Raw genomic sequence first — 72,089 nt, 5'->3', positions numbered from 1 at the left:
TGAATTTTTGTGATCAAATGAAACCTGCCACGTAAGTCTGAGAAATCCATGCAAGCCAGGGTTTGATGCTAGCAATGCATGCCCTCTTTTTGGGGCATGGCTCCTGTGTAGCTCCTATGTAAGGTCTTGTTATTAAATGTGTGCACAGTCCCAAAAATTAGATTTTAATCTACATGCATAATTAAGACTGTTTTTTCTTTCTGAAGGAAAATTTGTCACGCTGGCACTCATAGTTCAGGTCCTATTTCTCCACCATGCTTCATGAAAACACAGTCACAATAAGAGATGGAAGCTCAGAGCAAGATATAGGAAAATGTTGGGGGTAAGGTAGCTCTATGAGTGCCCTAAATGAGAGTTAAGCTATCCCAAAGAGATGTGTTTTGCAGATGAGGTGTGATGGAGTAGAAAGAACACAAACAAGTCAGGACACTAACACTGTTTCAAAGAGTACAACCGCAGGCAGAATCAAATAGGTAACAAGAGGCAAAGCAAAGCATAAAACTAAAAAAAATCTGGGAAGATCTTAATAGGTAGGAAAGACTTCAGTGTGCACTCTTCATACAATGATCTCTGTTCTCACTTCCCTTCAAAAAAAGAATGTATACATTTTATCTATATCTGATGGAAGTATTTATTTAAGAGGATAGCAGAGCATGAACAATGGGAGTGGAAATGATTGAGCGGTAATAGGACAAACATTTACCATATGGAGATCCTTACTGCAGAGTAGGCTCCTTTCTGTAAAGAAAGGAGATTTGAAGTAAGAGATGTAAGTTAGAGGTTGCTTTAAATAACGTTGCTTCAGTGATGGTTTTCCATGCTGAACCCATCACCAAAGAAGTAAGAAAAAAATGAGTGAGTTAAAAAGGCAAAACCCCTCTCCTAAAAGGTCACTGAGGTAGGCAGAAAGTGATCATTGGAGGATTCTGCCAGGAAGAGGGAGCTCCTGTAGACATCAGATTTGGTGGGGGTTAATAGTTAACAGTTAATAAGGTTTTAATCCTTCATTTTAGTAAATGGAATTCGAATTTTCCCTTGTCAGTTCTCTAGTCTACGGCTGAGAGTAATCCCCTCATCTCAGGCATCAAGCATGAGGCATCACTCGGTACCCAAGATGTTTAAAAAAGTAAACAAATGTGTTCCTTGTTTCTCTCCCCATTATGCCTGAGCATTAGATTTTGAGGTTACTGAATTTGGGGAGGGTTGGTAGGAAAGGAACATGCCATGTGTTGCTTTGTTTGGTTAAAGAGATGCCTCATGTATTTTACCTCCAATTCCTGAAGAGATGAGTTCCCACAGTTGCGTACATCCTGTCATAAGCTGGGGCTAAGCTCTGGGCAAAATTGCTGGTATTGCCAGTGTTGCAATTTCACGAATCATGAGACAAATATAATTCATTTTTGGTTTCTTTTCTGATATTTGAAATTACAGGGGCCGTTGCTGTGCTGTTTCTCTGTTTGTACATTAAAAACCAGCCAGTTTACCTACATGTATAATACAGCATGCCATGTGGTGTCACTTCTGGTTTTCCTCCTCCCTGTTAGGAAAGGTGGTGTGGTCCCCAGCTGTCTCCTGCTTTCCTCTCTACGAGAGCACTCAGCTCCCATCCTATACCTTGGAGCAGGATGTGACTGAGGCCAAAACCACCAAGGGTGATTTTGCAGCTTGGAATTTCCCGATGGCTGTTGCGTCCATCTCCTAAGTATAGCAGAAGAAAAGTGTTTGTCTCAGCAATTGCTTTTGTTAAGGGCTGATTTTAAATGGTGAACGCTGCTGCTGTAAACTCAGCTTCATGATGTTGAAATGATGCACCACGATTTGATTGCTGAGCAACTGCTTGCTTTGTTGGCTTTTGCTGAGAGTTTTTTGTGTCACGTGTATCTTCAGGAGACTAAGACACTCTGTGTGAACTGCTGTACACACGGCAAAGAAAATGCTTGTTAAACTATAAGTGCCTCTGTTTGAATGAGGCAGTATTTATATGAATTCTTAATGTGAGTGAATCTGTTGGTGACTTTATTCCGATACCAAATAAAGTCAAGACCTCTCAAGTGTTAGTCTTTGCATAGAAACAGGCCTTTTTACATTAGGGTGTAGAGGCTTCAGTGTTAAATTCTTGCAAGTACAAAGACAAAAGCACTTTAAGGAAGATCAGAAGAAACCTGCACCTTTTTTCAAGCATCTGTTTAAGTAGGCTTCTTACTAAAAGAAATGATATAATTCTTGGCCTCATTAGAAGGAAGTCTAGTCAATTAATTCTATTTTAGTAGCTAAGTAAAGAAAAAAAAAAAAAGGTTAATGCTCAGTATTTAAATAATGCGCTTACTGTTGGTGAAATTGTTCCTACACTACAGCAGGCTCCAAAATCGTTCATAATGCCAACCTGGCAAACGACAGCACTCAGGTATGGTCAGTTCTGGTGCAAGTCTAACACACCTTAAGAAATGCATTTAAACCTTTTTCCTGCCTAATGTTTTGGATTAAATGTAGCATTGGTCTGTACATGCAGCTATGACTGGGATCTGATATAGCAAAGCGTGTAATCAGGTATAATCAGAGTTGCTACCAAGGTGAGCAACCATCACTGACCACCACCTCTTAAAGTTAGAGCTGTGAATTTTCATCTTTCAAGGTATCTTGAGTTTTTCCTAAGCAGTGCTAAACATCAGACCTTTACAGCACTCTCAGGTCTGCTTTCAGTGGTATTCATGGGACTTGATTTATCAATGGGAAACAAGTATTAATCTTGCTGAGAACCTCCCTGTGTCGTCCATTGCTTGTCCTTCTGACTCCAGCAGTTTGTTCCGGTCCACAGTACTGCCGATGCTGCTGTCGCGCAGCGTGGCTAATGAGATCGTTGCCCTCTCTGGATTAAAATAACCCTTTTTCTTTCATTTGTGTAAAATTCTTTTTGTAAACATTTGTGCATGTTTATGTTTGTGTAAGATTAATTCCTTCCCCTGGTTTTCCACGTGATCCTATGGATAGCTGAACCAGCTCAGCTCGGAGGTGGCATGGGAAGAAGGGAGTAAGAGGAAAGAGTTGCCTAATCTGGCCTTGATGCTAACAAACGAAAGGCTGGAACTGGAGCTTCGATGTATAGGTCTATAGCACACTGGCTTTGGTGGCAAAGCCAATTTCCCTGTTCCTGCTTTGTTCCACCAACGTTCATTGACTTCCCCTATCTCACGTGCAATCTGAGCTTATTTCCTAGTGTCATTAATGACATTGCTACTGTGCTTGTAGACTTTGAAGTAGAGCATATAAAACATATAAAATTGGTCTACATTCTTATGACTTTTTATATGCAAATTCCCCGTCTTAAATGAAACATTTAGAAGTATTGGAATTCAAGGGGAAAAATACTAGAGCTTCCTGGATATTATGTGTCTAGCGGTCATCTTTCTAGCTCTATTTATTTTATATATCAATGATTTTACGTAACTAGAAAACAAACATATGCTTTGTCTGTACTAAGGAAAGCAGCAGAACGTACCTGAGCTATAAGAAGCAGTCTAGCCATTGCTGCGTGGAGCCCTCCAGGGACTGATTTACCCTGCACCGCCCCAAGAAATTTGCACTCTCCTGCCTACACCCTATGCTTAGCTTGTGCCACAGGACTGAATATCCATTTCTGCTCTTTGTCAGGCTTTGTTTGTGGCTCAGAAGCAGCACGTGGAGGGTGGAGGAGCTTATGTTTCTTCATGCTTGTATTAGCCATTGGCTCTAGATCAAGAAATAGGTGAGCTACATTTATTATATATGATCAATTGCAGACCTGTAAGTTCATGTAACTACCACTAAAACTTTTCCATTTAAACTCTTAATCCACCCTCTTGTGACATCAAAATGGTAATTTATCACAATCTGCTAGCATTTGAACATTTCTGATGTTGTAGACAGATCTGTGAATGTCCAGGGCCTAGATGATCTCAAGCCAGGTCAGCAGATCCCAGTCTCCCAGATCCTTGAACGTGAACTTTAGGCACTACTTTTACAAAAAGGACCATTCAGTTCAGTGAAAGCCAACTCTATTTTCAGGGTTACAGGCTGGAATTTGTGCCTTTACTGATCTGCTTAGCAAGCAGAGCGTGTGGAAACTCACACTGAATAAGTCAGAGCGAGGGGCGAGGGAAGCCTCTGCTCCAGCACACAGGATGCCGATCCGGCACAGTCATTTCTCTCTCCCGTGCCTATTTTATAATAACCTGAACCATATTATGCCTGGTGATTTGTTAAATTTGCATCCAAATTTGAGTCCAAAGCTGAAACTGTGGCCAGGCTAGAAGTCATCTGGAGTTTTGCCTTTGACTTCAAAGGGCCACTCATTTTATCCAGGTCTACAACTGCATGAGTGATTTGAAGGAGCACTTTTTCAGCTCCTCTGCAGAGACAGGTCTATTTGATGTACAGCTCTCTGCCATGGCAGCAGAATCTTTTCTCTATGAGGTTTCTGTATTCCTCTTGCTTATTCCTTCTCCTGAAGTCATAAATCTCTCTTGAGGGCACAAAAATCCTTCTCCGCAACAGCTGGTATTGATTTTAAAGATGCTCCAGGTAAAGAAAAAAAAGTCAGTGGAAGGAATATAATTCCTGTTGGCAGGCATTTTTCCCTAGATATTAAAAAAAGAGAAATGGATCTTTTCTCTCTGTCATGCTTGTTTGTTAGAAGAAAAAGCATGCAAGAAATCTCACCCCCATCCCTAGAGCAGTGACCAGGGCACTTGCCATCAGTGCTCCATCCTGCAGTGCAAAAGCTCCTCTGGGGAACGTAGGAGAGGCAGGAGAACTGCAGAAAAAGGTAGTGGGAGAGGGATGCAGGACTCCCCTAAGGAGTGATAGGGTAGGTCCCTTTTTATGTAAGTTTTAAAAGTCACTTACAGTAACGTTTAGAACAATGTGGTCCCCCTGCAATCTCTGTGGTTGAAATACCTAACTGTGCAAATAGGCAGGATACTTAACAACTTTCCTTCTTTCACTCCCCAAATTGTTCTGGAGGCCCTGGCTGTTCTCTTAGCTCAAATAATGTTTGACAGTTCAGTAATAAGACAAAAGACAACCTTCTTTTTTTGTCTTTTTTAATCCAGATAATTTAATACAATAAAGAAGCAGAGACATCAAAGCAAAGAAACTATATACATTGTACAAAGCATTGGGAATCTGTTCTCTTTTCAGAATTTTGACATGTGCTATGTAGTGTGGTTACAGCTATTAAGAAAATACAGGCATCTTTCCGTGCAGTCCTCTTGCTATTTAAAACAATCATGTGAAATCTGTTTTGATGCTGCACAGAGACACATACAGCTTTATTACTGGCTTTCAGTGAAGGTGGGTAGAATATGTTGGCCTTGTACTTCATTAGAGCAAGAGCACGGCAGTTAATTCTGAATGAGAGACATAGATTAGATTTATGACACAGCACAACTTTTGTATATGTAAACTGCTTTCTTGTTCTGTCTTCAGAGCTCTGCTTAACTTCTTTTGAAGCATGTTTGATTATCATTTATTGCCTGGGAAGGTGTTTTCAGAGACTTTCCTGTCCTACATCGTAAGACTTAGGTAGGACTGCTATTGAGACCTAATATGGAGATGCACAGGATCTGCCCTTATGATCTCTCTTATCTAGAGGGCAGCGCGTGAGCCTGCGCCAGCATCATCTCTAATCAGCACAACTTTATCCTGAAAGAGTTGATGGAGGGGACAAAGGTTCTACAAGTCTCTTAATTTTTCAGAAAATGTCTCTTTTATGGAGCAGGTGATGGTCCATATGACCCCCCAAACCCTAGCTTCCTTCAAGCAGTTAAAATACATACAGACTTGAACACAGGGGGTGACATAATTTAGTCATCTCAGGAGGAGAGGATGAGCTGTAAGCTATGTCTTCTACTGGGACTCCAAATGTAACTTAACTCAGGTTTGCTATTATTATTGCTCTCCTCCAATGTGTTTATGTCAGAGTTATGGAAAGACCTTCCTGAAGGCAGGGTGAGCTGCAGGAGCTCAGTAGCTCTGAAGCCTACATGCACAATTCTTTAAGTTGGGGCATGGACAAACAAAAAGAATTAAAAAAATACCATAATCATTCAGAGAAAACTGTCTGGCTTGGTTTTTTTGAAAGCTGAGTCCAAGTTATCTTGGTTACCAGAATGATTATGCTTACTGGGCTGAAGGTATTTTGATAATTATCATACCTAAAAGTGTTTTACCACAGTGGGGAGATGGTGCTAGAAGATTACTAAATATTAAATTAATGAGGAGGGCTGGGATGCAGGGTTTTCGATGGAGAGATGAATGGTAGTTGCTGTGCTGTTTTATTTAGCCATTTATAAATGAATTATTTTGCCATATTGTGTTGCCTGTTTGCAGGTTTAGGTGAGATTATTGTCCTGAGTAAAGCCTTATGAGCATGGAAGAACTTTTTCACACAGAGTTAATAAGGAAGGAGACAATGACAAATTCCAAAGCTCTGCTTCTTGCTTAGGTGGGAAGGTGAGACAGCAAGACTGATATTAAAAATAAATATGTATTTGTAAAAATGATGCGTGCGTACACCAGGTCAAGGATCTCTTGGCAAGATTTCCAAATGCGCTGAGTTATCTTAGGATCATGAACTTTATAGTTTGGTAGGGATACCTGGTAGGTAGGGAAATTCAGCAGACCATTGTAATACAGAAGAGATGGTCTTTCTTCCTCTCAAATATAAATGTAGTTGTACCTCCCCCTGAACACATTCTGATCTCTACTTCTGGGTGAAAGCTTTGGAAATAAACATTCATCCATTATGAAGGTTTCTAATGTGAATAGTAAAACTTTGTGGGTTTTTTCCTTTGGTTATGACCCATGATGACACAAAGAAAGGAGACAATATTTGGTAAGAATTGGACTTTGTTGCTAACAACTAAATTTTATTCATCTAAATAATGTATTTTATTGCTATAAAGTATTGGCTAAAGAGCCAGGCTAGACATTGGCTAAAGAGATAGGCATCCACCAACAACAAAACTGTGGACCAGACCAAGGAAAGCTCAGTTCACAGTTCAGAATGCAATATAAGAAAAGGAATGTTGTTGTTTTCATCTTGAATCTTTAGATGGATTCCTGAGATTATTTAGTGCTCTTCTAGCCACTAAAGTTCCCACTGGACTCTTTTTTGTCTTGATCTGGTCCAGTCCAGACATTATTACTTAATCTTTTACATATTCCAAGATGTCACTTGGATTACTAACCAGATCCTGTTATGCTGTCAGCCATAATTTCCCCTGGAATAACTACCTTGCTGCATCTAGATAACCATCTTCATATGAAGATCACTTGTTGTTGGCCAACATGGGGAAATTCCAACTACTACTCCAGTTGGGATGATGAGGTTTTCAGACAGCAGTAGTAACTCCTACGTAAACTCCTACGTAGAAGGGAGAGAATTACATTACAAACATATTTATAATCTGCAGCTATTCCCTACGGAAAGGGGATTTTAGGACTGATGTGTCTCTTTAGGTAGATGAGCCCATAAAATCAGGCTGAAATATGTTTCAGCCACCAGCTAAGTGCACAGCTGAACCTAGTGTAGCTGAAGAAGGACTTCATGGATGTGTATGGGTCAAGAGTTATTGGCTGGAAAATATGCCAAAGCCTAACGAATGGCATATTTGCTATGTTGCTTTTTGGTATAAAGCTTGTAACACGGCAAAGTAATGAGTGACAGTTACTTGTACTGTGTAACTTGGATACAACAGTTCCTCATTTGTCACAAAAAATTCAATTAACATTTCAAAAAGGCATTTTATGCTTTTCAGATGAGACTGACATTCCAAATGTGATATTTAATCTGTATGTCAGCAGCTAATTTTGCTGATGTGTTATGTCATTTTCTGAGCATATCTAGAGGAACAGGGTTAATACTAAACTTCCCTCTATTTTTTTGTTGTTGTTGTTGCTTTCAGAATAATTATAGTGCAATTTTTATTAATTATGGAGAATGATAATCATTATCATAAAATAGAAATCACATGTTCCATGCATCTGTAACTTGTATGAAGTGAATAGGATGGTTCGTTATTACCATTGGCAATAGCAACGGCAATTCTTATTCTTTTCATATGAATCAGGCTTTATTAGTATCAGGCCAAATATTATGTACTATGACAGAGTAAGAGTCTTTAAGGATGCGGGTAGTAATGCATTGGGGTGGGCACAAATGAGCAAAAAGGAACTGTGGCAAGCTTTGGGTAATCCCATGTTTTAATCCAATCATGTAAATTTTTAAGCACATGTTAAACTTTACTCATGTGAATGGTGAAGCTGCTGATTGAGACCTGAATTATCTAGCCGGAATGAGAGCATTGCTTTAAAGCAGGAGAAGTCAGCCTGTGGCATAGAAGGCACATGTGGCCCATGAAACATCTTGATGTATTTAATGAGAGCCCCTTCCTAAGAGGAAGGCTAAATATCCACCAGCCAAGCATTAGCATGGTATAAACCTGCTGCAAGCGCTGTTTCCTCAGCACCAGCAGGGCTCCATTTCCAAAAGGTTACTGCCTAAAAGGGGGCAGATGATCCAGTCCAAAAGGGCATGATACAGAAGATCCTTGCCCAGGGCCTCATGCTAGGGGATGTTCAGAGAGGTGCCTCAGTCCACTTCACTCCGTGGTGTGTAGGTACAGAGAGCTTATTTCCAAAACACAGAAAAGCACATCCAAGCCATAACAGTAGTGTGTGTATTAGTACAATTATTACAGCTTCTGAATCAGTGACATCCTGTGCATTTATTTCTCACGTTAGGAATTTTTTTTTCCCCCAAGCAATATGAAAACTCTTATGAAAACGTTCTTGATAATACTGAGCCTTTGATACTTAGCTGGAGCAACAGGACTTCTGTAGTTCCAAAGTCTGGCTTTGCTTTAAATGTTGCTCGCTGGACTAAGTATTTGTGTTCCCTAATTCAGGACGTTTCTTTCCTGTCCTCAAAATAGGGATTCACAGAGGACTAAATGATTCAGAAGGCTTGAGCTCAAAACACATTGAATACCTTTGAGAGAAAAATAGCACATTGTAAAGAAACACCTCTTAAGTGAGATGACAATTCTCCACCTAGCAAGACGCAGTTGCTGTGTAGCTCACTAGAGGGCATGTGACCGTACTTTACAACCCCGAAGATAAAGAAATTCTGATTTAGGAGGAATAAAAAAAGAAAAAAAAGCTATAAATCAGATATAGCTGCATTGCAAATAGAAAATGTTAGACTTGCAGCCCACTTATTTCAATTGTTCATTTGAGTACATTGTTTGGAAAGGAAATTTAGATTAGTCTTGTAGTATGCATATAGTCTCTTTTCTTTACCAGGGAACTGAGGCAAAGGTATGCTCTGCAATTTACTCTGAATTCATTTTATCCACTTCTTTGTTCTTACTGTTTTTTCTTAATATTTCTCTGGAAAAAAAATGTAGATACCATACTGATCCCTTCTTATGGAAGCTGCCAGAATAAGCAACTCAGATATTCACTATAAATATTTCAGAATATCTAGCATTTCTATTTGTAACTGCTTAATCTTGTACACATGTTAAAGGAAATCAATTTTTAAAAACAATTATTTTAGATTTAAGTTTTCTGTAGGCAATAGAACCAAGAGGACCTGGTTATTTTTAATATATAAACTATTCCCCTACCTTGGAGCTTTAAAATATAGAGGCATTCAGGTCAGTTGTTTTCATCTGCTGTATAAACAACCCCTAAATCTCCTGAATTTCCTAAGTATTTCCAGTTGCTTTCAATTTTGGGGTTAAAAAAAGCATAATCCAAATAAGTCTAGCAAAACCAGTTTCCCCCTCATTTTTCTGTCATGTCTTCTGTTATGCCTGAGTGCAAAGCCATTTATGTCATTTACAACTGTAACAACTTTGTATTTGCTGAAGTGAGAGGACACAGGTATAGTACTGATTGGTTAAGAAGTGATGAGTGAAATATGGCAGAAGACATTGCTTTGGGAGTCCTGGGCCAAATTCCGGCCTTCTTCACTTAGGCTTTGTTTTAGTTAAACTCTTACTGGTAGAAACAGAACTTGGTTGAGCAGTAGCCCGTGTTTTTCCAAAGTATTGTTCTTCATCATCTCCTAGCTCCAAGAGCTACATCTAAAAGAGAGCAAACAAAAAAAATAAGTCCAGCAATTTTCTTGGACTTGGCAGCGAAGAGCCTTGCAGAGGGACTCTGTAACTTAATTGTTTGCTGAGGTGGTTTGTTGCATCTCCCATCCATGTCTAAAGAGGCAAGGGGTGAAATGTTTGTGTGGTCCATGAGTGACCACTGAAACCTGCCAGCTCCTCTCTGGCATGCAATTCAGTTGAAACATCTGCTAAATTTTTCTCCCTGACCCATGTCACTGATTGTGGCATTGCTCTCTCTGTTTTTCATTTGTGTGCTCCGAGTACCAGTGTCTGGTCAGCATCCAGCCCCACCTGAGCTTCCAGAGCTCCTCGCTTTGCCTCCCACCCCTGACGTGTGCACTCTTATTTCTCTGAGCTTGCTCCTCTGCCCAGCCACGGAGTCACCCTGGATCTGCCTTCGCACAGCTCACGTGGCTTTTCTCTCCTGCACTGTTAGTATTCCCTTTGTGAACTGACAACTGTATATATTGTGGGGGAAAAACCATAGTGCATCTGTGCAGATAATTTTGAAAACAGAGGAGAGATAAAAAGCTGCACATTGGACATGTAATAGCTAAAAATTAGAATAAGTTATCCTCTTTAATTGTTCCTCCAGGTTCTCTTTTGCAACTGTGCCTATAAAAAGCCTCTGAAAGCTGATATGGCTGAGGCGCAGAGGAGACTAGATAACACTATGGCTTTAATTAAGTGCAAAAGATGTAAAACATAAGTACATGAAAACTAAACATAAATGGCTATATACTCCTCCCTTACCCTTCATACGTAGTTTTAAACGATCTCTTGTTTGGGCCAGAACCTACAGTGATGTCTGTGCTGCAGGCTGCCGTCTAGTGTGCAGGGGTGGCTTTGAAACGGCGAGCGTGAGCGTCAGCCTGGTGCTGGTAGCAATCTAGGTGGGGCAGCTGTCAGCCCAGGGCAAACCACAAAACCACTTGAATAGCAAGGCAGGTTAACTTGCTGTTTTCTGCAGCCAGCACCTAGCCAACTAGCTTAAAAATAGCTCTTGTAGCTTGATACGACACTACCGTGTGTTCACGTAGTCGTATCCACCATCCGGAGACGGGACGTGAACCGTGCCGGTGCTGCCAGGTGACAGAGCAACAGCAACATTAAATAAAAATCTGGGAGATGGGGGCAGTTGTCACAGAGCCTCTGTGAAGCTCATTTGTCATGTAACAAAAGTCCCTGGGTACATTCTCTGTCTCATCTGCATTAAGATGGAAAACAGCTGGGGTTAAGCTGACGCACTTCAAAATTGTATTTTAAGTCAAATAGTTACATTAATGAGGGACTGATACCAACCATCCCCCTAAATTACCTTACATTCTGACTCAGTAAACACAACAAACGTAACTCTGTTCAGCCATAATTAGAAGGGGGAAAAAAAAAAAAAGTAGGTGGCTCTTTACTGAAGAAAAACAAACTCGATGTATCAAACTGGCAAGAAGCGTTTTTTTTCAATATTGTTTCCCTTATTAAAGGGGAGCCCCATTCTGCATCTGCCATGAAGATTTGGATGGTGGGTTGAGATCACACTGAAAGTCAGGGTGGCCTACATCAGAAAAGTTGCATTTCACAGAACATTTGCTATTGATATGTTGGGAAAGTGTCAGACTTGTGGGAGGACTGGAGAGTATTTGCATGATACATTAATAAGAAACAGTTTAGTATACTAGATTACTAAAGCATGGTTAATTTTGAAGCCAAAGCCCACACATTCTTAACTTTTTTTCCCAGCTGAAGAGCCAATATACTCATGTATTGTACAGGAACGGGAGCATTTTTCTTTGAAAGCAAACCCAGTGCTTAGAAAATCCCAAACTGAGCTAACAGCACAGCATATAGGCATCGTACAGGATGTTTTTTTAAGCTGTAATGCAGAAATGTCAGTACACTTGATATCTTTATTTGCAGCACGGGTGTTTTGAGAAAGCAGGTTACGTACGTTCTTGCTTTACAAGTCCTATGAAACTGAGATAGTTTCATTTGTCTTGGGAAGCTGGGTATCTGACAGACTGACAGGACGTCTATTCAACAATTCTGAGAGGTTTTAAAAGATGCAGGGAGATATGCTCCTCTCCTTTGGTTTTGAGAGGGAGCTGCTTTTTGAGACTGCTCTCCTCATCCCAGGAGCATTTTGAAAAACAAGTTATTTCTGAGCTGCAGAGTTTAACTGAGTTTAACTCAGCTTAACTGAGTTTGCTGTACGACATTCCCAGCTACCGCAGTTGTCTTCTGGAAGCATGAATCATCTTCCCCACCTTGAAAAGAACAATGGACCTATAGGAATGTATGTCCTCTAAAGCTAATTTTAAACATAATGTTGACAAAGTAGTCCTATTTCCTAAGATCATATGAAGAATTAGAACTAGAGTAGATTAAATATATTCTCAGTTTAATCAATGCAATCAAAAAATAATACAACCTCCAATTCAAAACCAGGCATGGCATCCATGTTGCTGCGGAATGAAAAAGCTATCAAATGCTGTTGTAATTGTCTGGTCGTCTGTAAATTCAATGTTTAGTAACTGAGCAGTAATTTTTGTAATATTAAAGTCAGAGTCAGAGAAAGAGTGTGTGTGTGAGAGTGAGCTTCTAATCGTCTTGATGGTTTTTTTTCGGGAGGGAATTTTCTCTTTTTGATAACGAATGCATGGTAACGGGCAGTGGCTTTCACTGAAGCAGCAGAGCTCCACCTCCCAGCCGCTTTGGCTTGGGCGCGTGCCTTACAGTGAATTTCACCGTTGCTCCAGTGAGAAACTCTTGAGTTGTAGATGGTGATTGCTTTGATGGTTTGTTACTGACAACGTGGTTGTGTGTGGTAGCAAACAACAAGAATAATCTCTTAGCCTTCAACTCGGTCACAAAATAGTACCATGCAATTTGGGAGGGAGCTATTTTCACAACGATACTCCCTGCTCCTGCTCCAGCAGGAGCTGTTGATGATGCTGTTGATGATCATCTGTAAACCAGCGGGGACAGAAATAACAAAACAGATGCGTAGTTAGACAATATGTTTGTTAAAAAAAATTAATAAAACAGATATTGTAACAGTAAACCCATATTAATTTCCCTTTGATTACTTATAGAATCCCTGTGAATAATCTCTCGCTCAGAGTTTTAGATAAAGTATTATGGTTTTATCACAATAGTATGCTTGTCATGCATGGAGACATGGATATAAAAGATTTTTTCAGTAAATTTATATAGATCTTTAAAATTAATATCAGAATTGATGCTTTGCTTTAATAAGAAGCCATATATAAAGTTCACACTTTATTTTTCTTTCTTCTTCATTTCCCCCATTTCAAGATTGCAGACTATTTACTGTTAACCATAAAACATTCCTAGATTATTATCTGATTTACTTCTTCCTGTTGACTGTCTTAGTACTTTTTCCCTTTCCCTATTAGTTTTTGCTCTCTTCCTCATAATTTGAATTCCACTGTTTTAATAATTTAATCATTCGTTCTCTCACTACTGGTACTTTATACAATTTTGAAGTGGCTAGTAGCACCTTTTGTTGCAGTCAAGTACTTCTATGGAGATTCAAAATCTATCATTATTGAACTGGGCAATATAAGTGATTTCAGTACCTACTATGTCAGGATACAAGTTAATATTTTGGAATATGAACTAATGCTTCAAGCCTCTAGGGAAGCCTAAAAGATCTAGCCTGGGCTGAAAGAATCGGAAACATGAAATGAGAATCACTCTGAAACCTAACATTTCCATGTTTCCATTAATTCATTATGTTTTGCTTTGAAAAAAATGGAAAATCAAATTCAAAGATCAAAGTCCACATAGTTTTCTACACACAAACTAGCATTTCATCTAGATAATACATGTAAATAAAGTTGCAGCTTGCTCCTAAGACATAAAAAGCAAAGGTCAGATGGTGGAAATAAAGGGAAAAACATTTAAGTCTGTTTGTTCTGCATTTCTTGGCAGCCAGTACATTCAGTATTCTGGTACTTGTTATGCAGAAAAATAGAGCTGCCTATTGTGGATAATAGCAAAAAAGGCAAAGGACCAGTTATATTCCTCTTGTAACTCCATCGGTGTCAATGGACTTAAACCAGGAATTCATTTGGCAGGGCTCTTCGAGTCACCACTTGAGGTTCAAGTGCTAAATTCTTCCCAGAAAATTTATGCTGAGTAAGGCTGGCAAAAAGGTCCCATTAACTCTTTCAGCTGGAAAAATCTGGGACAGAGCAGGCCCTGGAGCACAGTGCTAGGAAGAGCCAAGCTTTGGGAAGGAAGCTTAGGCTGAGGTTTACATAGTTATTGTCTTTGAATTACCAAAGGCCAGAGTGGGGCTGAGTTACCAAACGCCAGAATGGGAGTAAATTTAGATACTCCCTGGGGTATTTGTGTTTTCAGCAGTGAAGCAAGCTCCCTTCTCTGTATCACACTGGCTGCACACCAAAGAGAAGAGGCTCCCCTTCCTTCCCCTTCTGATCATTTTTGTGGTCGTCTTATGACTGCAACCAGGGAACAGAGTCTAAACATACATGTACAAGAGGAAATCTGCAACACGTTGTTCTTACCTGTAACTGTTGAGCTTCACAGTTGCTTTCCATCACCTGTGCAAGTAGCCAGGAATGCAGCCTGCATAGTTCGTTGAATGGCTATCCTAATTTTACCCTCTTCGAAGATTTTAGGGGAAAAAAATGTCCCATAATTCTGGATTTTGCTGCTGTTTTATTTAGCAGCCCTATAGGCAGTGTCTTTAAAACAATATGGACTGAACCTCTTTTTTTCTGTCCACTTTCAACAACAAATAGAGCAAAGAGATGGGGTATCTTCGGTGCTAGCTTGAGGTTCTTTTTCTCTGCTATGCAAGAGTGGGATACTAGTTTGTTCTTTTCCCACTTTTGTGAAAATTGCATATGGAAGGTTATTTTTCTTCTTTCACAACAAACATCATATCCCCTGCAAAGCACACCTTTGTAGGTGGTCAGAAAGCAGTCATTAAGTTGGCTTTTCAATGGAAAAACTGTTTCAATTGAAACAGATCAGAATTTAAAACAATCTCAGAAATGAAATCCATTTGCAAAACAAAATGTTCCAATTTTTTTTTTCACAATTACTTTTTATTTAGACACTTACTTTACGTATATATGTTGCCAATTATTGCAAGCATATTGGAATGAAAGGACTAAGTTGATCAGGAATGACATTTAAAACATTATTTCATTAAGAGGAAAAGTGAGATGTTCCTTATTTTGGACAATTATTTATAAAGTCTACCTTTTTTTTTTTTAGAACACAACCCAATGAGAGAGGCAGCTCGTAAGTGATCAATACCAGATTCTTATTTTATCAAATGCAGTCATATTAGCCTGTTAGTAGGACAGTTTTTGACTCTATTTAATGAAGTAACCATTCAGCATAGATTTTTATATTGCGGATAAGGAATTTTTGCCATGTCATATTATCTCCTGATTCTACAGCAATATACTTGTGCTAAAAAAAAACTGCGTGGGGGTTTATGTTCTAGAAGACTTATGTTTTTATCTTTCAGTTGTTTTCTTAAATAAAGACAGGGAGTAAAATTGAGCAATCACACAGTGAAGGAAGCAACCTCCCTAACTCCCTTTTTTGCAAAGCAGAGGCTCTACTATTTCTCTGAAAGTGGGATATTTTTTACAGCCTGTAGCTACACCATCCTAGCTCCAAAAACATTTCTTTAAGGTAGGCTTGCAAGCCAAAGCGAAAGATTGAAAATATTTTTACTTTTGCTGTTTTATACAGTCTTCAGATGTGACTGCATTTATCAGAAAACACGAGATAAATGTAATAAACAGCAATCAGCATTTTCAGTACTTATTATAGCTAAGGTTGCACAACGGTTTCCATTCTAACTCCCTTTTCAGCCTCATAATTTTCTGCTGCTTTCATTCCTGAGAAGGGAATTTTCCTTACGGTTATTTTTCTTTGGAAAGTTTGAGTAACTTGGCTCCAATATTGCCAAGAATATTGCAAAGAAAATGGGTGTATGTAGACTTGCTAATTATAAGTACTTTTATTGTTTTAACAACTCTTCAACATATGCAGCTGGAGGAGGGAGGCTGAAATTTCAGCTATTTCCATATCAAGTCAACCGTCTTTCTGGGTTACCGCGAATTCGTGTTTTGGTTTGTGCGTTATGATCCTCTGGAAAACCACGTGCTGTGCATACACAACATAGCTCGCATACATCTTCCTTGCTGGGGAGTGCTCTGGTGGGGCCAGCAGCAGTCCTGCACGCGGACGCGGGAGGAGGACGCGAAAATACCGCCTGACCGTGGCTGCTCCTCTCGCTCTGCACGTGTGGCTCGCTCCCGTCTGCTCCCGTCAGGGAGACCAGGGGTTTTAGCTTGTGGCCTCCCCGGCATGAAACCTGCACCTTTGCTGCGTTTTGCTGAAACCTTTCCTTTTGGAAATTACTTCTTTCTCTGAGTAATGCTGAAATGTATACCGCTTTGGGAGCGCGGTCAGGCTGAGTTCAGTTCAGTGACACAGTGAAGATGTTTTGGAGAAAATGATGAAGTGACTTAAAATAATTTAAATTGGCTGGTTATTACATTGGCTTTTGAAGCAACATTTGTCGACGGTTATCAATTTTGGTGGGCTGGGAGTGTTTCCCTTTGCTTTCGTCGTCCTCCCAAGAAATCGGTGATTCCCACTCCAAAGGGTTAATGGTTGTCAGAGGGGCCGATTCAAATCCTGAACCATGAGCAACCAAGCCAGTCGAAGCACACTGTGTCGTTAATTAACTGTGACACCACACTGGACTGTTTTAATCAGGAAAAGGGGTTATTTATGAGCAGTAACAGCAACATTCAGTACTCATCTTTTGGAAAAAAAAATCAGCAGGAGAAAAATCATAAATACGGATTTCAAAGCAGTTTTATTGCATCATTTGCCTTCCTGTTTATGAGGAGCGTGGCATTAGGAATTAAACTCAAAAACACAGAAATCAAAGGATGTGATATTTCTTCTCCTGTTTCCATGACCGGGGTTGCACGCTGTGAGCCTGCCTCTCTCCGGGCTGCGGTTGTGCCTCCTGCTCCGGCTGCAGCCGGGGCCGCCCGTCGCGGCTCAGCCGGGCCAGGCAGCAATTACACCAGCGGCTGCGCTCGCTGACAGTTCTGGGGAGAGGGTAACCTTTAGAGGGAGAGGTGAGCTGGGACCTCTTGATGTGGCCTGGCTAGGCGGGCGCAACATCAGCACGTGGATACTCTGCAGCCAGCGTCAACCCGCTGCCAGGGGTTGTTTGCGGCGGCAGCCCAGCGAGCGCTGCGCTGGCTCGCTCTAACTGCTGGGTATGCGATGACGCACTGCTGCTGCCAGCACCTCGCAACGCCGTCCCCGCGCTGCGCTGGCAGCGTGTCCCACAGCACAGAGCGGTCAGGGAAGAAGGCTGAGGAGAAGGAAGAGCTTTACCCGCCTGGCAGCCTGTGCAAGCAGCTGCAGAAGGGGGTCCCTGGCACTTTTGGGTCGCAGGGATAGGGCTGCGTTTCACACGTCCTCTGTCGAGAGGGAAAGAGGAGGAGGAGCGGCCAGTTCTTGGGGCAGTGGTCACACCTATGGACTTCAATGCTGATAGAAACGTGGCAGTGAATGGTTAGTGAATGGTTCTCCTGATGCTAATATAGAAATATTACCTGTGGAGAAGAGTTTTGTTGGTGGCCACAGACTGCGTTAGTGTGGCTTTCTGGAGCAGACACCCGCCTGTCATATGTTTGGGTATTGCACGCCCCAACCTGTCCTCTGGGTGCTTTGCTGGGGCCACAGTCCCAGGACACAAAGCATTTGGTGGAAATGCTGGAGTGAGGGGATCCCCTTGCCTTTTGTCCCCGTCCTACCACCAGTGCCTGCGCTCTCTTGCCATTATACTGCCATGCAAAGCCTTCTCTGTGTGTGTGGGGAAACTGGTTGAGGGGGTTTGGTTGTGAGCTGAATACAAAAATGGTGAAAAAGGAAAGACACGAACCCAAAATGCACCCCCACAGAGAGCCGGGGGACAGAGGGGAGGAAGGAACTCCTTAAATATGCTTTTTTTAAAGAAAATGATGTATTGTTGGGGTGCAGCCTTAGCAAAACTAGTATTGCTTGATGGTCCTGATTGAAGTTTTTAGTCAGAAATTAAATAAAAGACAGAGTAGGCCCCAGGGGCAGTGCTCAGGGAGATTTGGCCATATTCAAGTTGTGAGAGTTGCTGTAAGGGGCAATGGAAATTCAGTGCAGCTGGTGAACTTAAAAAATAATAACAAAAAACAATACACCTCTGTGTTATAAAATGTCTTTCATACAACAAGTATCCCAAAATGCTTTATATAGAATTAAAAACAGATTTAATTTGAAGAACAGGTAATTTTGTTTATTTAAGGGAAAGAAAAACATAGGACATTAGACTGAACTAAAGCTGGTATAAATCAAAAATGGTTCAAATGAAGTCAAGTGGCTTAAAATATAGATGCTGTAAAATACACATAATCTGGCCCATAATATTTTGCATTTACAGTGTGTAATTTTGGCCCTTTGGATGAAGTCAGGTAAAGGATCTCCCTGTTTTCATTGTATTTCCTTTTTGTTCTTAAATTGAACATACTAATTTCTTGTGTTCCTTTATTTCTTGCTTTTGTCTTGATTTCTGCTAGACCCTGGCTTTTCCAAACATTTCCTCTTTAAAAAAGTTTCAGAGACAAAAGGGGAAAAAAAAAAAAAGGCAAGAGAAAAAAAGGGAAAAAAGGTTACTCTTCCATGCTGTTCCTGCCCCCGTAAAATCCTCTCTCCTCCAAGAAAAATGAAAAAAGGGCTACAATGAATCTAATGGAACTCTCTGGCAAAGAATATAAGGGGGGGAATTCATATAGAAAAATAAAGAGATAGTAGAAAAGCAACTAAATGTTGATATTTTTCAACGAAAATACTAACAAATTGAAATTGCCATTTTTTAATTTTGGCAAGGATAAGTAGTGAAACTGGAAAAATTCTACAAAACCTTTGTTTGTTTAAGGCCACTCAATTTTTGTCATTAAATTTATAAACTAGTGTAATTAAAAGAAACACCAAAGCATTTGTAAAACAGAAATATGTGTTTGGAACATTTAAACCCCCAACACTTATTCAGGGTATGAATACTTGATTTAGAAATAAATACAAGCTTTACTCTGTTGTGTGTCTCCTCTTTATGGGTGCAAATAAGACAAAAGGAAAACCTACTTTTCTTACACAAAGCACGCTAATTTAGACCCAAAGAGATATAAATGCATATTTCTGTATTGAAACATATATATTTTAAACACTAAACGAGAACCGAGTACTTGTGGCTCACTGATGTAGTTCTCAGTGTTTGCAGCTGGAGGTCTCACTGGTGTTTAATTGAACATTTGCCCTCTTCATTGGTGGGCTGCACATGCGTGGGTTGTAACCAGCACAGCCTCTCCTTCTGCCTACTGGAAATCTGCTGGAGGAATTAGCAGTTAAAGCTGAGCATGGGGGTCTTCAAACAGTCTGCCTCCCAAGTTAGGGCACTAAGTGCCACCTCAGAAGGATCCCAAGAAGATTTGTGGTTATGTACGCAATGGTCAAGGAGCAGATTCGGTTACTGCAGTATGGTATTTAAGAGATTTCTAGTGACTGTCCCGTGTGTTAACATTTGCCGCTGACTGTGGTTTTTGAGATAATGCTTCTTCCATTATTCTGTACAGTTAGCTGTAAAATGTTTTGAGTAGAAGACTGTATTGCTCTGAAATATTTGACTACACGCACATATGCAAAGTATAGGGGCCTTAGCTTCTCCCAAGTAGGCATCCAAACTTAGCGGTAAACTCTCTTTCTGCCTGATCTTCAGTAGTGTGACAGCCTCTGCTTAATGCACTTCACGCATTTAACAACCACTGTTTTTTGTAGCTAGTTGCTCCGGTAGACCCCCCATGGCACTTAAGAGTTTTAGAAGTTCTTGGCGTCTCTCAAAACCCAGGTTGTAGTGGCACAGTCCTAGATCTGAAAAACGGAGGTGCTTCTTGGTATTTTTGCCTCCATACCATCTTATTTGAGCAGATGCTGTGAAATAAATCCGTGTCTTTAAAGGACGTAAGAGCTGCTGCAATGAGGAGTATAGGATATCCATGACTAGGTTTGGAGATCTGTATTTGACCACCTCCAAAGGCGTGGACTGAATGCTGGTTAAAAGTGAAAAAAAAAAAAACCAAAATATCAAATAGCTTGTTTCTTTGCAAGTATTATGTATCCTTTGCACAAGAACTGTTGTAGCAAACCAAGATCTTGTAGTTACTGTCATGCTTTTATTAAGAAGAAGAAAAAAAAAAAACAAAGCTCCCCCCCAACACAGGTTTAGTGTCCTGTCCATCTCCTTCTGATTTCTTTGGTCTTGAGCAGCATGGTGGTCTGGCAGCAGTTGCCCTGAAGTGACGTGGGTTGTTGCTTCCTCTGGAGGGAACCATCTGACAGGGTAGCAAAGCAAAACCTGTTTCCATTTCCTCAGAGATGCTGCAGACTATCTTCCCTTCAGAGCCGTGAGTTACAAGATGGGTCTTGCCCTGTTGGAAAGATACTCGCTTCCATGGCCACTAAATTGAAATTAATGTCTGGAAACTTAGTTGAATCCAGCTGATTGATTACCTTCGTACTTATCTGAATCCAGACTGATTTGAAAAAATGAGTTTGGGCACCTGTTCCTAAATATCTGAAAAGCTTTGAGCATTCCTCCCTAGTTTTCTTCGAATTTCTAAAGGGGACTTTGTTATTTACTTCAAAGGACTTGGAATGTGGCTTGCTTTTTACATTTATTAATTTAAGTAATAATTTCAATAAGATATTCATAGATATATATTTAATTAATTTAGACAGAGTCTACTTACAGTCTGGTCCTTTAGGTGCTGTGTGCCTCTCTAATACCACACATGTCCATTTATTTCAAGAAGAGCTGAATGATACTCGCATGAAGTCATCATATTGTGTTTTTTATTGTCATGGATTCTCTTTGTGTGTCTCACCAGTTTATTTTGTTCTCTTTGTAATCCTCCCTTATTCAAAGCAACTCTGGTGGAGAATGCTCCACCAATGACTTATAAATTTCTGTTCCTTCCTGTGTAAGAGAAACACAGGTGGATATCTTTTGTGTTTTTTCTTTTTTTAAAAGAGTATCTGTCACGCCAAATACTAACACAATATGCCATCTTACAGCCCTCGATGAAGCAGAAAACAAAAGGGTGGAGGTATTTCTTGAGTTGCACGCAAAAGATAACATCCAAAAAAGTTATAATTTGAGAGGGGTTGCTATTGCTGTCACCAAAGTTAAGAAACAAGTCAGTTAGTAGATTCAGAGCCCAGTTAAATACACAATAAATACTGAGTTGTATAAAGCATTTTGGAGAAGAAGGGGACTGTCTGAAGTGTGAATTAACACAGCCTCCCGTATATTTTGATCAATAGTGCAGATCCACCCACCATTTTATCAAATGTCTTAGGGGTGAGAAAACGACATTTTTCTTGTCCAATTTTTGTGGTAATCTTGCAAAACCTGCTGATCTGATATTTTTACAAATTTGGTACTATCCCTGAAGCAGGACAGATCCGGGCTAAGGCTCCATGGTGGCATATATGGAGAATACTAGGAAGAAAGATCTGAATTGTAACTTAAGTGTTCTCTGCAGTGTATTTATCCCCAGCAAGAAACCAAAATGGGACTAGGGCAGACCATGCTAATGGGAAAAGGAAACGCAGCATTGACTTGTTATTAGAAATCAGGGAGCTGTTACCAGTTTGTGTTTCTGCATCTCAGCTTGAACCTGCATGATGGGTGGGTGGACGTCAGCACTCCCGTGTTTGTGTGTGAGGTGCCTATGCATGTCTGTATATACACTGCATATGTACATCTGAGCAGATTGCATGTTTCTCTGTGGCTGTGATTTTACCCATTTTGTGTGTGTGGTGTTTATATGGCTCTCTGCCAACTTTCTATGAAATTATCTGTTAGAGCTTTTCCTGTGGCCCTGATAGCTGTTTGCTTTTGGGTTTGGGAGGGGTGAAACAGCAGGAGGGTGTCTAAAACAATCAAAAAGGATTTTTGGCTTTTATCAGTTTCTTCTGAAATTGCAGACTGCTTTCTGATCTTTTAGAAACATTTCCTTACAAATGTCTTCAAGAATTATCAGGGATGAAAACAGAAACGTAATATTAATTTATTTAAGGCTGCATAAAGATGGAAAAAGGAAATGCTGTGAAGAAGGCAAACATTGGTGTGGTTTTTTTTTTTTCTGAACCTAGTTTTCTGAAATCAAGTGCTAATAAAACTGCTTCCAACTTCAAAACCAGTAAACGCGCACTCATCTGAAGCCTGAGCAGAGCAAATGCCGTGCTCTGTAGAACGGTTTAAAATCCAGTCTTGGGAGTTGATATGTCATTTCAGTTGTTACTTTAAAAAAAACCAAAAAAATCTTCCCTGTGAGATGGGATTAAATCCTCCCAAACAGTTCTAAGGTTTGAGCTGTGGCAAAAGATTTAAGTTAATCTACATCATTACAAGATGCTCTGTTTAATACAATACAAGCCCTAAGATTAGGACACACTGCTAGCAGTAACGTGTCAATAGATAGGCAACATTTAAAAAAACTTACCCAAGGTGGTGTGGTTCACAGAGTGTTACCTGCAGAGAGCTCCTATGGCCCAGAAGGGCTTCTGCTCACTTGGAGCAGGAGCACTGGGGGGCAAAAGAGTGCTCCACTCCTCCCTGGTATTCCTGCCTCAGCAACTTCCTTCTGCAGAGCTGTTAATTTAGAAGAAACGAAATTTCAGGTGTGCATTTCTTCTTCACCCCTTCTGCCATGTAAAGAGGTAGAGTAACTGGAAAGGATCAACAGGTTGGAGGAGGGAACCCTCAGGAGAGGGGAAAACATGAAAATTCTCTGTACTGTTCCCAGACATGGTAGTGTTCATACATGAACATGTGGGACAGCAAGAGGCCTGCTCCTCTCGCCCTCTTTTGTTCCCTCCACCTCACTTTCACAGGTCCAGGGGAAAGACGAGGGCTTGTAGCTGCTCCACTGCAGTGCCCCATGGTGATGTTCTCTGCACTAAATCCTTTGCGGCTAACAGGGAAAAGAGCTGAGCTGTGTTTACCCCAGTTCTGCTGATTTTGCGCTCTGTGTTCCTGTTTACCTTCCTTTTTCTGAAATCCAGTGGTTTTGGTGCTGCGGCAGGGAGATGCAAGTGCCTTGGGGCGTGTGGGTGTAGTTACTAGCACCTGGATATTTCACAGCAATCGGATGTGTGCTCAAGCCGAGGAAATTGAGAAGATGAATACGAAATAAGTCTCTCAGGTTGCTAGTGGCACCGTGGCACTGAGAAGCGTCACGTTTAGGAATAGTGCAGCGCACCATTAGTGGCTGGACATGCTCTTCACCTAGGCAGTGGAATTCGGAAGCTCAGGCATAAGATTTGGCAGGATTTGCGTGCCAGCCTCATACTTCCACAGCACTGCGGGACTAATCTGCTTTGTGCTTCTGAGCGTTTCAGGGAGCTGGAGCACCTCGACACATGCTTCAGTTCGGCAGCGCACTTCGGGGAGCCCCTGCGGAAAGCCTGCCAGCACCTGTCCCCTTCGGCGAGACTTAACCTCCACCTCCGGGCTGGACACCGGAGCGGCAGCGAGGTGCAGCCGAGAGCATGGCACGCGTGTCCAGGGCGGTGCGTGGTCGTGCGCCCCCGGCAGACCCTGGCTGGAGAGAGGGGGTCCCCCCAGGCTGGGGAGAGAGCGGCCGCCAGAGAGGTGGGAGCTGGGTGGGGGGACGGAGGGGGCGAGAGTGGCTGCGCGGCGTGTCCCTCGGCTGGGCTGGGGACGGGGGCAAGGGACACCCGCTGCCGGCGGCTATAAAAATAAGGGGGGCAGGGAGAGGCCGCCGGAGACCCCGGAGTGGGAGGGGGAGCAGCGCAGGAAGCCCGGCGGGGTTCTGCCCCTCTGCCCGTGTCCCGGCGCTCCCGCCGCGGGTGGGGGCCAGCCCCGGGGCTCCCCCTGCCCTGCCTCCCCGCCCCGCCGCCGGATGCCCAGAGCCCCTCGCCCCGCACCGGCCGGGCTGGAGGAGGAGGAGGAGGAGGAGGAGGAGGAGACCGGGCGCTTTCACTCCTGCTGGCTGCAGAGGCTGAGGCAAAAGACAGAAAAAGGAGGAGGGGAATAAAAAGTAAAGAGAGGGGGAGAGAGAGAGTGAAAGAAAACTAAGCCCAGCTTTTGCCGGTGCTGCTTGGATTGGATCTGGTTTGAGTTTCCTCTCTGCTGGCTTGTGCAGCAAGAGAGGAGGAGTGGGGGGAAGTAACTCACTCACTCGTCCTCTGAAGCTTGAGCAAACGTGCTGGTGACTGCACTGGTGGGGAGCTGCCCAGGGTGCAGTTGCCTCGTAGCTTATTGCTCTCAGTTACTAAAGAATTGCCTGGACTTCTCGAGGACCTGGAGGAAAAAGCCATCACTTCACAGACCCAATAGTGCCTATAGACTTTCACATGTTTTTTACCTAGGGGATTCTTTTTTTTTTTAATTTTTCTCCCGTGTCTCTCACAACAGCAGTTCCTTGAGTGTGTGGCATTGAAATCCATTGCTTTGTTAACAACTTTGGGAGATATTTTTAAAAACTTTTTTTCCCTCTTTTGTTTTCTTTGCTTTAAAAAAAAAAAGAAAAAAAAAGATAGTCCTTTTGGGGGGAGGGGAGATGATCGTGCTGATGTGGAATAAGTGCTCCTGCTGTCTCCTCTTACTAGCCGCGGTCCTGATCGTGGAGAGCTCCCAGCTAGACAGCTCCAGCTCCAAGGTGAACTCCATCAAGTCCACCCTGATGGGGGAGGCTCCAACTCAGGCAACCAACAGATCTGCAGGCATCCACCAGGGACTGACGCTTGCTAGCAGTAAGAAGGGCAAAATGCTAGAGCAGATGGGAAAACCTCCCAAGCACTATCACCGGCAAGGAGAGGTAGGACATCGCTTCATTGCTCGAGTGTCTGTCCGTCTGCGTGCTATATGCAAATAATTGCTAGTCCTCCCCTTGCAGTGTTTTCAAAGCTTTATTGTGTTAAATTAATTAATTTACTTCATTGGGGTTGTCTAGGACAATATAATCTCATAATTGGTGGTAAGAACTGTGCAAGTGGGAGTTGGAAGGTTTTAAACCTTTCATTTTTCTCTGTAGGATTAATAACTGATGGAAGACAGAGTAATCTAAAAAAATAATCTTCAGCATTTCTTTGTTTGCCTCCTTCAAAAGGCTGCTAGAAGTAAAGGAAGAAATTTCTTGTTAAGTCTTAGACACTAAATGAATTGAATTTGAATAGGTGAGGAAAATTTGAGCATGAAGTGAAAACTGTGTTTACAGCGGTGAAACAAACTTGGTTTTAAAAATCACACCTAGCAAGTTGATCTCTGATGTCTTTCTCCATGGTGAGAATAAAAAAGCATGCTGTCCCAGTGGTATAGTTTAAGGCACATTCATTTGCTTAATATGACAGAAAATAAATTCTAGGTTTCTTGTCCAAAATACGCTCAAGTGGTTGTGGAAGTTTTGTTTGGTTATGTCCAGTTGAGATAAGCAGGGAGTAACAACCCTGAATATGAAGTTTGAGTGTAAGGAAGAAAGAAAATGTTATAGAAACTTTTGAAAAAAAGACCCTGACTTGCTTATGCAGTCTTCTTTCCTCTCTACCCTGCTTGGAAACTTGGAAGTCTGATAGAAAATTATCTCCGTTCAACTATCTTTGTGGTGAACTATAAAGCAGCATTTTAAGCCATCAGTCCTCTATTTCCCTATCAAGTCTCAACTTGGATGGTATAAATGTTGCACATCGTGGTGTTGAAGGAGATATACTTCTCCAGAAAATATAGATTTTTATACTATTGGGTATTATTAGTACCTCCAAATACAGCTGCTTTTCATAAGCAACAAACAGTGTAGCAGCAAGGGAGCTGCCAACATTCAGCACTAAAAAGGCAAAATACTCAATGCCTGAAGGGTCTGTATCTTGCCTACATTTTCCTTAAAGCGGCAGAGAAGCTGCAGATTCAAGCGATCCACTGAATTTGCTAAAGTGTTTCACATCAGCTCCCTAATAATTGAATGTTATCCTTGGGTTTTGTGTGCAGGCGTAATAACAGTGGTGGTAGTTTTGGTTTTTGCGTGTGAGAAATTTGTTTTTAAACTCCTCCAAGCTTTCTTTCCCTAGCCACTCAATTGTTTTATAATTTACCCAGAATTTGGTCGCCTCTCCTTACCTCTAAGCAAAGTTTAGTAACAGATGCTGTGCTGAAGTTTCATATTACTAAAGTACTGTGCTCTTTCCTAGTGCACATTGTAATAATTACTATGTTAAATCACCTTGAGAAAATACAGGAGCATGATACACTTTCTTATAAGTTCTCCCTGGGTTTTCTTTTGTTTTCTGCGTATTCACAAAAAGTCAATATATAGGACCTATTTTCCCACTGAGTGTTATCTCAGCCTCATGAGTTTCAGTGCGGGTACTTGTAGGGCTGTGCCGTACAGCCCCAAGCACAATATATAATTTTTGCCTTTTGGGGAAGTCTTGCCACATTTCCCTAAGTACAACATCCTTAGCACTTCAATGTGTATTCAGTGCAATGTTCAGAATGTTTGATTATAATTCACCCAGTTCCTGGAAAACAAGCTGCACTGCCCACCAGTTGCATTTGCAAGATTTGCCCCTTACTTACCAACCTCGGTTGTTTGCTGGGGACTTCTAGTTACTGGCATGAACTCACAAGGTGCACTTCAAGTCAGAGACAACACTATAAGTATCTGTAATGGTAGAAGAGGTGGCACGCACGTTAAGATGTCCTGTTTGTAGCACAAGCAAAGACCTCTGGAGAATCAGTGACTTTGGCTCCCGGGGAGCAAAGCCTGGCCTCCCATCCAGGGCTGTTGGTGCTGATTTCACCCTCTCTTCTTGGGACTCTGTCCCCGGCTCCTGCACGGTCTCACGCCGATGTAGTCCGTGAAAATGACTCAGAGTTGCTACCAATAATTGTGGATGTTACTTTTGGCCATCTGCCTGAAGGAACACAATTAACACAGAATTGCAGTAAAAAGAAGAAAAGAAAAAAAAAAGAAAAAAAAAAAAGTTACTTTTGTGATAATGCTTTATCTTTAGTGGTACTTCCAGCTGCAGGGTTGGTAAGCCGCTGCGTTTTTTACCAGTGGTGTCACACATCTCAACTAACTAAGACATGACATTTTCATAATTTTTTTTAAAGTATTCTCTTATTAGGTTAGTACTTGATTTGTTTAGATTATGGGACTTTGTGTTGAAGTTTTGCGTGTCATTTGCTAAAAGAACAGGCCTATGCTTTTCTTTCTAAAACAATCTGTTGCATTAGTAGGATTTATAATGTGTCAAAAGTAGCAGTACCTTTTATATCTTGGTAACATTAAATGGTGAGTTGAGTGTCTTGTTTACAACCAGGAAATAATTTTAGTAAGGACCAACGATATGCAGCTTAAAAAGGAAAACTGATAGAAATTTGCTGTTGCAGTTGTGACAGCTCTGAGCTGTGCATTCAATTCTCTGCAGATACACATAGTGGAAATCAGAGAACTCTCACCAAAACTGATGAAAGGACCATCAGCCAGCAACCTATTTACTTATTCAGCTTGGTAGACTAATGCACTTTCAGAACATTTCTTTAATATGTTAATGTAACATTTTCAATTATGTCAATTCTCGGGACTAAGAGCAACTTGGGAGTCTTTAATCAGCAATAAATCAACAGATACAATAGTTCATGGCTTATCTGGAGTGTTGATGTATTTCAGCTGGTAGTTACAGTGCTTCTGCCCAGAAAGGGAAGATCCCGCACTCCTTTGTCAGGCAAAGTTCCAGTTCAAATTAATGAAAATACTCACATGAGCAAAGCAAGCTGATCCGGCTTGCTGGAGGGACTGGTGGGGCAAATGTGGGTTTTAGTAAGACTTACATTTTTATGTCTTTCTGAGGAATATTGTTTATTTTCTGTTCTTATTCCCTTTACTGCCTTGGATCAGCAGAGAATAGAAGCACTGACGTGCTATATTGGTGAGATTTCACTGTTCTTCACTGTCACTCCTGTTTTCCCCTTTCTGCAAACTGTTAGTCTTCCCAATTTCACAGAGAATCAGAAAGTATCTACAGCATTTGCACAAGGGAAAAATATGCACAGAAATAGGACCGTACAATGCATGTTAGCCTACGTTACTTTTGGGGGGATCAGTACTATATACTGTCTGCCATTTATTTCCTTTCAAAACTTGATTTAGAGAAATGGCTTCTAGGAACAGCTAACACCTCAGCATTGTGGCCTCTCTAGGAAATTGTTCTGGACATACCATCTCTCTAAATAAATACAACGCTGTGAATAGAGTCATAAATGAAAAAGACCAGATTAGCAACGATGGTGGATTAATTTTTCTGCATGTTAGATACAGCTTCCACTGTGTGAGCACTCTCGCTCATCTATAGGGGTGCAACTTGAAAGGGAAAATCCCGTGTATCGTAGCTGTGTTTGAAAGGCGTAGCCGTTCCATAGATTCCTGGGTGATGGCTCTGTAGCCTCTTTAATTCACTTCACCATCTTTTTGACTTCTTGCCTCTGAGCAAGAAGAGAGTCCCCTCTCTCCTCTGAGGCTTGTCCCCTCCGTCAGTGCTGGGGTTTGCACTCCTTCGCACTCAACCGCCTTTAATGATCTGGTAGGCTGAGACCTACCAAACTTTATTTCCAGCCGTTTTCCTTCTTTATAGGGCACTATTCTCTTCTGCCCTTTCCAAGTCCTGGCCAAAAGCCATTCTTTCAGCTCTTTTCCCCAGCAAGTCGTGCCTCTTGTTCCCTTTGCTGCTGCATAGCTGGTTGGGTTTGTGCTTCCCGTTGGGACTATCCCTCCCACTTCCCCCACGCACACGACGGAAGCAACAGTAACGAAGGGAAGAACTGGGATGTCCAAGAGAGAGTGCCTCACGGCACAACTGTGGGGCTGAATAAGAGATAATGAGGTCTGGAAAGAGGGAGAGAGGAGTGAGTGAAAAGCTGGGACAAGTTTTAACGCTTCAGAGGCACGATAGACCAATATCAGCTAAGCCTTTGTATTCCAAATGTAATCGGTTTAATTTTAAAAATGTATTTTTTTTTTAAACTGTACCACAGCTTGAGCTAAGAGGCTTGAGACCACAAAAGCCAAACCAAAAAGGCATTAATCCAAATGGCCAAGTTGACACTGATCTCATACCTATCAGCGCACGGACATACATGTGCTTTTTGAACAGGACGTAGTTACCCACAAGGACTTGCTAGAAAATGCTTGGATGATGCTTTGTAGCAAGTAAAACAGCATGAGATGTAGTAATTGACTGCAGTGCCCTGAGAATGTTACAATAAAATGTACCAAAGACACCAAAAATGTAACCACAATATCTTGAATAGCGAGCAACCAAGACAGCATAAATTATTTCTCCATGGAATTAAAAATAAATTAATTACAATACCTAGAAATTACATCCAGCAACAGCTTCTTCTTTTTTTTTTTTTTTGTAAAAAAATAAATACAGAATTGCTAAATCTGCAGAGGTCACCAGAGAACGTATTCTTTGCTCTTGCTGTTTGCTGTTAGGAATCTGGGAGACATACTGGTTTACTGGCAGCAGTCTTGCTAAATAGCCGAGTGGCTTGTCTCTTGATTGAAAAATGGGATGCAGAGCATTATCTCCTTCCTGGGTCATGCTTGGTGTCCCCTTCAGTTTGTTATTATTATTTGACTTCTTAATATAGAGTAAAAGCTCCTATAAAGTGGCTTTACTACAACTATTTCCTATTATTTTTGCAAAAATGCCTAGAAAACTTCCAGGACTCTGATGTGCTATCAAGTGTGCAAATACTTAGGAAGAGTTAGTTTCTGTCTGCAAAATCTGTCAGAGTCTAAGGACAACACAAAAGGTGATGAAGCATGATTACATTTTGCCCTCAGAAAAATGAGTCTGATTAACTCATTATGTTTGATTAACTGATGCTTTGCAGATGCAAATATAGCACAAGTTTAATTTTGATTTTAATTATCTCAACACCGGATGTATCTTGCAAGCATTTCATATCTCATGGTTTGTCAGTTGAGCCTTTGGTCCTTTTACAGTTGTTCTTACAAATGCCTCACCCTGGAAATGTCGTTTAGGAGGAATTTAACTCTGCAAAGGAGGAGTCCCATGAAGCTCCTGCTTCTGTTTGTTTTTTGAGCATTGCTTTCCTCTTCAGGTTTTGTGTATCTAAGGATTTTTTAAAGTATATCCAAACAAGTTTTATATATATGTTAAAATGTTAATTTGGAGAACACCTTCACAGCAGAGACCTTCCCTTCCTGCTTGGGCTTGCAGAAGTCCCTGCCAAGCTCATGCTACCCCCACATGCACACGTTGGTCATGGCTGGCAAGAGTCAGGGTGCAGTGGACCAGACTTGGAGCCAGCAGCCCCCACTTGGCCCGTCGTTGGCACGCAGCTTGTCACCCTGTCCCGCCGCGGTGCTGGGGAGCTTTGTGTCGGTGTCGGCACTGCAGTCGTTAGACATTTATGATAGATTTGAGGAACTGAAGTTTGTATGACACTACAGAAATGGGGAAGAAAACCAGAAGCCACCTCTCTGCTTTTCCTGCATCAGTAAAACTCCAAGTATATGTAGATTTTTTTTTTTTTTTTTTAACAGAACTGAGGATAATTCTTTGGAGATCCTTGTCTTTCAGTGCTATGTTCTAGGCTGTGTTTCTGGTACCTTTAGGTTGAAACCAGCTTCTATGAGCTTCATATCCATGGATATGAAAAGCCCATACAAAAGCCAAGAAGATCAGAAGGTTTGTTTTGTTACTTTTTAAAAATTAATTTTGCCTTCAAAAGTCTTTATTTTCATTACAGGACATGAACATTCATCTCTTCTTTTTTGATCAAGTATAGGATGTGCAATGACCGTATGTGTCCTCAAACTGTCACTTTTCTCAGTATAATTTTTTCCTTTTTGATTGAAGGGCAGATTTATTTTAATGGAAAATTTCATTAACACAAAGCAATTTTCATATTGCAACGAAATGTGAAAATAGGTGAATTTGTGATACTTCCAAGGTCATTGCAGAATCCTTTGCTCTAGAATAAGCTACAGAAAGTAGTGTTAGAGAGAGAGCGATAGCGTAAAAGGATACATTTGGTCATACTAAATGACCAAAGCTCAGCAGTTTTCAAATAAAATAATGAGTTTTGTTCATCTTAGTTACAGTTTTCTTGGGATCGACCCTAAATCCATCTATGATTTATACATTTGTGTTCACACAAACAGAACTTGAGTTGTGAAAATGAATAGCTATAAACACGCATCGGGAATGTGGGGTTTGCTCATTTAGCAGCTATTTTGTTCTTACTAAAGGAAAGACCGGGGCAATGCTACAAAAAAAGAAAAAAAGTTTAAGAGTTGTTTTTTCCCCCCTCAAAGCGCATAAGCACACAGTTCAGCCCCTTGGGACTTTCTTAAAGCTGAGCTTTGATATGATTGAATTTTCATATGCACAGTAATGAATCTTGGAGACATGCATGTTGCACATATGTAGTGCAAATGGCACTGGTTTAGCATTTTTAGCAGCAAGCGAAGGTGGACTGTTCTGCACATGCTCGGGAATGAGGTGTTGCTTCACTCCGCAAGCCCTCTGCCTCATTCTCTGTGCATCATGTAAGTGTGAACCAGGCTGTGCATGCTTTTAAAAGCATATTTATCGGTCCAGTGAATGAGAGGACAGGATTCAGTTCTACGTGTTTTGGCAGCTTGCGTTGAGTGAAGCAGTGACTTGCTGTCAGTGTGATCTCTCCCCTGCAAGTCTGAAATGCCTAAAGCAGAGATCTCTTAAAAGGAATTGCAACAGAATATGTTTATGTTGCAGCAGGAAACTTTTATTCTTGGAACTTCATTCTTAACGAGGATGGCATCAGGGAAAGTAATGCATCTGATGGGGGAAAAGTTCCTGTATTTTTCTGTTTGCACAGAGCAGAGTAGTTTCTAGAATTGTTTGTTTTGTTATGTGTTCCTACAGAAAATGGTGCACCTCTTCTTGACAGCCTGCAAAGATCCTAAAGCTGGGCATTTTGCTGAAAAACAAGGTCTTTGGAAGTGGGGGAGAGAACTGTATGTAAAACCACTAACAGAAATGCAAAATGCTAAGCCTAACTGATCTAGTTGGCGTTAACTTAGTTCAATTCATTTTCAGAAGTATCAGAAAGATTTAGGCTGTGTCAAAAAGAAAAGGTACTGTCAGATGTGCTACCATCTTGTATTTGACCTTTTTGCTTTCATATGACTTTCCTTTTAGTTTTTTTTTACAGCAAAACTCTAGTGTTTCATGAAGTACAGCCTCAGTACTCTGGATGGCCAGTGTCAAGTATTCATGTCAACTCAAAAGAAGCTATAGAAATCTAGGTCCTGTGTTTAAATAGTTGTTTTCTGAAGTCACTACTGAAAATAGATTTTGGGCTTCCCAATGCTGCAAGTTCTAAGGAAGACTCCACCTGCCACCCGCTCTTACAGCTAGATTTACTGGTGTGCCTGAGTGCTTTCCCTGATTTTCTTACCGTGGCTGTGTTCATGTGGAGTATAACACAGTGGTGATTTGGCTTATGCGGTCTCTTTTTTATAGAGTTTTTACATAGTTTTTATAGAGCATGGGTTTAAAAGGAGAAAAACCTCTGTCCAATATGACATAGAGCTGCAAGCAAGAGATGGTGTTAGGGAGCCTTGGGCTTGGCAGAGAGTTTGTCTTCGCAGTGTGTCTTCAGTAGCAGCTGAGTGAAAAATGGCCAAATGAAGCTTCTGTTGGCCTGACCTGGCAGGGCTAGTACAGACCGCAGAACTTGCCATATTTCTTTGTTTCTTCTCTTTTGGTTGAAAATGAGAGAGCAGAGCCTGCTTCCCATCCAGTTCATTGTGAATTTCCTGGGAGACTCAGGATCCTGTTTTCTATCTTAAAAAAGAACAGTTTGTGTTTCTGTCCATCTTGTGGGGCATTAGGTTGTCCAGGACACAGAGACTGAGCTGTGAGTCTCCTACTTCTCCTCTTTGGTAGGAGGAGTACTGGGTGGATACTTACTTTCTTTTTCAAGCATCATCTCCCCTATCATTCTTCAGGCAGGAGGGAAGGAGAGAGGGATGTCAAATGGCCATTTCCTCTTTTAGAGGTAATGCATTCCTTACCAAAGAAAGTTACAAATTGTGATTAAATAGTTAACATACAGCTTTCACATCGAGGGAGACCTTATAGTGAGTACTACGAAGGAATAATAATAATGAAGAAACAGAAGGGAAGAAAAAGCCAGCTACTATTCTGTGTTTGCATCAGGGAACAGAGTGACCATTGGGCAGGCAGAGAAGGTGGCATGGCTGGTGTGTTATCTGGTGATAAATTCACGAGCGTTTACGGAGATAAACGGCCTGGCATCATTAGTCTTCTCTTTGCGGTGGGATTATCTCATTAACTCCCTCGGATGATGGGAGCCATAAAGTGGTGAAGACTCTTTCATGTATTGAGCATAGCCTGACAGTTTTACCAGACTTGTCATTCTTAAATTTCAGTTTGTCATCCGCTCAGGTCGTAATAATGATACCATATGACTCACATAATCAACCACATGCCATAAGGTGCGAGCTGAACACTATAGGGTTGCCCAGCGAGACTGGAAGTTGTTCTTCCAGACCCTCTCAGTTCCTGTTTACTCCCAACAAAGGTAAATTTGCAATGTATATCATTCATAACCAAGCAGTTCAACCAACCCCTGTGGTGGGGAGAGAGAGTAGGTGTGGGTCAGAACTGAAGAATGGAAGTGCTGGGATCTGTGGAAGGACCAGGAGGTTGCCATCCTCTCTCCACACCTTCTCCAGAGTGGAGCCAAGTGTTGATGCTGCCTCATGTGTCATCTTAGGGGTAATGAGGAAAACTGCCTATCAAAAGTTAGGCTTAAAAGTCTACTTTATATTTTGGTGGAGGAGCTAAACTGCTTAGCTGCATAAAATGTTTTTGTAATTGTTTGAATAAATACAGGGTTTTTAAAATGCTCTTCAGGAATGCTTGTAAACTTCTGTGCTTGGTTTTGTCCTTGTTGCTATCTTCCAGACATCCCACTCCTCGCCAAGGAAATGGCTTTTTAACAAGAAGAATCCTCTGGAAATTGCTTTCTGAGGGGGTCCTTGCCACAGCAGCTGCAACAAATTGCAACTGAACTTCAGTCCCAATTGTTTTTTATTGCTAAAAGGATAAGTGACCAAGTGAATACTTGTATTATAGCTTCGCGACAATTTATTAAGTATCAAATTGTAGTGTGTGGTGTTGTCTAACCAGAAGATTAAGGTTTTCTCTGTGGAGGGAAATTTCTCTCAGACTTTGTAGCAGTGCTTAAGCTGAAAGAGGCTGGGAAAGTCTTGCTGATCCCAAACTGTCCTGTGGTTAGGCAGACTTAGGGTTTTCCTTCCAGAGACCTCAGTGCTGGGGCCGGGGCCCGGCCAGCGATGTCAGTGCAAGCAGAGTATAACCAGCACGAGGCAGCCGAAAAGAGAAGTCACGGCACTGCAGTCTAATGCGTGCTGATCCACTCCACGCTGTGTAAACAAGTCTCCGGGGGGCATTTTTTGAGCAAGTTGTTTTTGAGTAACAGCATAGCTTTAGCATAGCTCAGATTATGCTAATTGGGAAGCAGTTTTGGCACGGTCTTCCAAATAAGCAACACGGAGTCCAGGGAGGTCAAGGAAGGATGGAGCAAAACCTTGGGATGGTACAGGCCACTTCCTTGTGTCTTTGAGCAGGGTTTGCCAGCTGGAAAGGAGTCGCAGGTCTGCTTGCCTTCCCCTCAGCCTCTCTGCTCCAACTTTGGGGGCAGTAGGAGGATAAGGAAGACTGTCCCTTTACTTCTCTAAAAAAGTGAGTAGAATGGGAAAGAAGATGCATCTTTTATTTCATGGGAAATAGGAGGTTCTAAGTTTTGGTATTGCACAAATATATAAAATGTGCTAGGTAGTGCAAAATTTTCTAAGGATTTCAGATGTAGGAACTCAGGCTTTCTTAGCTTACGTGTTTGTCTATATGCATATGAAAATCTTGGTTTAATTATTATCTAAAGAGTGGTAGAGATAAATTATAAATTAAAAGGTATTATTATTATTGTTGTTGTTACTATTATTATTATTGAAAATGCAAGACCTTTTTTTTATCTTTGGATTTCACTGGAAGTGTAGAAGAAACAACTGGCTGGACCACTGAAGGGGGACAATTATCAGGTGGTCGGAAGAATGAGTTTAGAAGTCAAAGTTTCGTGTTTGGTTTTTCCCCTGCTTGCTTTCCTGATTTACCAAACTGGGAAGCACATATCTGGCCCTGTGCTTGACAGGGATTTTGGATGGCTTCATTAAAAACATTTGTAAAATGTTTAAAGACCTTCATGCATGGAAATATCCGATAGGCAGAAGATGTTCATTTAAAATGCAAGTGGGCATTTCTGTTATTGGCGCACTTCAATGAACTTAGGTTATGGAGGGTTTAAGCATCAGAGAGCAAAACTAGAGACACCCCTCAGTCCCTGGGAAAGCAGATTTCTAATGAGCCTTCCTCAGGCATGCTGGCCTTACTGTCACTGGTGTAGGTTTGGGATTTGGGTTTGGTTTTGTTCATCACAGTCGCAAGTATGGTGCCTTTTCTTAAACACTGTCCTCTTAAGTTATCAGTGGAGGATAGATAAGAGAGCCTTTATTACAGGCACACATGTGCACCGCAGGTGTGAAGAGAACTCTTAAACTGTTTATGAGCGCACAAAGCCCCACGAACAAAGAGGGCAGAAAAGAATGTTGTCATTTTAAGGAAAAATATGTTTTAAGGCCCTGTTAAAAATAAAGCCAAAAAGAAATAGCAAATGGGCTGCAGATTGTCTGTGTAACAGGGATTAGCACTGTGAAAATCTTCCATTTTTCTGAACAGGCATGTACCACAGACAGGCCCAGCTAGCCGAGATACCATTCGACACTGGAGGGGGTATCCACTTTCAGGCTCTTGTCTCAGTGAGTTACCCACAAAATCTCCCTCCGATAGGAACAAAGAGACGAAGAGTAGGATAACAGTGTTGACTCTGCAGTCTTAACTCTGCTTTAAAGGTTCTAGATGACCAGAAGCCAGTGTATATGTTGTACGAACAGGTATGATAGCAGTGTATGAGTTCGAGATCTGGGGTGCAGTTGTCACTCTTGATTTTGGTGGGACTGAAGCCTATTTTACAGCTAAAGGGTCAGAATGGAAGGGTCAAGGATGGGGAAAATGAGACAAACCCTGTTATCTTCTATAACAGCCACGTGATGATATCTTTACTTGTTCAGGAGCAGCTTTCAGGTCCACCGAGGGGAACGTCCATATCGGTGGTGACAATTCAGTACCCAAAGAAGTGATGTAACTCACTCCCCTCCAGCACTGTTTCCTAGCAGATGCACAAAAAAAATGTGGCCACAGACGCAAGCTCATGCTGCCCAGAAGTGCCACACTTTGGCTCCTTACTCCACAAAACGTGCTGTCTCGTTGCCCATCTTATCCAAGAGGTGCAACACGCTTCTGCGCAGAAAGCCATCTCAAAGGTTAGGCCCTGTTTATAGATAGGACGAATTTGAAGGGTATTTATGTACCTAACTCCCTGAATGTGTTCAGTGGGAATTAGGTTCCATGCACCTTTAGGGAGCAGGGTCGTGGCCTTTTCCATGCAGGAGAGAAACTCAGCTCAAAGGAAATCATCCGGCTGAGACTCCCTCGCTGCAAAGCATGCTCAGCAAGAAGGAGCTCTCTTGTCTTTCATCACTTATGTAAGACAGTTAGAATTTGGTCATCAGAATAATTTTTTTATAATTATTATTACAGAAAAAGATAAATCAGAATTATTTATGTTGTCCCCTCAACGATGAAATAATGATATGAAAGATCCGTGACGGATCTGTATCTAATGTACCAGGCACAGTTCCTCTGGCCCTTCTGTACGGGTTTTGGTCTCCATCCAGAGTAACCCTTTTCTTAAAGCAGTGTCATTTTTTTTCAGTGTAAAACTGGACAAAGATGCAGAGATGTTGCAAGCAGAGCTGTAGCGTTTCTCTTTAATGAGCCTCTTCCTGACCCACCCTATGTAAAGCAGTTGACACATCATGTGTTGTGCAGCTGGGACGGAGACCCTGGCACATGTATCTGACACATGAATGTATTGACTTCGGCCTTTTGGAAGCACCGGACCCATGCTGTTCTCCAGAGATGTGTCTAAGTCATTTCCCAGATACCGTGGATATAGTGGCGGTGGGAGCAAAAGCTGAAGTGGAATTCACTAATTCAGATTTAGCTGATTCTGTGAAAACAGATTGCACAACAGAGACTGACACTCAGTTTCTGGATTTGATTTCCTCTCTTTCCCTGGTTTGACTTCCAGTGCTCCTTCTGGCTGTTGGTCAGTATTCAGGTCTCAGGTTGTAGAGTTTGGGGGGGGGCGGGGGGGTGTGTGTTTGGAGTTTTGGGGGGTTGTTGTTTTTTTTTTTTAAAATGCAAGACTTTTGCAATGTAGCACTTTAAATTTGAGTTTTACCCGTTGACTGAAGAACAGACCAGTTTCTGTGAGGTATCAGCTGGAGGGCTTGAAGGGCTGCTTAGGTGGCGCAGGGCTGAATTTCAGCCAGGGTGATCCATGCTGCTGAAATAGCATGAGCAGACAAGACCAGCCATGAACACGGTTCGTGCGCTGTCGGTAGTACAACACGTGTCTGTGTTACCGCAGGACGGGGAGCTCTGCTGCTCCCGGTGCTGTTGACTTCACTGGAAGTCTTTTTGCTTGTATGCTTTGACCACTTGTTAGTAAAATTTCACACTGCTTTTACTTTTGATCCCCTTCTGCCCTAAATGACCCTATTGGCAGGAAATTAATTTAAACGGTAGCTAGTAGAAGACATTTTGTGAACATTTGCTTCTTCTAAAGTTTATTTTCACAGTATGTGTCACCTGAATATTTTCCAGAACAGAAAACCTCAAATGCTCTCCTGTCCTGATAACATGTGCGAGGCTGAGGCTTCCCTCTTCCTTCCAGCCTGCTTCACAAAACACTCTCTTAATACTCAGCCTTAATTGTATTTGTAAAGATAATATTAAGGTTAATGTTTCAGAACAGCACTCTCTTACCAGGCTAATGACAGATCAAAATCTAACGACACCATTTCTGGCAAGTAATTTACCACTGCTCTTTAAATACTTGTGTGAACGGAGCTATAGCTCAAGTACAAAAACTTTAAAGAAACTGAATTGCCAAGGGATAACCCATTTAATAACTGATTAGAATAACTAATAACTGATCAGTAGACAGGACTAAACGACGAGCTTTCACAATGCAGGGAGGCTGTAAGCAAAGTTTCACGCAAATCTTTTAGAGACTGATGCTGTTTAACTTATTGGTAAATTGTCTGGAAAACAGGGGAGTAGTGAGGCACAGAAGTTTTTAATGAAGTGTATTCAGAACAGTAAGAACTTAAACGGAGCACAAAGAGTTGCAGTAAATGTCAGTATACTGAGCATCTGAGAAATAAAACCCACAGGTGAAATTCCTCTTCTATAGGTATAAAGCAATGCACATGGCATTATGTGATGGCAGTTAGGCACATACAGTGATAACTTCTAAATTAGAGGCACTTTAGCTATCAGTTAATGGTGAAGCAGTAGCAGACAGACAAAAATTAAATATTAAAAAAAAAAAAAAAGCCAAGCAGAATATCAGGAACTGAGAACAAAACAGAGGGCATTTTTACACTGCTTCTAAGTTCATGGTGCTGAATAACTGTTAAAAGGATATAGAAGCAGTCAGGATTAGATGGGGAGGAGGACAGCAGGGATGATCAGAGCAGCAGAACTGCTTTAACAAAGGAGAAATTAATTAGGACAAAACGCCCCAGTTAGGAAAAGGGATGTCCATGGGAGAACAAGACAGAGAGATATAAAATAATGAAGGGTGAGGAAAAGGTGAGTGGGGAGCAATCACTCAGTATTTGCCCTAGAAGAAGAGCCAAGAGCAGACAGTGTGAAATTATCAGACAGCCAGGAACTACTTTTCATATTGTATAGCTTATTGCCACATGATGCTGTGGGAGCCATATGGAACTGCTCAAACGGAGATGAGACAGACGCAGAGACGAGAGATTGCACTGGTAGGTACTAAACACAGTGGTAAAATTTCCAGCTTCAGATGTGTCTAAGCTGCTGTTGGCTGAGGCTGGGAGAATGTGTCTGGGAGAAATCCTCTGTACTTGCCTATTTTCTTACTCCTTGGAGTATTTGCAACTAGCAGGGCACTGGCCTGACCACTTTCCTCTGATACATTATGGCAACTTTTATGTACTTATGTAGTTTGTCAATAATTTATTATTTTTATCAACATAATAAATCAATATCAATTTATATTTTATCAGCATCATAAATAACCCAGCTTGTTACCTCAATTTATCAGTAAACTTGAGCATATGTGGTTCGATGTAAGTATTCATGTTGATGTGTTTACCTCAGTTAGGATGTGCATATATAAATATCAGTCAGGCAAATATTTAAATACTTTGCTGGACTTGATCTTTGGATCTATGACAGTGGGCACTGATTTTCATATCCTCTCCAATGCCCATTGAAATCAGCGTGAATACTCCCAGAACTTCACTGTGGGTTTGTTATCCAGAGAGACTTCTAGACTACATGTTAAATATTCCAAAGAGATTGCTGCAGCGAATGGAAAACATGACTATAATGAAAAGGAAATGGAAAAACGAAGAAATAGACAAAGAGGCTTAGGACAGATTTACAAAGTATGTAGCAGTCACAAGTTGGGGGAGACTTTTCAAAGAATTTTGCTACCATTTAGTCAGCTACGGAAGTAAATACTTTCACAAAAGGGGCAGATTTTCAAGTCAGTCATCACTCAGAATGAAGGTTTTTGGGTTTGGGGGCTCTTTTTGCTTTCTTTTGTTACTTTCTCAAGCTCTTTTGTGCTCATGAGTAAATTCTTCCCTCCCAAATTATCATTATACATAGGGCTGAGTATCTTCATACTTTATAGAAATTTCATAAATACATCCTGTAATTTTGTAGTGAGCTTCTATGGTAAATTCTGTATAACTCAGTGAATTGACTTAAATTTGCCTTCAGAATCCACCTTCTTTTTTTTGCTTAAATCTCTCAGCCCTTCTGTATACACAGTTATCTTTGAAGGCAGAGTGTGCCACAGACAAGGTCAGCAAACTTGGACCCGACAGCAGAGTAAGTGTCCCTTCCTCACGAGCTCATGGCAGAAGCAGTCAATGCTTCCTTCTGCTTCTTGGTGAAGCGTGTTCTAAGCTGATGAAAATACGCAACTCAGGAACACAAAACTGAGATTTTTCTCCTTTAAATATACTCTGTATTTCAGTGATGCATTAATAGAACACTTTGCTAGTGCAAATTATATTTATCACTTCTGCTGCTAGAATGACCTTACAGCTTTCTGAAAAGTCTAACGTTTCCAAAGTTGCTACGGTTTTGATGGAAACCACTCTCGCGCCAGAGAAGTACAGGGTTGGCTGACTCCACCTACAAATAGCTATAGACAGCTGAGGAGAAAGAGCAACTCAGGATTACAGTCAACCAAAGGATGTCTTTATCTTTCAAGTTGATTTGACCAGAGATTTTAGGGAGCCTTAATAAAAGTCACGGTGTTACAAGTGCTGGGGGGGTGTCTCTCCCCACTTTCACCAGATCTCCCGCCACATCTGGCAAAAGTGGGAATTTGCACAGTCTAAAAATACTGTGTTCCCTCCGCTGCTCCCCCTGGCTGCAGTCTCCAGTTACCAGCACTGATTTAAAGAATATTGTTAGTATTAAAAAAAAAAAATTAAATCCTCCTTTGATTCACCCATGAGTGGAAGCCTGTCATCTTTAGTCTGATGTTTGGTCTGCTGAGTCATCAGCTATGCTAAATTTTTACCGCATTGATTCAAAAAAATTGTCATTGTATGCCATCTGAATTTCCCCATTATGTGGAAATGCTCCTCGCTGAAAGAACTATATATTTTAAGGAACTCAAAACATTTGGAAGATGATGACTTCAATCCAAACATTTATACAATGGGAAGTAGAGTATTTTCAGAGAAGAAAGACACAGATGAAATTAATACAGAGTGATGTTAAATGTTATAAAGTTTAATAGGAAGTACACAGGTTGAAAATGATACTGTTTAAATCAATATTCTTTTAAACAGTAATTTTTCTAAACTTGCCTTAGAAATATTTGTTTTGAAAAGATGCGTACCTAACATATTTTCTACTTTTGGAATTCCATTTTTTGACAAAATATTCTGGTTCCAGAATTCCTGGAAACATCAGAACTTTGTGAGTGCTTTTAGGGCTTAAGAAGAAACAGAAAAAAATGTAATGGAAACTGCAAGATTTCACTGGGACTGCTCCATTTTCCCATAAAAATTCTTGGAATAAAAAGCTGCTTTTTCCTTTTTAATCCTTCAATGAAAAAAATGTGCTGTATTCACAATTTGTACAGATTCTAAGGAGAAGAATATCACAATTTATTGCAGATAGGAAAAGTATTTTCTCTGGAAACCTGCATTTGCTCTTGAATCGGCGGGTTACTGCTGCATTCATTTTCCATCCTTCTCGGCTTTCACGCTCGTTCATCCATCTCTTTGCGATATTTTATTGTTCAGTTTAGTAAACTCTTGAGTGTATAGAAATCTAAGTTCCCAGGACTCTGAATTAGAACTCAATTCATCTAACAGACTTTTGAAACTGGGGCTGTAATTCCCAGTTCATTTAGATACTTAACAATCATTTAACCTCCCGTCTGTATTTGTACTTGCTGACTTGTTGCTTTTTAGGCAGTAGAAGTCAGTCAACCTTCAGATCAGAAGCATGTGGTGCCCCACCAGCAGACAAACATTTTCCACCAACATTTTGAAGAGAATAAAAATCTGAATAAATAACCCCCAAGGTTGAAAAGAGCCTATTCACCAAACATTGGTAAAGTAATTCCACAGGAAAAATAAATGTTCAGCAAAGTGATCTTTCATTTGAAAATTGGATCCAGATTTTACAAACTGAGAAGGGTGAACAACTGTGTCAAATGCAGGGCAATGCAGTTTTTCTACAAAATGTGTTGCACAAGGTACTGATGTTCTGCTTATGGAGAAGTGCAATCTGGGCAAAAAGTAAACAGTTTGTTTATCAGCGAACTGTTGAAATCCTGGTACCATGAATGCTATCCCTCGTGTAATATATTCAATTCATGTATATGTACCATCTCCCAGCTAGTTCAGAGTGATACAATTCAGGACAGATTCATCTGGCAACACATCATTTTGAAAATGAAGCTTTCTGTTCTTTGAAAAAAGATGGTAAGATCGTTGTGTCTGGAAGGCAACAAAAATAGAGTACGAAATGAGACTTTTGGGAAAACCAAGCATTCGGTTCCCTATTTATCTTTTGTTCTAACATGGTTGTTCCTTGGTTAAATTCATCATTATTGCCTTTATATTCTCCTTTCACGAGGGAAAGAATTCACTTCTACCATGGAGCTAAGTTTAGTAGTAGTAGTAGTATGTTATCCAAGCATGGAGGAAAGGAAAGTAGTGTAGGGACTTAATGGCCAGTTATCGTATTAAAATGCAGTGTTAGAACTCTGCTGCCTCTTCAAGCAGCCATGCATATTTGAAATCCAAAGTTCTTTTTCTGAAAAGACAAATCACTCTAAGCTATTTTGACTTGGAAAACCTCATTCTCCCTGAATGCACTGATTTTGTTCCACCTGTGCAAGTCCTCTGAATTGAAAGGAAATTTCAGCAATACAATACCTGTAAGTTTGTGATATTTGTAAGAGCTAAATCCAAAATCTTTGTGCTCCGGGCTAAGGTGAATTTGTGCTGCAATTGACTTAGCAAGTGATCAGTCAGGCTGTGGAAGAAGGTTTTCAGAAGGTAACTAAAGCATTTCTACCTTTATAATACTTTCAGGATCTTAGCCAAGGACATAATTTTAGGGATGGTATAGTATGGAGAATGTCTCTGGCTTTCTCACTGTAATAGCATGTGGTGGGTTGACCCTGGCTGGATGCCAGGTGCCCACAAAAGCCACTCTACCACTTCCCCTCCTAAGCTGGACAGGGGAGAGAAAATATAACGAAAGGCTCGTGAGTCGAGATAAGGAGAGGGAGAGATCATTCACTAATTACCATCACAGGCAAAACAAACTCGACTGGGGGAAATTAGTTTAATTTTATTACCAATCAAAATCAGAGTACGATAATGAGAAATAAAAACTAAATCTTAAAACACCTTCCCCCCACCCCTCCCTTCTTCCCAGGCTCAGCTTTACTCCCAATTTCTCTACCTCCTCCCCCTGAGCGGCACAGGGGGTCGGTGAATGGGGGTTGCAGTCAGTTCATCACACGTTGTCTCTGCTGCTCCTTCCTCCTCAGGGGGAGGATGGACTCCTCACACTCTTCCCCTGCTCCAGCGTGGGGTCCCTCCCACGGGAGGCAGTCTTCCATGAACTTCTCCAACATGAGTCCTTCCCACAGGCTACGGTTCTTCACGAACTGCTCCAGCGTGGGTCCCTTCCACGGGGTGCAGTCCTTCTGGAACAGACTGCTCCAGTGTGGGTCCCCCACAAGGTCACAAGTCCTGCCAGCAGGACTTGTGTCGGCTCCTCTCTCCACAGGTCCTGCCAGGAGTCTGCTCCTGTGCGGGCTTCCCACGGGGTCACAGCCTCCTTCAGGCATCCACCTGCTCTGGCCTGAGGTCCTCCATGGGCTGCAGGTGGATATCTGCTCCACCATTAACCTCCATGGGCTGCAGGGAGACAGCCTGCCTCACCATGGTCTTCACCACAGACTGCAGGGGAATCTCTGCTCCGGCGCCTGGAGCACCTCCTCCCTCTCCTTCTTCCCTGACCTTGGTGTCTGCAGAGTTGTTTCTCTCACATGTTCTCACTCCTCTCTCTGGCTGCAATTGCTGTTGCACAGTTTGGGGTTTTTTCCCCCTTCTTAAATACGTTATCCCAGAGGCGCTACCACCATCGCTCATGGACTCAGCCTTGGCTAGCGGGGAGTCCATCTTAGAGCCGTCTGGCATTGGCTCTGTCAGACATGGGGGAAGCTTCTAGCGGCTTCTCACAGAAGCCACCCCTGTAACCCCCCTGCTACCAAAACCTGGCCACGCAAACGCAGTACATAGCGTATCCTAATTTGGTTTTGTATATTATTTCTTACATTATATCTGACTTATATATCTGCACTCATGCATATATATATATACACACACTAAGACTATTCATGGTATATGGATTATGCAGGAAAGTTATAATTTATTTTCTGGTTTTTACCAGTACTCTGAGGTTATTAGAACTGTTTTTGCAATCTTTAATACCAGGAAAAGGAAAAATGTCATAAAAGAACATTTTCTTGAGAAGTTTTGATAAAGATACAAAACTTTCAGTTCTTGTTAGGGGAAAAAACCTTCTAGAAATTAGGTCTCTTCAAAACTAAATTATTCATTATTCTAATTTTCATTATTCAGTCTTATTCGCTGCTCAAAGCACAGCAAATTTCCTTTTTTAAATATCTTTTGAAGATAAGTTTAAAGTTTGGAATTAAAGTAAAATTATTGTGAAACAGGTTTCTTTAAAAATGGCATAATGCGCTTTCATGTGTATTGTTTTCCAATGTTTTAATTTGGTCAGTTCACAAACAGGATGAGGATGATTTTATCTGTTGGAGATGAAACCTTTCCTGGGATAAGGCTGTGCACTTTTTCTGGTTCCCTCATCACCAAAACTCTTTTGGTCGAGAATTTTGCTGGTGATGCACATGCTAGAAGAGATTTCAGTTACTTTAGCTGAATAAGCAGGAGTGATAAATGGGGGGAAATATTTACCGTATTAAGGAAATTCAGAAACCAGCTGGTTCTAGATGGATCTGATGGGACAATTTAACATAATCCCTTACTTCAGCAACCTGTTTTAGGTGGAAAGACTAATTAAGACCAAGAGTTTTTGTAGCACAAAAACTACTGCTCCTTAGGTTAAAAAAAACCTGTGTTTTTCACCTTGGAAAAACTTTGTTGTTAGCACAATGCCAAGAAGAAAAAATAGTATTTGCCATTCTCTTTCGCCTAATACTTTTGTCTTGCCGTCTCTCCCAGTTTTGTGGGCTGGGCTTGTCTTGCTTCTGTAAGGTGGAGTTCCTTCTGTACTATCTTCAAAGCAATGGGCACCTCTTAATTTTCTTTTGTCGTAGGCACAGGGCTTCAAGTGGAGAGACACTTTGATGGGACTCGTTGGAGAACAGGGCATTCTCTCTGCATTAAGACTTTGAGGAAAATCAGAAGCAGTAAAAGAATTTCCTGAGCACTGTTGAAGCAGAATATGATTTCTCTAGAATTGCAGCTCATCACACTGCCTCCTGTTTTAGAGGAAAGCTAATACAGGTGAGACTGAAGGTGGCTAAAATATACATACTCTGCCTCAAGACCTGTTGAAGTTAGCCTAGTGTCAACTGATTTCAACTTGCAGGGACTGCTTTGACTTTGACTAAGGTTTCCCAAAAGAAATAACCACAGTAATAATAAATGTAACGTTGCTCTCATATAGCTATGCAAGAAATCAGGAATGTGAAGTAGAATCTAACTACTTGGTGCAACTTGACATATTCCTGTGGAAATCAGTGGGAGATTGCCAGTTTCCACTGACAGAAAATCTGGCCCTGCAAATAACTTTATCTTCTTTTAATTCCTATCATTCTTGAACTACAATGCCACAAAACAAACCTGCATTAACTATTTCCTCATGTAAATGTGTATCTTGGCATATCTGACACAGAACAGTAGTTAGGGATATCAGCCAGCCTTCGATGTCTGGTTTTGTAAAATTGTACGTCAGCTGAAATTGCCACGCAAATGTGTGTTGTCTTTGTCCTACTCCTCAGCTTTGGAGCTGAATTTTAAAACATGGCTATAATGCTTGTTTGCTTGTATAGGTCTGTTAGCTCGTGGTGTTTCTGTCTCATGTTCATCATGAGAACGCACTGGGAAACACAGCTGTCGGTTATATAGAATTATGTCTAAACATCTTCCTACTTGGTGTAAGGTAAGGATGGGATAATAAAACAAGGAAATATCCATTCAGTATGCAGTGTTGTGACTCACTGGGTGAAACTATTTGTGCGGTGTGACATCAGTAGATTTTCAAACATCAAGGAGATATTTATCAACGCTGCTGTTTTTCTGTGGCACTGAGGAAAGAATAAATAAATGTAAAGGAACAGCATTGTAATGTTCTTCTAGGAGAATTTAAATCCCATATTTTCCAACAACGTGAATGCGGCTACATTTGAATGCTAAACCAGAAAGGTTTATAGTGCATATGGTACCTATTTGCATTTTTTAAATGTCTAATTTCTGCTGTGGAAATGGAAGCCAGCTTGAGTTATTTATTGTGGGATGCAGAAGGAAATCACGACCCTTTGCAGGGACACGTTAGAATCCCTGCGCCATTCAGCCAGTTTTCTCCTGTCACACCTACTTAAATTTTCAAAAAGACGCTTTAATGTATTGAGTATGTTCTGGATCATACTAGTTCCTGAGCGCTTATGACAGCTTTCAGAGATTGCTGGTGGCTCCCAGTAGATTGTAATTCTAGAAACAGGAGCCTGATGCTAAGCATCACCACCTGTTCTCCATTATTTTTCTTCAGAAGAAAACAATGCAAGGATAAGATTACATACTAATGGAACCCATTTTCACTAAATAGGTACATTTGGTCACATGTAATTTGGTGGCCCATAAAAGAAAAAAAGAAAATAGTAAGCTGTTTTCAAAAGGGAGAAGCAAATAAAACTTAAATGAAGAGTTTCCTAACTACGTTAACTAAACCCAATGGCAGGTATACCAGTATGCAGTATGTAAGTACATACAGATCCCTTGTTGGAATAGCTGTGTTTTCAATTTGATTTGTTGACATGTCCTAAAAGACTTTGGACCTCATTCAGCTCTTTGTAAATCCACTACAGAGCTAGATTTGAACCCTTCTGGCATTTACACTGGAATTCCTATTTCTACTTTGCTTAGAACAATGCAGGTCTTGTCAGTAACTGAGGCTCCTCTCCTGCCTCTCAGTACACAAAAATTATATATAACATTGTTATAACAACACTTGCAAATGATGTAGTTGTTTGTTATATTCTGTTATCATTTGCCATATGCCAGCATGGTCCCATGTTGTATCTCTGCTATACTTTCCTGTGACACGTATCTAGATAAGTGAAGGAATTTTAAAATGAAATCATCAATGCACCTCTGTGTAGGTTTTAGCATGTGCATGTAGTGTAGGTAGGCGGTACATTTTTCAAGCATGAAAGCATATGTATGTCTCCTTCTCTTGAAATCCTGAACATGGTAGAATTCATCTAGAATCTGTGATAGCCTGGCTCGTGGTAGTCACTAGTCCTGGTTATGTATGCAGACCAGTCTCTAAATGGTACCCAAATCTGCTTCTCAGCACTTTTTGTTGCGTTTTTTCCTTTTGCCAATATATTATTCCCAAGGCTGTTATAAAAAAAGCACCTTTTTTTTTTTTATTTTTTTTCCTGATTGTGCTGCTTGGTGATTCTCCTGCAAGAGTCCACATCAGACTGTTGGTAGCCTTTCAGTAGTTCTGCTTCTTGCAAACTCTTCAGTGAAAAGTGGCGGGGTTTTTTGAAATAACATTTGTTTTTTGAAGTGTGTTAGTTCCTGAATTTTGAAAATGAGATTCAGCAGTTAATTGAAAGGCAGCAAAGGAAGGATCACTGTACTTTACCCACAGCTGTGCACTTTTGAGGAAATGAGGTGTTATTAGCAGTGTTTGTTTGCTGCATGCATGCTCAGGAGGTGCCACCTGCCAGTGCAAGCCCCGTGCCGGTAGCCTTGCGTCCTGGCACCCTGCTCTGGGGCAGCTCCAGAGCTCCCTTAGTGGCAGGCACCCTACTGGAGGACAAGGATAGGTTTAACTCCTCCCAAACAATGGTAAAAATTTTACCAGTCATTTTAGGCCCCTTTTTTTGGACAAAACTTGGGAAAACTCTGGAGAACTAAAAGGTTTGTAGTCCAGACTTCCTGTGTGATCCTGGGAAGGCATCCAGCAGGGACCTGCAGAGGGGCAACACCGTGCACTGGAGTTAGAGCTGACAGTAGATGGTAGAGATCCACCACCCTTCTCAGCTGGGGTTTGACTACAAACCTGCGGGTCTTTTCTATTTCACCACAAGCAGCCTGGTATTCAAAGTACAGAGCTCCTGTATTCCCTCATTTAGGGCAAAACTTTCAATCAGTAATCCCATCACAATTGATGGGGCCATGCGTATACTGGACACTTTGTAGATACTTAGGTTATTTTCTAGAGTAGATTTGGTGGCTGTATGGAGCAGCCTAAATGTAAGCGCTGTCTTAGCCATAATTACCAATGGAGAAAGGCTTGGGATCAAAAAGTCATCTAGTTTATTCTCTCAGATGTGTTTGTTCTGTAGTGTTGAGCTGGAGTCTTAACTCTGAAATTGAAACAGGTTTTGCTCAGAGGAAACAGAAAAAGTAGATTTATGGAGTGCTCTACAACTGCTTTTTCTAAATGCAGTAATGGTTTTTAAAGTATTTTTAGATTTGCAAATGTGTCTAATGACTTAAATATTTATAGACTTGGTTGATCTACAAAAGCAGATTATTTAACTTTGAAAGAGTTTCAAAAGAGTACAAAACGGGCTTTTGAAGATATTGTCGGACTATGACATTATTCTGTGCATAGATGAGTGGATGTGATGTTTCAGAAAAATTGACACCCACAGTCTTAGCTTTTCTGTGAGCAAACCAGACCGTTTGTATGCCTCTTTTCAAGAGTTTGTCCAACTTAATTCATACAACTTAAAGTGAATGCTTCCAACTAACACATAATTTACATTGCATAATATTTTTATGCTGTCATGTATTGATGACCTGCTCTTCAAATCTTTACTCGTGCTAAGTCTTTAATGAGTAAATCCATTGTGAAGCCCAGCAAAACCATGGGATTATATATCACAGCGAGGACTACTTGCATTAGAGAGAGATTGCAAGATCATGCCTTTCTAGCCTTTTGATTTCCTAAATAAATTAAAACCTTTGTTCTGATTTTGGCTGGGAAAGCCCCTTTGTTGGCCAGCCACAAAATTTCCATTCATTTGCATGAGTTTTTTTTCTCACAGAGCAGATAACAGCAGTGCTGGATTGAACATCTAAAAGACAGCACTCTGGCAGAGAGGGAGCCTGCACCCGAGCAAGGAGCGCTGTACAAATAGCTTTGCTGTTATTCATGTAGCTTGCTAATGAAAACAATGATCTGGGAGAGTCATGAACAGAGTTCTGCCTAATGGAGTCTCATTAAAACAACAGTTTGCTGCTTTTCTTTTGAACTTTTCAAAAGTCTTTCTTGAGTTACACTCGATAGGAATGATAAGGGTACTACTGCACGTTCCTCAGCAAATCTGTAACACGCAGGCGTTTTTCCATTCAGATGTGTGTGTGTGTGTGTATTTACATGAAAGACAGGCCTAAGACAGACTCTCGTTTCCAAACCAGATGTAGTTTGACTTGAAGACTTTAAGATAATTAACTTGAATTTTTTGGTATATGGTAAACAACTGTGGCTTAGCCATGAGTAAAAAGAAGCTGACACTGAAAAGAAACGAGGGAAGAAGGTCGGCAAAGGTTTGTATAAATAGCTGGAAGAGGTGCTGGGGAGGATCCAGACGTTTGTGTTTTGCTCCTAGCACACAGTCCCTACTGGCCATCACTCTACAAACAGCTGGGTTTTCTTGGTGTGACAGATTGTTGCGCTGCTGCTAATGCTGATATTTGTCAGTGCCTTCCACTTTCCTTCACTGAGTTTTATAACAAGGACTTAAAAATACAGGAGAGAAATAGTGAGGTCGATGATTGCAAAGGTATGTGTGTAGAAAGACTTTGTCCTCTGTTTAAAGAAAAATGGGCTAACTGCATCAGCATGTGCTTCTTCCTTTATTTTTCCAGATCTCATGATCAAGCGTGGTAAATCTTGTTAATATAAGATGAGGAAAAATGAGAAAAGATTTGGAGAGGGATGTTTTGGAGCAGAGTGATTATGTTCTCTCAGAATGTTCTAGAAGAATGTCAAAATAGCAATGTAGTTGTGTTTGCGTGTTCAAGTAACATTCTGAAGTATACAGAGGCCTAACTGATGAGCAGTACTTGTATGATACGGCTTACCGAGGGACTTCTCTCAGTATCTACACTGGTATCGGTGATCCCAATGCTCTTTTACACATTCAACCTGTAGGCTTCAGCGTGATTGCATTGGTTTAATAGAGAAAAAAAATCTCTTCTATTGAATAAACCTGGGTAAAGGTACTTAAATTAGATGAAATCTTTGTAAGTACACTATGTACTATCTAAAACTTAAGCTAAGTATTAAGCAATTCATATGCCTTATTGTGGCAGCTCAAGATAGCCTGACACCCTCAAACCAAGAATTTTGACTGATCATTTTAATTTCATACTAATGAAAATGTATGTTTTTCCTTTAGTGACAAAGCTTACCTCTCTTTAGTATATATCCTAATTGTTAACCCTTTAAGGTAGAGCACTGTCTTGCCTTTGGGCCAAGTCCTGAAGTGTCACGTTTAAATGACGTTCTGTTGATTTAAATGAGAACAGTGCACCGAAGGGACCAAGTACAGGTTTTCAGGAATAATACCAGTGTTTGCTATGCACCATGCCTATATATGTAAAAAAAAAAAATTAATTTGTAACAGCATAACTCTAGTATGGCCTCAGAGAGTCCAGGCTTTGGAGAGGGCTTTATGGGAGTGTTCAGAGCAGCAGCTTCCCACAGCGGGAACTGGGACTCTGTAGCAGCTCTTCCTTCGCCTGCAGGCGTTGGGGGTGGAGGGAGTCCTTCCTCCTTCCTTTAGCCTTTGCATCCATGCTCAGCATGTGGAGCGTTAGCACCGGTAAAGCCGGCTGCAGTAGAAGCTGATAGCCTCTGTGCCACTGATACCAGGGAAAACGAATAGCAATGAAAATGGCATTTCAGCATTTCTAGGGAGGGCCATTTCTACTCATACGCATCTGGACAGGAGTCAAAATGCAAAGTTGTAGCAGCAAAGCACTACAGAGGTCTTGTACTCTCTACCCTCTTCCCTTCCTATGCATGTAGGAAGGCCGGCAAGAGACTGGCTTGGGAAATGATGGCAAAACCTGATGTTTAGCCATTTTCCACTGTATTCTGGTGACCATTTTGTATGATTCCCAGGCAGCTAAATTCCTGAATGAATGAGGCAGCACGTAGCTGCAAGGCTGTGTGTCCCAGTGCCTCAGTGTGGAGACATCCTCTTAGTAGGCAAAGGGCCGCTTGCTCCTACCCCATATGATCCTTTCAATAGGTTTCAAGGAACATGCACCACATTTTGGAGACACTCTAACATTTTAACAGTGATACTTTGTTACTTTATGGGCTGATTTTCTCACTTTGCAGAAACTTCTGGAGCCAGTGGGAATTGTGCCTGTTTTGGAACTGCGTGGTCTGTGGGAAAGGGCGCATTTTCTGCTTTTTTTGTGCGTATTTTCACAAAACAAGGAAATACTTAGGTGAATTTAGACACTTGGATAAGGAAAGAGCTGCCTAGTGTTTTTTGTAGCTCTTTCAGCAGAGCAGGCATGTAACCACCGCTGATGGAACTGTTGGTTCAGTGCAGGTGGAAAGGAACCCTCAAGCCTGAGTGCTCCTCAGAGCACAGTGCTAAAGACATGGTGCAAAGGGTACCTTGCCAGGGAAATGTGCTGTCTCACTTGTTTCGAGTGCAAAGTACTCTGTGCAGTCCTGTCTCCTGGAGAATTTGAAGAGCGGGAAAATGAAAAGGAGTTGGTTGACTTGGGAAATACCCTTCTTGTGGCTGAGGAAAGCCGTCTAGTGTTACTTCATTACTTTTGAAGTACTTTTCATTCATGTCATTCTAGTCTGCTTTTCTCCTCCTTGCGATGTAACTAGGAAAATAATCTGTTGCCTAAGAGGTGAATCATGCTTTGTGTACAGTAAACTATTACAAATAAGCTTATATTCCCACAACCATAAACATAAAAATAACATCAAGCATTTGAATAATTCCACTGCTGTTTGTTGAAGTACCCAAGACTTAGTTATAAATATTTTTATCTGCCTAATTAAAACGTCCTTTCCCCCCCACCCCGCCTCTGGAGTGGCATGTAGAGTACAGGGAAAACAATAAATCGCATCTCCTTTACGTCTTCCAGCAAACACTCTAGCAAAAAGGTAAGGAAGGAAATCTTCCTTTGCTGTAATCACATAGCCATGGTCAATGATTGGTTTCAGCATGGAGTTTAAGGAGAGCTCTGCACATATCCATACTCTAAGAATTGTTTGGCCGTTGTTAAATAGGCTGAGTAAGTTCATCTGTAAAATACGCTTCAGGCAATCAATTTATTTATGTAGAAAGTAGGACTACATTTCTTCATACTTGGCTGGTAAATGTGGCCACCTTGATTTGTGTTTGTATCCCTGTATAGAGGAGATAATTGTTAAAGACACAGTCAGTTACATTAAGCACATCTGAGAGGAAGGGTACAAGTTCAGAAAAAGGAAAGAATCATAGTTAAGTGGATGAGGGTTGAAGAAAATTACTTGTGTACTGTGGGCTTCTTATGTGGCCTTGGCATAGCCAAGCTATTTAATCTTCACTACCTTGGGTCCATCTGTTTAAAAGAAAAAAGAAAGAAGAAAGGAAAAAAAAAAGGCAAACAAACCTAACCAACCAAAACCAGTAAAATCTTTTCTGCCCTTGTTTGGTCTTGCTTGTGTAGACTATCTAGCAGTTAAAGAACTGATCATGCAGAATTATAAGAAAGTATAGCACCTAGACACTGCCTCTGGCCATGGTTATAACGCAAATAATACCAACGAGAGGAGTTCAAATATGGGTTGACTATGCGAAAAATGCTTGCTAACGAAGCATGCAGTACCCTGGAGAATCCAACTCATGCAGAATAAAAGTTGTCAAGAAGGTGGTGCAATATTACCATGGTTCCTGTTTCTTTGGCTTTCCTAACAAGTATCAGATATACACGGAAGTTTTCATTACAATAAAGTTGCGTGAACTAAAAAGTAGTATCAGGTTGCTGCATCTGGCTTAGCTTTAGAAGTGGAAATATAGTAACGGGATAAATGAAAGGGCCACCCACTATAAAGTGTGGGTGACCCGTATAAGGAAAAAAAAAATCTTTAATGGATATTTATTCCAAAGGCTGTTACAAAGAAACTGCTCTCAGACTGATGTAGTGCCAAGCATAGAGGATTAAACTTTTTAATGACTTTTTGTTGATCAACATCCAAGACATCTAGGAACAAAGAAGAGATTCCGTAACTCCACATAAAGAATATTATTTTCAGATAAGGAGAGAGTGCTTGAAAACATAAGTTCAGAAGATATGGTAAAATAACAGGGAAGAGGATAAATACATGTCTCAGCTGCAGAACAGCTTATTTTGAGGGTGGAGAACAGATTTATAGTTAATTCAATGTAAATGCCAGAATCCTAGGTAATTGCATGCTGACAACGACTAGAATAGGACAATGTCCATTTTGGCTTGATTCAGAAATTGCATAGGATTGTTCTTGTTTCTTTGGAAATTTTTTTTGGTACGTTTATCAAGGAATGACTGTCCCCTGTGGGTAGTGGACCTGAGTCTGGATTTTTTTTTTCCTCTCTTTTTTCTCTTATTTCTATGACATTAGGTGTTTTTTATATGAATTAGATATTTTTGGAAATCTTATTGTCCTTCCCCTTCTGTGTCATGGTGCCTAGCACTGAAGGAAGTCTTGCTTGAAAATGGAAAGGGGCCCATAAGTTTGAGAAGAGGGTGTAGTTGGAGTACAACGTCTGGAATGAAAGATGGTCCCTCAGTGGCTATTGCAGACTGAAAGTAAGAGCAATCCCCACTAACTCAGGGGCTGCAGACATAAATGTAGTCTGAAGCCACCCCTTTCTTGCCTCCTGGACTGCATGTGCTCAGCTCGCTCTTCTGAGAATTGGGGCCTGGGTTTGTTTGAATTAATAGTGAAGTCATTACACTATGTAAATATGTTAGTGTTCATCTGGTTTTACTCACAAGTTATTCTTGCCTTGCTGTGTTGTTCCTGTTTTCTTGTTTGTGCAAAATTAACCAGGAGCATTTTAAAAGAAAAAGGAAAAAAGGGTAAATAGTGTTGAAACCTTGATTGCTACGTCATTCACCACAGGCTGAAGTTGGGTAGGCAGCTCTAACTTAATCGTATAATAAGATTTTTTCAATGATTTTTTTAATGATGCTGTTAGGGGTCCTTTCGTTTTCTGCCATCTTTGGACTCTTTTGAATAAAGTGTGATAATTTGCCTTAATAGCCTAGTAGTATAATTTTTCCTTTTACTCTTACTGAGGAGTCAGCTGGGCAGCAATATGAGTCTAACCACTTCACAGAGGTTGCCCGTGCCCTCAGGGGGCTGTGACCAAGCCCTTTCCCAGGACAGCTGTTCTTTTGCAGGTAGTCCCACTGCATGAGCACTGCTGGCTCCTCGTACAAGCATAACTGCTCCTAGAATGAGTCAGGATGAGGAGCCGCGCTCTCATATTGTGATTCTTCCTGCTGTTACGAAGGGGAAAGCCCCAAGTTGCATTATTGACTCATCCTGTTTCTCAGTCTCACTCATGTAGACCAAATGTAAGAACTGAAGAAATATCACCCTTTTTCTTTTTTTCCCCTGTCCTTAAAACTCATGATCTTCTGCGGCCACGTCTCTGAATTCTCTGTGATGCGTGAGACTGGAGAGTGGGAGCTGGCGCAGGTGCCCTGGCGTTTTTTGTTTGTTCTGATATTAAAGCTGGGCTGACTGATTTTTGATGTCTGATTTCAATTCTCTGTAGGTGCTTTGGAGTTCAAAGAACTTGGTCCCTCTCTGTTCCCCTCACAATGGATCAGTCACAGCCATCACGTTGCAGAAGGGCTCATGTAGAGCAGGAAAAGAGGGAAGGTGTTTTGAATATCAGATGACAGTGGTGGTTTCTGATGCATAGAGAAAGAACTGGGGATTGAAAGAGGCATATGAGCCAGGTGTTCTCACATAAATGACCATCAGGGAGACAAACAATAATGCTGACATTCAGTAACAATGTTAGATTGCAGTCAGCAGTCTGCTGAGGTGGAGACTGTGGTTCATCCTTCTCAGACATACGGCATCTGGCTGTCTCTCCAGCTGACACAAACTCATGATTTCAGGGCTGTCCTTTTAAACACGAGGGCCAGAGAAACTGCATTTTGAAAACCAGTGTCTTAAATGCTTTGTATTCTGCAATGCAAAGCGTATTCTGCAAGGAATACCTAAGAGTCATTTCCAGGGTGAGGATTGCAGACGCTGCACAAATGTTTATAACCTGGAAGCATTCTCTCTCCAAGCGCTGTAGCAGACAAAGGGATTTTTTGCACTGACTTTAATAAGACAGGGTTTCCCTCTTGCTGCTTCTAGATTTTGTGAATGTTTAAAAGCAAAGGAAGTTTACTTCCTTATTAGCTATACTATAGAAGGTAAAGCTGTCATCTCATTTTTCTTTCTGTGAATACATATTTGCAGAGATGGTTCCCAATAAAAGCTTCACCTTGAAAGTGCGTCATGATTTGGGGATGTTCAGACCCAGGTGTTAGAACAGTAACTTACTGCCAGTTCCCAGCAGTGTTGTTCTACTCCCAACCACAATATCTGAGTATCTACCTGTGGTTTAATGCTTGGTGTTTTGTGAGCCATAGGATCTGCTAGCTGTTTCCATCTGGATAGTATTCTTAGATTAATAAAAAAACTCCATACTTCTAGAGTTAATAGATCCAGAGGGAAAACTGTTTTTGGCAACCCACTGTTCATCCATTGCAGTAAACATGTTGATCAAAAAGCCAGAAGAATCTTACTCTGGAACAGATGATAAATAGCCAATTAGAGACAAAACTAAAAAGCTAACCCATCAGAAAAGGGGTGGGGAAAAGGCAGAGATAAAAGGGCAAGAACAGTCTGCTGAAAAGGCTGGACATAGAACAAAGTGCGTGTTAACAAACCTTTATTCTTCGAGCAGTCTTTGGTGATGCATTTGAAAATGACATAAAATCAAGACCTAGAGGCTTCCTGTCACATTGATTTAGTACTACATTGTTGACTTCAAAGATTACCTAACATTGTTTTGATGCTCCCTGTTGTAATGCTGCTGCTGGTAGTTCACCAAACAATATGAATCATACACATTGAGACAAAGTCCATAAAACTTGGGGTCAAAGTGACTGTTCCCCAAACTTTTGAGCCTTCTTTAATCATGTCTTCTGTAAGGTACCAGTTCTATGGACCAGGGAGCCTCCTTGAAAATCAAGCGATGTAGGAGGCTCATGGTCTCTCCAAATGTTGAGAAGAGAGCACTGCTATGTAATCCCATGGGCACGATACGAGGTAGGGAGGGAAAATTTGAGCACCTGTGTATGCACAGTGTGCGTAGGGCAGGAAACATGGTATGCTTCCTTTGAAATGGCATGATTCAGCAGAGTGACACCAATATGGAGCTAAGGTTGATAATTTGCCTTAAAGGTGTGATAGAACAGGAAGACCCATAGCTGTGCTGCCTTGGGAACTACAATGTATATGCTGCATCCTGGCGATAGTTTTATGTTGTTCTAGTTTTATGCACATCTGTGTATATTTTGGGCATAGTGTGCTGCCCTTTAAGTAATTTGGAAATATAACTCATTCCAGGTTTTACCTAGATGAGAAATTGAAGGTGAATCAAGTTGAATAAACTTGTAAGGTGGATTACTTTAAGTGCCTTAAACCTTTGAGTTTATACTTTCGTAACGCATGTAAAATGCACTAAATTAAGGCCAATTTAATTCAGATAATAGTGTGTACCCAGGAATTTAATTGATCCACTTGCAGTCTTTCAGATTACCTTCTCTGTATGTCCTTCCGAAGCCAAGGCCAGCTTTAAACAGATACTACCTCCTCCCAGTAGGACACAAAATGTAGGTAGTTCTGTAAGAAAAGGTGTTGAATTGTAAGCTGTTGAATAAGAGGTTCTGCTGTAGACGTAAAATGCTTGTTGAAATCCACCACATGGGCCAGGAGATCACATAGGGTCACAGTATGAGTGAGATTTCACACGGGAAAAGTCTTTGGAGGTTTTCTGTCTGCACTGGAAGAGGCACCACTCGCGCTGGCTAGCTCTGCGTGCAACAGGGCAACACAGCTCCTGTGTTTATTTTAAGGTGTCTGACTCTCTTTAGCCAGGTGCAGCTACACGCTCCCCCTAAGCGCAGCTCCCCGCACAAGTGCCTACGGCTTGCGTAACGGGAAGCTGTTTTCCATGACATTTTTGTTGAGACGAGGAAAGCCTGAGTCAGGACCCACGTGAGTCCTGCAGCCTTGTCGGTTCAGAGCAACCTCAGTGAGGTTTGTTTTTTGGTTGTTAAAATCTGAGTTTTCTTTGGCTCTAGCAAATCACGAGAGCTGGACTACTGCACGTTTTAGAAATGTTCTTCCCCCGGTGGTCTAGTAGTGGATTGAGTATTACTTTGAAACATGAATATTTATTGTCTTTATAATGCAGGCTTTTGGGGCCATTAGCCACACAGTTTGAAGAAATGATCTTTGGAGGTTGCAGTATACGTATCCACGATGTAGCACTCTGAATCAGACCTCATGAACAGCAGTGTTGTTTTAAGTTGAAGAGTTAAAAATAAGTTATTGCTAGGAGAAAGTGCCTGTGCTTAATCTGGAGGCGCAAGACGGTGCTTTTCTCTCTGGGTCTGGCAAAGAAGCGGGTCAGAGATGCATTATTTTAACAAGAGGAGGCTCGGTGAGAAAAATTGAATCGTTAAACTTGTCATGGCAACTGAACAGAGTAAATCTGTTTCATTGCAACTACTGTGAGTTTTTCTTTCAGGAATGGTCTGTGCCACAGCAGTCACTGAGAGTTGAGAGTTTCTGGTGAGATCAGTCTGAGACAGGATCCATGTCTGGAGCTGTCTGAGAGCGCAGCATGATTTCCTCCGTGGGATAAATTAACCATGGCTTTCTGCTTGTGCACAGTGAGATCCCTCGCTATCATCTATGCTTGTGTTGGGCTAAGAATAGAAAAAAGCAACATCAGCAGGGCTGTGGGAAAACTGCATTGCTCCAGATGGCTGCTGATAAACTCTTTTCTCATTTGGGATTAAAACCAAAATAGTAGTAAATGACAATCATTTCCCATCCGCATCTTAATGTAGATGTTTGCTTAGCAGCCAGGAGAAAGCTAGGCTGAAGTTTGTCGGTTAGACATGGATTTGTCTGAATACACTTATGAAGCTATCAGAAAGTAGTTTAATTGCCTTGCAGGGAAAAAACAACCCACGAAGAGTTGGGAGTTAGTTTGGTTTGTTTGTTAAAAAGCTTTGACTTCTCCCCTTCCCCCCTCCATTTTGCTTCATCACATTTATGTGGTTCTGAATGAAGAGCTCTTATTTCCATTGTTACAAACGTTTGTGTCCTGTGAGATCATGTTAGGTCTTCTCCTTGACTTTCATCCTATCTCCAAAGAGGCGAGTGGCACAAATCCCATGTATGATGTATTCATCTAGCTCTACAGGCCACATGTTGTGTGCAACTGTCCCACCAATGTTGATCTGCTAAAAGCCAAAACAAATTTGAGATCCCATCTCAGAATCAGGCCCAACCAAGGAGCCAAACAATGACTTGCATTCTTTGTAATTAGTTTTGACAGCATTTGGTTAAAGCATATGTTTGCATTTCCTAATTTATTGGAATGCTTTTACTTTGGATTAACTAATTCTTCAGAGAGGGAGAAAAGCAAAAGCAGACCTGGCACCCCTGTGGCTATTTCATATGTTTGCTCTGTGGGGACCAAGTCCTTGCTCAGAAAGATAGATCTGTTCTGTCCAAAGCAGGACGGGAAGGAGAGGCTCTCACCATGATTGAGCCAGTTGGTTGCTTCATTATGCCTGATGGCTGTGGAATATTAAGCAATATGCGCAGTCTCAAGACTAAAGGGCAAACAAGCTCTATTGTTCATCTCTTATGTAGAGGGTGGAAACTCTGTCCTCTTGCCTATAGTTCAGGCCAGTTTTGATCATCTAGTTAGCACACTGGCTGTAGAGAGGTCAGCTTCCACCTCCTTTACAGTCATTATTTTAAAATTAATATAAGTATAATTAACTGAAATAGAGAAAATAACCTTTTTTCCTTAAGTAACAAGTGAGTAATAGACTGAGTTGCCGTTGCAATTCATTTGTGGTAAGCTGTCTCACAGGCATGATGTGATTGTAAAAGATTATATAGGTGTGATATAAAAGAAAAGTCTTCTGACAGCAGAAAAAGACATTTCTGCTGGATGTGATAGCAATAACCTAGTGGCACAGGTATTTGTATAGGGTATTAATAACTAGGGATTCTGTATGTACAAGACTCTGAGTAGTAGCCTAAATTTGACTTCTAACACACTGGTACCTAGGAAGCAAGACCAGTCCTGGGATAATGTATGTGTCCATTTTCTTGAGCCACTTGTTTCACCTTTGCAATAGCTACTGCCTCTTTGCCAGGTGAGAGAGAGTGATGAAGGATTGACCTGGTAACTCTACAGCATTCTTACTTTCCAGCTGTACAACTGGCAGTGGCTTTTCTCCTGTTCTTCAGCTCAGTCCCCAGTACCATCACGGGATGATTGTATAAGACAGAAGCTGGCCAGGTGTCCAGTACAGTAACCGCAGTGATACTGTCTTTAATGTGGTACACGAGACTTTAATTCTCTTCTTGAGTGCTGCTCTGCATCCACAGTAAAAGGGTAACGAATAACCTCCATGCCGTTTCTTCTGCTGGGACTGGTAGTAGCCATGATCTCCTGCCAGGACCGACTCTGCACTTGGACTTTATGATGTGTTTAAAAAAAAAAGAAGTTAACTGCTTCTGCGGGAGTCACTACTGATATCTGTTCCACCAAATCACTTATTTAGGCATAGCTCCTCTCAGCGTTGAAGGTGGGTCTGAAGCCAGCAGTGTCTAGGACTGCTTGTGCTGGATAAGTGATGACACAGCCTAGGTAAAAATGCCAGTGGCTTTTCCTGCCTTTCTCTGACATAGTTAGCTAGTACAGCATGGAGTAGCTTCAGCATAAAAACAAATGAGACATCATAATATGAGCAAATGAGAGCCTGGTGACTAAGACACTGGCCGGGAATATTGTCTTCAAATATTTGCTGGAGGCCGTGCTGAAATTCAAGCCCTTATCTCCCAAAGCTCAATAAAGCGTGTCTGCCATCAGTCTACTCACTCACTCTTCAGCACATTACAGTGTCTGTCTTACTGTCCCCCTGGAGTGCTTCTCCATTACGTTTTATAGTGCCGGACAGGGAGACTCAGACTGACTGATTCCGTAGCACAACAGTCCCACCACTTAGTATTGCTCCAGCTTGCAGTGAAACTCTCTGGTTCAGGATGACCATTTAAAATATGCAGGATAGTAAACGACTCCAGCAAAAATATCAAGAAAACCTTATTGCACTGAGAAAAGTTGCTAAGTTAGATCTCCTCTGCCAAAAGGGGAAGACAAAGGTAGAAATAAACCTCACTCCTGCACGGCCCTCAAATGAAGGGAACGGCGTTAGCCACTTAGGCACAAAAGTTAGATAGTCGGTCCCTTCCTCAGCCTCACTGTGAAGTTAATACAAAAGGAAGAGCCTCAGTAGTACTCCTGGAAGGACTTGTTCAACTATAAAACCCCCCAACTTTTCTCCTCTATCATCTGCATCGTTTTCCTTGAGTATTTCTATCATGCGCTCTTGGCATTTTGAATATAAATTCAGGAAGGGCAGGAATGGAGATTCATATTCTTTCTCTCAGAAAGAAAATTTTAACATTTATGTGTTGCTATGACCTGGCTGGCAAAGGTTAGTCTTGGTCTGATGCAGGGGACGTCCCGGCACAGCATGAGCAGCACCCATTTAAATATCTAGCCTGAATCCTCCAACATTGCAAAAAATCCAGTACATCTTTGTTGTACATTTTTGAACACGCATTGAACAATATCTTTTATACAAGGATATAAAAGTAATTGGGATGACTGAGGAGAAAACATCTGAGCAAGCAATGCTCTTAATCAGACAACACATTTTGAAAATACGAATCATTATAACAGGCAAATCTAGTTTATGTCATGCTACGGGAGACTTGATCGCCTGTAATCTGGGCTAAAAAAAATTAAATAAGATTGTTTAAATGCAGCTTCAGGGAGTGCTACGTATTTTATCTTGGTTTCATCTGGTTTCCCATAATATCAAAGCTGTGTTTAGTGGATAGAGATTTACGACCAGAAAATGATATGTATAGCTGAAGAATGTGAAGGGATGATGTGCCTTGTAGAATTAGTTATCATTGCTGGGGAAGTAGAGCTGGTTTACAGCTTGCTTTTTCCCTCTCCATCTGGGACTGATTTGTGTCTTTGCGTTGTATATAGGAAATGTTCTCTGCAATTCTCTAAACGTAAAGACTGTGTTTCAGGCACTGTGGTGTAGGAGATTTTGAAAACCTTGACTCATGCATAGACAATTGTTAGCATGTACATTTTTACAAGTATGTTTTCTTTATCCTGTATTTTTAAAAATATATACATATTTATACATAGATTGGCTCAGCTACTGCCAACAATGTGACAATTACGAAAACATTTCCCCGCCGTTAGCCAAGGCTATGTACACAGTGTATTATTTTGTTTATTTTTGTGTTTTAATACTGAATGCTGTGCAGTGATAGAAATTACTTTGCTGGGAGCAGGAGTTATTCTAATGAATGTCTAGCGACTAGGAGACAGCACAAGGCTATGTAGGAATTTTTTGTTTCAAGCTCCCTGTGATTGATAGCTAGGATATCAAATGGATGGTGGTTTTGGAAGAAAGATCAAGGCAATTGATGGCATCAGGCGTTTGCAAGAGGGTTTTTCATATAGCTGGCTGGCAGCTGGTCTTTTGGGGTTTTGAATGGACTTGCCAGTTGTTGTCTGAGCTACATGTAACACAAAACTAATTTTTGACGTGCTGCAGTCATTTGCCTTAGGGAGGTGAATATTTTGGCTTATTTTTTCACCTCAAAAGTGTCACCTTTATTTAGGATGGGGCTCTAGAGTGGGACTAAAGACTGAGTATCGTCACTTTCCTTGGCAATTTTTAATGTCGAAATTGTCTTTTGTTACTTTTACCGTTCTTAAAGACAGAGCTGAGAGTTGGCAATTAGATGCATATCTTAAAATACCTTTTACATGTCACTTAGCCTAAAAGCCAAAAGTAAAACAGACGCTAGATACGGTATGTGAGAGCATTCATTAGCACCATTCAGGATCAGGGAACTCTTTTTTTAAAAGCTATTTGAGGAACCAAAAGAAAACTGCAAGTAGGCTTCTTGCTGACAAGTTGCAGGTGTATACCACATGCCCGTATTGGAAAAAAGATGCGGTTATGAAGGTCTTGATGACAGACAAGGGTCTAAAATGCCTTCATCTCCAGGTTTTAGCTAGTTCATCTGTTTTTTATTTGCATTTCCCCCAGCTAGCAGTGTTAGTATTTTCCAAACTCAGTATAACTATCCACACGTCTATATAAAGTCGCTTTTCTGCATTGTAAGATCCTTAATTTAGTAAGGTCTCATTTACGTCAGGGAAGCCTTACTTTTATGGTAACTATATCATAAATTGTAAGTCAGTGCTAATGATTTCTTGCTGGAAAAATGAGAAAAAGGAGTGATGAGATTGAGGGAAGAGCACTTCAGTTCTGCTTTGCTAGAATAGGTGGAATCCACTTATGCCTTAAGAGTACCAAACAGGTGAGTGCTTGCATTTGTCTCTTATTGCTCCTCCTAGCTAAAAGATCTGGCCCTCTTTGATGTTCATCCTCTCGAGGATGAACTCAAGAGGAAATGTTTATTCTTAAGGGTGAAAGACTTACACATATGTCAGGTTACTCCAAACAGCTGCATTCTGGAACCATTCTTCAAAGACACATATTCAGAGGGCAGAAATAATGAGGCAGCAGCACTTGGGAAATATCCAGCCAGCAGTTTTGGTACTGTAAAGTAAATTTTGACGAAGAAAACAACTAATGAAATCACATGGGAAATGGCATGGTTCCCCCTCCCACTAACAGCACTAGAGAAACTTGCTTGGTTTTATTATCAGACCTCTTGTTTCTTCTGCAATTCTCAACAGAATGGAACAAAGACAGAGAAACAAGAAGTTCTCCATCTAAAAGAACAATTTTCGGAGGAAATTCTCCACAGCGTCCAAGGTTTTCTTTTCTGAGAACAATATAATCAAGCCTTGATTTAAAACATTATTAGAAAAGTAATCAGCCTACATTGAAAATTAGTCAGCTGAGATTTTTGTTTGTGCTAAATAATTAATTGCAAGAGTCATTTTGAAAACAATAAAAGCAATACTTTGATTTATTTAAAATGCTGGAGAAAATTAGTTGAGGAAGTGTAAACATAATTTTCCAGAATGTGCCCAAAATTTATTCTCATCTTTTTATCTAAACAAATTCCTCAAGTATAATTTTGAGGAATGAAAAAAATCTATGATTAATTTAATAGGCAGTAAAATTAGATGCAGACAGAGAGCATAGTTGTAGCTGTGTGGGAGTCAGCAGAAAGGATCCTGGAATGTGGCAGTGTGTGTTGTTATGTCTCCTTAAAGCATCATGTCTTTTCCTCTTGTAGGAATAAACTTTTCTTTCTCCTTCTTTGTGGGAGAATACAGTGCTTTCAACCTTTGTTTTAAAAGTCAGTTTTCCTGTAAGATAATGCTGATTTTGATGAATATAGGAGAATTGTATACGTGTGTGTCTCTGCTTGCAGGGAATTATATGTACAAGACAGGTTATGCTCTATAATATATTCCATGCAGCATACCGTAGGGTGTAGTTTAGCAGATGGCAAGTTTAAGGAGTATACTAAGCCCATAAGTGAAGTAAAGGTTATCAAAGTGAAATGCTGACCAGTGATGTTTGTTCATTTCCAGGGAGTCCACCTGGTGTGGGCCAGTGCAATTGCAAAGGAGCTTGTACCAATGTGGTGTAGATGTTCACTGTGAGAACAGTGAACTTATTATCCATCGGTACATTTGACAACTATCAAAGGAAAACGCCTCCTTGAAGTTTAAATTAAAATGTTACCTCTTGCAGGGTGTGTTTCAGGATTTTTACTGACTGAGAGGAGTTTTATGGCTCTGTTTATTCTTCACTGTGGAGTTTTAAGCTCTTGCTTATGAATCAGAGGCCTGAAACCACAAAAATATGAGTTCTCTTGGGCCAACATATGTTTGAGGCAAGAAAAGATGAAACCACCAGGGAGCTGGTTGTATCTCCCCGATTCTTTAAGCAGATACATCTTCACCAGCAACATGAGCTTAAAGACTGCTGTACGGCTGCAGTGAAGTATCCCTACCTGCTTCTCCTGGCCCCAGTGAATGGTATCTCAACTGTCGGTTTCTTTGTTTGTTTGGGGGTATTGGTGGTGGTGGTTTTTTTGGTTTTTGTTTTTTTTTTTTTTTTAAATGGGCTGCATCCACGCCTTGTACAAAGCAGTGCTTCACTGTAAACCTTTCTTTTACCCAGCAGGCTTATCCCTGTACAAATGATAAGGAATGTGAAGTTGGGCGATACTGTCACAGTCCTCATCAAGCAACGTCTGCATGCATGATGTGCCGGAGGAAGAAGAAGCGTTGCCACAGAGATGGTATGTGCTGCCCTGGGAACCGCTGCAACAATGGTACGTCAGTTATTTCTTGGTTTTCCTCCATAAAACCAGCATTTTGATAGCATCTATTTCTCTGAGTGATCCTAGCAACAGTTTATTTTTCTGCGTGACTGTGCTTCTTTTTCTAAACCGAGAAAACTTCATTTTCTACTTCATTCCACTCCATTTTCTTTAATAGTATTGTATGTTTAAGGCTTGTGTACTACCAGACTTTTTCCCGTTTTGGGGTGGGAAAACCTAAAAACGATGCTGCTGCTGACTGAAATCACAGCACTACATTCAGTGTGGTTTGGTTCATTGGAAGACTACACAGAACCCATATTTTTAAGGAAGCTAAAGTGACTTAATGAATCCTTGATCTACTCTTCCTGGGGGGGTTATAATCATACTGTTTGCATTCCCATACTCTCCTCTGGAGACTGGAGAGAGATGTCTACGAGGCAGCCTCCAGGTGCTCAGACCATAAAGCCAGAGCGACAGCGAGTGAAAGCAGAGCTGCGGTGAAGTTTGGTGCCGGGGATCAGGGACAGAGGTGTGATTAGAGCTGAGCGTCACTGAGGCCAAGCCCCAGCACTTTCGTGGTCCTGGTCCTGATCCTGGTCTGTGTATGTCTCTTGGCTGATTTTCCTCTTGTTCAGATCTTTAACTGACTGTCTTTCCCTCGCAGGTATTTGCATACCAGTAACTGAAAGCATCCTTACACCTCACATCCCTGCTCTAGAAGGGCCACGCAACAAGAAGAATGGTCATTACGCTAGCAAGGATTTGGGATGGCAAAACCTAGGGAGGCCACGCTCCAAGCTGTCACACATAAAAGGTAAGATCACATTTGCACTTCATTCATGTTATAAATCATGTTATTGCTGTTAAGATACAGCAATGCCAACCAGGAATAAGCAGAAATTTCACAGGGCGTGAATGTCTATCGTGAGAATTCACAGCATGACTCAGAGTGATGTAACATCAACCAACAGTTCCTGTGATTGAAATAGCATCTGCTTTCTTCTCTATACCAGAGGTGGACTCACAATCCATTTTTCAGTTGTGCAAGATTGTACACATCCTCCTCTTGTAATAGTCATGTAATTAAGCACTTGTAATTCTGCTTACAACAGAATTTCTCCTTACTAAGTCTTATGGCAGGTCTCCTTAATTATCCCCTTGAACCTTCCTAATTCATATCTTCCCTTGTGTTTGCATCCTTCAAATAGCCATAGATGGAAATATCATCTCCCCTTTTTCTGAGCTTCATTTGCATCAGTCTGCACTGAATCTGTACTTTGATGTTTTCCCATGAGGTAAAAAAGTTTGGTTGCTCTTTTTAGGACATGAAGGCGATCCCTGCCTACGGTCATCAGACTGTATTGAGGGACACTGCTGTGCTCGCCATTTCTGGACCAAAATTTGCAAGCCTGTGTTGCATCAGGGGGAGGTGTGCACCAAACAGCGCAAGAAAGGGTCCCATGGACTGGAGATTTTCCAACGATGTGACTGTGCCAAGGGGCTGTCTTGCAAAGTATGGAAAGATGCGACCTCCTCTTCTAAATCAAGACTCCACGTGTGCCAGAAAATCTGAATGAGGATTGGGAAAATAGTATTGAGTGACTGTGGCTTTATGTATTTAATGCATTACGGCATGGTGGGAAATGAGGACTGCAAATGAAAGCGGAATGGCTAAAGTAACAGTTAGGGTAGGAGTAGAAGTCACACCAAATGCATTTCTTTTTGAGCTGGTGGTAAACGCAAGTGCAGCTGGAGTTCTACTGTGCAGCTCTTCTGTAAATAACCTACAGTTTGTGGGAAATGCCTGTATGCAGACAAGTACAGTGGAAATTAATGTCACTTACCTTGCTGTGTTGTCCCGTGATGTTTCAGGGGTTGAGTGTTAGGGCTACAGTGGGTTTCCAGCATGGTAATGACTGCTAAATAAATTGTATACATTGTACTCCTATAAGAAGCAGTGCATGCCAGGAAGACTCATCTGTCAACACATTATTGGTCACATTGCAGGTGTGAGAAATGGAAATAAAGTTACTGTGAATGTCCACATGCCCTTGTCATTCAGGGCTGCCACTTCAGCAAAGGAAGCACTCCTGCAGGACAAGAGTGCTATGTTTTGCAGGCCCTCATGAGAGGTGAAAACTTGCCATCTCACAATTTCAAGAGAGCAGCAGTTTCTCTAAAAGGAGGCATTTAAACAGGGTTTTGTTTCCTATACATAGGTAAATTGAAATGCTTTATGTAGTTCAATGTCATAGTATGGCTCTTAATCGCTTGTATTTGCCTCAGTTTACTGCTAGTATACATTGGGTTGAACAGATGAAACAAATATGTGCATGCTGAATCCAGAATTATATACAGGCAGTTGCTCATTAGTCCTAAATATACTTTCTTTGCCTAAGCATACTTGCATTATAGACATTTCAAAAAGAAAAAGCAGAGTGTTGAAGTGCCTAACACGAAGAGCTATGAAGTTGTGTCACTGTTGCTTTTATATCAGATGATGTAGACATTTGTTGAGGTGTTTAGAGCATACCGCTACAAACTGAAATTTTTACATTTTATTAGTAGCCACGGGCTTCTTATGGCACTCTGCAGAAGTAGAATGGATTTGTTTCTTAGAGGCTGCAAAGAAAAAGGAGTTGGCTCTTGTGAGCACCTCCTCTCCTGCAGAAAAGGATGTAAGAAGATGGTACGTCCACAAATGACTTGTTAAACATCATGCGATGTCACAGCATACCAGCCTCCAGCATGTATTCAGTCTGGACTGTTCTGCCAGGAATGATGGAAGTACATGGACTGTGGAAGCGGCTGACAACTCTACATTGTTTGTGTACTGGTTAAAAAAAGGACAGTCTCTGTCCCTTGACTTGTCTCCCAGGTCATTCAAACTTTTTTCATTTTACATATTTGCAAGTATTCCTTTGTAGAGACATTGGTAAAGAGACTGATATTTCTTTAAATAAGTCTGATTCTATAATTGATCTACTGCTAAGTTGTAATTACCCATTTATAATTACCCATTTTCATGTTTTGTAATACAAGGGACTTTTCTGTTTAATCAGTTCTGAACAATGCGGGTACACCAGTATGTAGTTTAACTTTGAAGACCATGTCACCCATACCTAACACACCTTCTTCCACTGACGTGTCTCCACCAGTGGCTGTTTTAAAGCTACAGCTTAGCTATACCACCTGACTCAGACTTCCTAATTAGAACACAGACCTCAGCTACTTTGCCTTTATCTTTCATAAGAGTCTAAATAAGAAGAGTATTTTACACGCCTCTTTCCCTACTGGAGTTAGTTTTTATTGACCTAGAGGGACTGCTCGGAGACAGAGTCTTCTGTTTTTTAATAGTCTCAGTCAGAGTTTTATCTTGCAGTCCTGTCATTGCAACTCTGCTTATTTCAGAATTTTTCCAGTGTAACTGAAACAGGAATAAGGCTCAGAAATAGCATAATTTCAAGATATTAAAAAAGTACAGGAACAAATTTTGCAAGTGTTATTTACACTGACACAGCACATACTCAGCAGAGGAGCTCCATTGCTCTCGTTGTGACTACATATTAAAGAAAACGATACCCAGCATGAGCAGGGGGGGTTGCAGAAATAGGCTCTCAGCAATTTTTAGCTCTTATCATCATTGGCCTACCCCTCCCCCCTTTTCCTCTTGCAAAACATAGTTATTTGGGATAATTTATTTACAGGAAATGTTTAATGAGATGTATTTTCTTATAGAGATATTTCTTACACAAAGCTTTGTAGCAGAATATATTTGCAGCCTGTTGACTTTAATGTAGAAAAATGTATAATAAGATTAAATATATTAAATGTCCTTTCCCATTTCTCCCCAAATATTTTACCCATATTATTTTCCTTACCTGCTGCTTAAGAAGAGTAGTTCTTTCTGTAAAGATATGCAAATCTATTGGGAAAAAAAAACCAACAAATGTTTTAGCTGTACAAGAAAAAGCATCTGATTGTACTTGTGTCTCAAAGCACTATGTAGGCTAGTTTTGGTAAAACACGTGAAGGTCATCTTAAAAACCCCATGTGTCATTTCTACTGGTTTAATTGGCAACTATCTATACGCTTCTCTTGGGACAGTTTACACCTAAACATTCAAGAATAAGTTTTGAAAATAATGCAGCTGGATGCATAATCTTCAGTCAACCAGGTTAAATCGGGAAGGTGCCCAGACACATTCCCTGGATAGTGACACATACCAGAGAGACTCATGGTGGGTGAAGCTGGTATTCAAATTGCATGGCATTTTGCTATAAGTTACAGCATACAAATGCATTGCTGCAAGATCTATTAACTAGCAATTCTGAAATGGCAGAGAACGGCATTCAGCTCTAACAACATGAAACAATCCATATGACACAACTGAAAACATTGCTACTAAAACCAACCAAGTTCTGATCCCAGGAAAACCCCTGCAGAGCTCAATAAATATTACAAAATAATGGCTGTGGTTATTGAGCAATGGTCTCAATGTCCTTGTTACTTGTTTCTGGTAACCCCTTGCTCAAACAGATGTACCTTTGAAGGGTGGAATGGTCTCCAAGTCGGACTAGTGTCTGTACAAAATGAAAAGGTTTTGCTACTGTTATTTGCAATATTTGGTGGGTCGGCCTTTGAAAATTCTAACAGTTTTAATAACAACATAATAAAGTTGTGTGCATCTTCAGAGCCCAATGACTTCAACAAAGCTTGAGATTGCCAAAGCCTTCAGAGATTTAATCTGGGAACAAAAACAATAGGCACAGGCGGTTTGTTGCACACCACAAATACTGAGCAACATAGCTGAACTGAATAGCATGCAAACAGTTTCGCAAGATTGAAGTTTGATTGTTTAGAAGCCATTCAGTTAATATTTTGGGGAAATATACATCAGTTTGAGAATAAAAGAACAGCTAAATTTGGGGATAATTGCTCTCACTCACTGTGTCACTCATCAAGGGAATTAAGAGTGACTTTGGCTCAGTAACATTTTAGAAATCTGCTGTCATGACACAAGTACCAAAGAGATTATTGCTGAACAATTCAAATACTCTTCCTGTTAGCCTAGAACAGCCTCAGCAATGCAGCAGCTCTTTGGAAATATTTACGAACTTTCCTAAAAACAATGGATTTCTACTCTGTGACAGCGTATATTTGATTTACAGTATAAATGTGGGTGTGTATCTATTACTGTACTAGTTACTTTGTCTTATGCTGTTTGTGACCTATAGTATTTATGATTTTAAACATTTTTTAATGAAAGCAATTAGATTTATGCACTTGTATAACAATACTTTCAACAGCGTACATTCAGCACCTGACACCTAAACCACAATTCACCAGAATTCAAGCCATCTTCTGCATATTCTGACCTTCCTGCTTGTTGTCTCAACAGCAGCAAAATAAGAAAAAAACAAACCCACCACTAACACCATGAACTGTCTTGGGCAGAGGCTAAGAGACATTCCTATACTGTTCCTTGTCACCAACCCACCAGCCCTCTCTGCTTTCACTTCAGAGCCCTGTATCATCACCCCCAAAAGGAAAGGGAAATGCTATCAAAGAAAATTTATATTTTTCATCCCTTCCAGTTTCTTTTCCTTCTAGGAAAGCCACTTAAAAAAGATATCCTGAAGGCCAAAGCCAACAGAAACTCATACAGCAGATACTCTAAGCCAAGGCCTTTAGGAGTCTTGAGATCTATCTTCTAACTTCCAGAAACTTAATTGCTAAGAGAATTATGTAGACAATAAGACCGCATTTACAAAAAAATAAAGAAATCTAGCTCTTTGGATTGTCAGTCGCGTGTTCTGAAAATAAATGGCCACCCTCCCCCAAACAACCTCACCTGTAGTGCCTGACAAAGGGAATGCAGTTGTATGGGTGTGGTGTTTTTTTTGCACTAGGCACAGTTTCATGCCGCACAAAGCTATCATTAATTGTGTTTTTAAATCACACTAATAATAAAGTTATGCTTTCTTACCTAGCTCACTAGTCTGATGTATGGCATCTTTCTGATGCTGCATTAGACAGGAGTGAAGGAACAGAGTTACTCTAGAGATCTGCACTCCCTCATTTAAATCATAACGTTTCACCAAGATGAACAGAAACTTTCTGCTCAAGTGCCTTGTTATCTAATACAGGTTTTAACATGCCCACCAGAGTGCTTAGTTCAACACAGACCCTACACCCATTCTTACCTTATGTTTTGCCTTCAACTTTATATGACTGTTGTCAGTTGCTGAAATGTGGCAAATGCCTGCTGCAGCCCCCTCGTACCTTACTGCACTGCCAGCTTTTTACAAACCTGCTTAAGGCAGCAGTGCAGGAGGCAAGGAGAAACCACAGAAAATGATGGTGGTGGGGAGGGTGGACTGGAGAGAGCCAGCCAGAAGCTTGAAATGGTGGGGAGGGGGAAAAATCTACCTTAAAATTTCATTAGATGCTATTGCAAAAAACAGTGAATGTTCATTGTCTCCCACTCAATTACCAAGAACAGAGGAAGGGCAAAGATGTTCTAGATGTTCCTGAGCCACATCCCCAGAGCACTGACCCAAAGGGGGGAGGCCTGACTAAGCCTGATCCTTCAAAGCTGAAGTGTTGAGCCTACATCCGTCTGGCAGCAGCATGCCTCTCACCTTGGTCCCCTGTGTATCCAAATCCCAGTAATTCCAGAGGCTCTAGATTTGTCACCAACCCTCACACATTGCTCAGCCAACATTGCTATAGCTCGCAGTCTGCCCATGCCTAGGGATCCCACTGGAAGACTGTGGAGAAGGAAGGAAGAGACAAAAGCAGGAGACGGCTGCTGCGTTGCAGAACTCCAGCTGGTCCCAGAGCTATTATTTTGACCAACACTGATGGGACTGACCCTGATGGATATACAGCATTGGATGGAGCTCATTGCAAACTTGTTTATTCTGGCAGCTCCCTGTTTTTTTTGGA

The 72,089-nt window shown here is 41.0% G+C and overlaps 1 protein-coding gene across 1 annotated transcript; it reads left to right on the top strand.

Annotated features, from left to right (window-relative positions):
* Window positions 1-24,358: 24,358 nt before the first annotated feature.
* Window positions 24,359-66,711, top strand: DKK2 (dickkopf Wnt signaling pathway inhibitor 2). Its single transcript, XM_075149743.1, has 5 exons — window positions 24,359-25,086; window positions 27,907-27,916; window positions 64,994-65,147; window positions 65,803-65,952; window positions 66,461-66,711. The coding sequence occupies exons 1-5, from the start codon at window positions 24,878-24,880 to the stop codon at window positions 66,709-66,711; spliced, it is 774 nt and encodes a 257-aa protein (XP_075005844.1). The 5' UTR covers window positions 24,359-24,877.
* Window positions 66,712-72,089: the final 5,378 nt, after the last annotated feature.

This window comes from Calonectris borealis, chromosome 4, assembly GCF_964195595.1.
Source record: "Calonectris borealis chromosome 4, bCalBor7.hap1.2, whole genome shotgun sequence".
NCBI lineage: Eukaryota > Metazoa > Chordata > Aves > Procellariiformes > Procellariidae > Calonectris > Calonectris borealis.
Note: the sequence above shows the minus strand (reverse complement) of the source record. Positions and strands in the feature narration are given on the sequence as shown.

What these genes read in the sequence shown, in the direction of transcription:
- DKK2 (XM_075149743.1), top strand. Translation starts at nt 24,878, where the DNA reads ATGATCGTGCTGATGTGGAATAAGTGCTCCTGCTGTCTCCTCTTACTA. An exon ending in TGGGAACCGCTGCAACAATG is followed by an intron (nt 65,148 to 65,802) that starts GTACGTCAGTTA and finishes TTTCCCTCGCAG; the next exon opens with GTATTTGCATACCAGTAACT. An exon ending in CAAGCTGTCACACATAAAAG is followed by an intron (nt 65,953 to 66,460) that starts GTAAGATCACAT and finishes TGCTCTTTTTAG; the next exon opens with GACATGAAGGCGATCCCTGC.